We start from the raw sequence: 72,089 nt of genomic DNA, 5'->3' as shown, positions 1-72,089 counted from the left end.
CCGAGAGACCTTTTATTCCAGACACTACATCCTCCAAACATTAGATACCAGATACGCTATAGGTACAGGTTGCCCTGACACTCCAGACACCTGCCTCCTCTACTAGTGCTGAAGTCAAAGCCCCCTGTTTCACGTCATACTAGTTGCGCGCGCATACGGGTGAAGGGTTCCTGCTGATTCTGCAACTTTCTTTATGCATCCACCCACATGTGACGTTTCTCTGACATGTACAGTGCACGCCCATGTGTACGCCTCTTTTTCATGCCTCCTCTTACGCACATGTGTTCTTATCCCTCTCTTTTCACCTGTTACGCCTACTGTATTGGATTCAATTATGCTACTTTACTATATATAATGTGTAATGTTAATAAAACGTTGACTGTCCCTTCCCGAACCTTAGTGGTGACGGAACATGATATCCATCCTCGAGGATCATTGTCCATTAAAGCCCGTATGACTCAGATACCACCGACTCTGCCTCTCATTTGAATGAGCTGTCTTGTAATAATAATTATGCGGAAAAATGTATAGGTAAATTTATTTACCACAAAGAGCTGTATCCGAGGTACCTATGTCCTGTAGCCTTTGTATTAGCACCACGTGGCTCACGTTATCAAAGGCTGCTGTTAAGTCAAGCAGGACTAGTGTAGCCCTTCCTCCCTCATCCATAACCTTGTGTATTTCTTCCGCTGCCATGATTAGTGCTGTCTCCAGGTTTTAGGCTCACCCTTCAGCTGAAAGCTGGTGTTGGCTTCTCACTATTGCCCCTTACAGTTCATGAGGCTACCATTGCGTCTAATCCTACAAAACTACAGCTCTAATGGCCACTTTGGTCTCTAATTGGAGATAGATGACCTTCAAACTATGCCATTCACATTAGCATGGGAAAACGGGATGCCCCATATTGAATGAATTAGGTATAATCAATATGAGTACATTTACTTAGCCATGGCTCATTCTAATAAAAGCAGTATTAGGGAATCTAGGATTAAGGTTACAACATCCAGTGACAAGGGCGACTAACACACTGAGTGTTTTATGTGGGAAAATAGCGAGAATGATTTCCAACCTAGCCAACCCAGAAAGTGGAGGCTTTATAGATCAGTACTGTATATGTCTATTCAAAGAGACATGGTGTATCATATCATCCTTCAGATTAGGCTGAATTATTGTTTATATTAATACACTCTCCAAGTGAGTGGGTCGCCAGTGTGGGGGCCTATAGCTAAGAACTGCTTTGGATTGTAGCTTTAACAGATACAGATTACTTTCCATGATATATTGGGCTTATTGTAAATTCATCAACAGGGTTTAAACTCAACATTTGCAATATTTACAATTGTAGAATGCTGGGAACTGGGAAACATGAAACCTTGTCCCATGTTGAGTCACATAAGGAACCTAATATTGACCAAGGTCTATTATTCATTGCAGGGGATTTTAATAAAACATAAGAACCCCTGAACACTGCTTAGATTCTAGTCAAGGAGATGGAAGATGAGATGTAAGCTATTCCCCGACTAGATCTGCTCTCTATAAAAAACTGGTCTACTACTGCAATACAGCTTACAGCACTAACCATGACACTGGATCTCAGGTCATATTACAGCTATACCCGATCAGACAATAAAGGGCAGCATACCTTTAATACAATTAACCATATAAGCAAGATATGTTGTATTATACTAGATCTTCAACTATGGAGAGTTATGATAGATATGGCAGTAATTGATTGTAACGATAGCTAAAGCAATGCTCTTCATCTAACTATGAAAAGCACCCTTAATTTGTTGAAGGCCATACTAACATGCTAAACAGCAGGGAATTGTTTGTAGCAGATGATAGACGGTCCAATAAATGGGTCAGTATGCAAAACAGCTATACATGCAGAACTAATATTTAGAAAGGGTATGGAGGTGATTGAACAACTAGCACCAATGGTTTTTAACCATATTAGTTATAACTTGATTGGTAACATACAGGAAAACGTTTATGGAAAGATGAAGCCAACCAGTCATAAAAGTAGACACGTTCTTTAGTATAAAAGGAAATGTGAAGAAGCAAAATCTTATCTACTAACAGCAATTAAGAGCAAACATTGTGAAAAGTCCAGAGCTGCAAGGAATTTGTATAAAAAATGCAAGCAATAGCAAAGATAAAATGGGAAGGTCATAAATTATCAGGACCCACTTATAGCAGCAGAACCAACATATAATAAAACATTCTGGAACATCTGCTCATGATAGTCTTGTAATGGAACTACTGTTGACTTACTCATCCAACAACAAACTTGAATTGATCACTTCTCTAAATTATATTTAAATGTTGAAGACAGCAGTAACAGATCAGGGACAGCAGAACCAACGGTGCCATTATTGACGATTAAGATGCTAAATATCCTTGTGGGGGGCACACTCCATGTGTTAAAAGGTATGATGGTCCAGATAAAATACCTGGGTAAATTTTCTTAGCTGAACCCTACTTATGGGCACCTCATATTAACACTCTAACAAATGCTATTTAGGAGGCTTGGAAATACCTTATACTTGGAAAGGGGCAGCGATAATTCAGATTTATAGGAAGCAAAGGGCTAATCTGTGCAACTATAGACCAATATGTTTGATAAACAGCTTGCAAGCATTGTATGTCGTCAAATACTTAACAAGCTCCAAGACTGGATTTTGGGGCATGTCATTTTATCCACTTTTTTTAGGCAAATTTTAAAAGGCAGGTCAGTACAATCGACCAGGCCTTTGGATTCCTAACTATCTATTGGAAAGCTGCAATTTTAAAAAATGGCGACCATTATGTTGCCTTCATGGATATCAGGTCTGCATTTGAACTGATACCATATTATAAATTATGGTCACTATTAGGACACATGACTCTGCCGAGTAACATTGTATCCATACCGAGTAGGTTACACAGCAACAAGTTTGCACAAGTGAGTTTGGAGAAATGGGAAGAACTGACAGAACGCATCACAGGAGTGAAAAGAGTATGTTTCGGTTGCGTCTTGAAGCTAACACCGTTTTCCTTATGTATAATGTGATCACGTATCTCAACACATGCATAAATAATTCACCAAAAGTCGCTAATTAAAGGGTAGAAACACTGCTTTTAGCGGATGGCATGTTAATTGTCTTAAGAACACTTATCGAATTGCTGGCCCTCTTAGATTGGTTCATGGACTTCTGCAGTTAGTCAGGACTGGAGGTAAACTCTTCAAAAACCAAACATAAAGCTTTTAGTCTGCACAAAACCATTTGGGGAAAAACTAACGATGGGAGGATCGAAGCTAGATTGGGTCATGGACTTCGAATATCTGGGGGTAAAATGATCAAACAATGTGTTCCGGTCCATGCAGATTAAAAAAACACCTGTAAATTACTGCACACCACATTACAACCTTGAGATCAATCACTACAACCATATACATATATGTAATGATAAACCTTTGGGCTGCACTTTAGATGCTGAACTGTCTGGGCACATAAATGTAAACAACTTAATAACAGTAGAAAATAAGTCCCTGAAGTCCCTGGTCAACTTGCGCAGCTCCAACGCTAGCACTATATATGAACTTGGAAGTGAATCTGATAGCACGTTGGGTAAACATGCAGTCATTGCTCAATGTGAGACAACTCTGGTGCACGGAAGAGTGCTGGTCATGTAGACTAGTCCCTGAAGATACAATTGTCTGAAATACCTACTGTAAAATCCCTTACGTACGATCTTTGCTGTTCTTGCTTGGTTTGGAAGAATGATGACGCCACACGAGGAAAGCTCCCATGATAACAAAATAACTACTAAAAGAAATGCTGGTTGTATGTTGTTGAAATGAATGCACTATGGTAACCCTAGACATGGACCTCTCACAGATAACTTTTTGAATTTTAAATGTTTACCCTGCTTCGAGCCCTTTTTGATGTCATTATGGCTTCCTTTGCTGAACAGCTGTATACAAAATTTTGAGATGGGACTCTCCCCATTAACAGTATTTGTTGTAAATGGATTAATACTTCCCCTTCCTCTGATAAATGTCTAGTTGTAAAGATAAGAGTGAATCTGTGGATCATTTAATGTATTTAAAAAAAATAAAGCCTATGTACAGACCTAAAGGAAATGGATAATTCCCATTTGTTGCTTGATTAGAGTAACTCAACATGCATTGGCCCTACGGATATTAAGAAAAGTGAAGTGAAGTCTTTAGTCTGGCCAAATATCTCTATCCTATGTGGCATTTGAGAAAGAAGTTTCTTGCTAAGCAGAATGGGTAGGTCTGATAATCTTGTATTGTAATTGTTAACATATATTATACCTGTTTAGTGTTGTTTGCATAAAATATGTGAAGTGATTGTATGTTTTTATATGTTTGTTTTGCAGGGTTAATCCCCAAATAAACAAAATCATTTACAATCAATCATGGTATCTGTTGGACCCGGCCCGTTGGGCAGGTTCACCCCTAGACTTTTTGCGTTTTCCTAGCCTGTTTATGGAATCTGGTGTTGGTGATTTTAGGCCTCTGCGGAGTCTGCGCACTTTTTCACTGTGGTACAGTGTAAAGTGCTTGAGCTCTCTGTGAATGAATGGTGAGTGACCTGCCCTCCCATAGGAATGAATGGGGAATATGTATGCCCATGGTAGTTCCTGATGCGTGGGGAGTGCAGGGATGAGTTTGGTATGAGCGAACTCGTGAGAATGAATGCTGCAAAATGATGTATGTGGCATGACTGTGTCTAGTCTAGAAGTACTACTTTTGGAAGTTGGCATATTTGTGTAAGTTGTTGCTGGCGTGTGATTGGCTGGTGAGCCTGGCCCAGAGTGCCTGGGCCTGCTTGTGGATTGACTGTCTGGTTTGAGGATGACAGGGGCTGGAGAGCCCAGATGGTTGTCTGAGTCAGCCCGTGGATGAAAGGCAGCATCTGCTGCCAAGGAAGTGGGAGGAGATTAGCACCTGATAGTGAAGGGCTGTTCCTGTGTGACTACAAAGCTGGCTCCACCTCCCGCTGGGCGACTGGCACCTCTGTCCCTGATACTGAAGGGACTTCCCTGTAACCAGTTCTGGCTGGTTCTCACACTGCCTGCTTCAAATGACTTCCAAGGACTTCAAAGGTTTTTTCTGTGTATAAGAAGGGGCTGTGTCCCCTTCCAAAATGTTCTTGTTTCTGACTTGAATCTACCAGGGGCGGGCGCTGCCCAGCCCCTGGATGCCTGGAGGACTCTGGGGGACCCCTCTGCCTTGCCTGGGCTGATGGGGGGACTTTGCTTTGCCCTGGATTCCTGATGGACTGGTCCTGGACTCCTGAAGAACTTTGCTGGAGGATTTCCTTTAATAGGAGCTGCTGTGCTGCCTCCTGGATGACTCAAGACTTTTGGGACCCTTCTTGATGTAGGGGTCATCTCTGGGGGCTTGTGAGGCTGTCAGTGCCCCCAGCGCGATGGAAGCGCTTTATTTCTGCCTCCTAGCGCTTGAGAGCGCTTTATTTTTCACCCGTAGCAAGCGTGTCACTATCACGCATTTTGCGTGAGATGTTGCAGGTGCCACCCTGCGTTATGCCCGTATTTATTTAATTAATTACGAGTGCCCACCTCGATTGCGTGATTGTTCTTAGGCCGGTGCCCACCCGGCATTTGCCCCGCGGCCATGCCGCTAATCTTGATTTTTACTCGAGGGAGCCCACTCCTCTGTAAACTCAGCCCCCGCCTGCCTGCCTAAGGAGAAGGGCCGCTGCGCTGCCCGCAGCGACCCGGAAGTGGTTGGCCGGCCGGCCAATCGCAGCGCGGCCGGCCGGAAGTCCCGCCCCCGCTGCCGGCCGAGGAAGAAAGGAGATGCTGCAGGCTGGCGGCGCGAGGGAAGGAGGAACGGAGTTGTGGCTGAGAGCCCCGGGTCCCAGGAGGGGCCCGGGTGAAGCGGGAGAAGCCTTGCAGCCTGTGTCTGGCGGAGGGGGCGGGAGGCACAATGCCGGTGCCTGCCCCTCCGCGCTGCTCGGCAGAAGCGCCGCCTGAGGTCCGGTGAGTGTGGGGGCTCCTTGATGGGTGCCTCAAGGCACCGGGCTCTGTTCTCGTCTGGGGCGGCCCCGTCTGGCAGTGGGCCGCTCCCACCTTGTCCCGCATTCTGTTTCAAGGCTCTTGCGGGCATATTTGGCATCCTGAGTCCCCTGAGGGGGACTCCAACGAGGGCAGCCTCTAGATGGGGCGTCGGGGCAGATGGTCGGTGCCCGCCCCCCCTTCCTGCCGGCACGTGCAATCTAGAGCCCTGAGAGGCTCCAACGTGGTAGCAGAATTGTGGAGAGAGCCTGTGTGGCTCAGAGGGCCATTAGTGTGTTTTAGAGTCACGGAGGCTCAGAGGGGGCATGTTGCTTTAGAGCCAGTGTGGCTCCAACGTTTGACCAGTGTTGGCCAGAGCCTGTGTGGCTCCAACGTGCACAGTGTATGTGTCCCAGAGCCTGTGTGGCTCCAGCATGGCGCAGTTTGCGCCCAAGGGTCAGTGAGGACCCTGTCGCAGTTCATTTTATTGCGATGCCCAGGTGCCCAGCACTTTGTGGGCACCTGCCACGTTTAGGCTTTTTGTACTTTTGGACTGGCGCTGCATGGCAGCGCACCCTGACTTTGGACTCAGGGCATCTTAGCCCCCACAAGGCCAGTTGGCCTAGGGACTGCCACAGGTAGTGGCTTATGTAATGTTGGCGCAATGTGATTTCTATGCTTTTTAATAGTTATTGCTAATGTGAGTTTTTGCGCTATTGATTTATTATGCACCTCTGAATGTGTTACTGCATTATGTGTCCTTCTTTCCATGCGCTGCACCTCTGAATGTTTAGTCATCATGTGTCTTCTTGCGCTGCACCCCTGAATGTATTTTTATTGCATCATGTGCTTTATTCTTAACACCTCTGAATGTATTTTATGGCATCATGTGTTTCTCTTTATTACTCCTCTGAATGTGTTCATGCATCATGGGTAAGGTGTTCTGGTTTATACCCCTAAATGTGTTTATTCTTAGGTGGTTGTCTTTATTACTCCTCTGAATGTAGGTTATTGCATCATGGGTAACGTGTTCTTTTCCTAGACCCCTAAACGCTGAGTGATACTTAGGTGGTTGTATTTTCTACTCCTCTGAATGTAGGTTTATTGCATCATGAGTAATGTATTCTTTCTTAGACCCCTAAATGCTGTGTGATACTTAGGTGGTTCTTCTTTCTTAGTACAGGTGGTCCTAGTAAGGTCCTGGTTCCTGTTACCAGTGGTTACTGGTTGTTATCTGTGATCTTTGTGATTACCATTTCATGTTACATTTATTCTTTATTCTAGAAGTGATTTTATATTCTACATTTTATCTAGAAGTACTATATCTGATTCTGACAGGCGCCCATGTGGCCCTGTCTTGTGTACATAATCCCTGTGAATATTGCCCGTGCCAGTTGGCACCATGTATATGTGTGATTTTATCTGGTGTGTTTTTAATATACAAAAGTTATTTTTATAATAACCTTGTGTGGAGTCTCTTTTGTGGTGTGCCTAGTATGCTGTTGCTGTTGTGCGCTGGCGCAAATGCTTTACACATTGCCTCCGAGTTTAGCCTTACTGCTTGAGCCAAGCTACCAAGGGGGTGAGCAGAGGTTATCTTGGCGTGTGACTTCCTTGCCCTGACTAGAATGGTGGTTTCTGCCTGGCTTTGGCGTCAGCCTTAGCCTACCAGAAATAGCCAGTTCTAACATTGTTGGTCAGCGGTGCGGATTTGGACTTGTGTTTGCGCAGTGCCATAGCGACAACTGCCTACATTACAAAATTCTGCAATTGTTTTTTTTTCAGATAGTCACATGTTTGGGATTATTGTTTTTGATTTTTTTTCCTCAAGAGTGTCATTTTCAAATGTGTTTCTGCGCTTTATGTTTAGTGGCAGATGAGAGAAAGTGACAGGGCGGGACGCCAGTAGAGGGGGAGGTTCCCATAGATTAGGAATCCCTTGCTGGGTCCTGTGTCCAATCCCAAATCCTGTCCCCATGTGTGTGTGTGGGTAGATAGGAGAGAGAAGGGGTGTGGAGGAGAAATGACTAGTTCAAGAGGGTGGTTGTTCCCTGAGTGTAGTGTGTGTCTGGATTCCCCAGTGTGGTAGGATCCAGTGGTGGCAGCTTTAATGTGTCCAGTGTGTTAATTCCCATTCCCCGCTCCCAGAGTTTGGTACCTGTGTCACGTGTGGTCAGGTTGAGTGATCAGGGGTGGTGGAAACTGCCTTACCAGTCCGAGGGGGGGGAGTGTGCGAACGAATGATGTGCTGAACTGGAGGAGTTGGTGTGAGTTTTCTTTTTGTTAAAGAGCTTGCATGAGAGGTGTACCTCTGGTGGTGTGCAGGAGGTCCTGCAGAGGCACTGGACAGGAAGGTGGATGTCTGGCAGTGTGCTAGATGTCTTGCAGAGGCATTAGGGAGTGATTCTAAAAGGAGTGGCCTGTGTATCTGATGATCCTGTGAAGGGGAAGAGGTTCATGTGTAACCCAGCTAGGTCCCAGTAGTATGGTAGAGGTGTAGGGGCTCACGCCCTGTCTCAGTGGAGGTGGAGTGAGTGTGGGACGGTGTGTCCCACGTTGGCCTGAAACCCTATCTCAGCGCCTGGAGGGTTCCCTAAGGGAGCGCCAGGTCAGGGGCCTAAGCTGTACATAGGTCATTTGAGGAGGATCTTCCTGTGTCTAGAGGACGGGGAGTGTCTGTAACCAGAACTCCGGCGGTCCTAGTGTTGGGCAGTACCACTCCTAGTGGAGGGTGCAGAAGTCCTGGCTCGCTGAGCATTTGACCGTCTAGAGTGCTTGACCATTTGTGGGGCCTCTGGAGGTCGTTCCCCGAGGAGGGGAGAAAGCCGGGTTGGGGTTGTGGCCTGACCTGGAAGGAGTACTGGAACTGGAAGAGGGTGCAGAGGGGCGGTGTCCTTACTTCTGACCCCGGTGTAACCTGAGGGTTTAAATCTTAGGTTGGGAGATTAGGAAACTTCTAGGTCAAGAGGAATCTCTACCAAAGTGGATCAGCTGAAGAGACTGAGGGGGCTGCCCTTGCTGTGTGTTCTGGGGCTCACCTGCAGTTTGTTGTTTCCACCAAGGTAGAGGAAAGGGGGCTTTGCTGTGTGCTGTGTCCCCCCACCTGCTTGAAGAGGGACTGTGCTGTGTGCTTTGTACCTCAGAAGTGGAATAGTTTCCAGGTGGTAGACCAGTGATGGAGTGAGGTCCTGATCTGGTAGGAGAATTGTGTTCTGGTAAAGTGCTTTTCTGTGAGGGTGCGGAAACCCAGAAGTAGAGGTAGGGTGGGGCATTCTTGCCCGTGACCTCTGGTCAGCCTGAGGGTATGGTCCCTAGGTTGTTGGATCAGTGGTAGTTGTAGCTACACTGAGAGAGAGAGTGGAGAATGGCTATTGTATGCCAGGGGTTACTACCCCCCACTCTGTGGATTAGTTAGGACCTGTGATTTGGATGGCCTATGGCCTGGTCTTGGCTGTGGATGACTAGGGAGTACCAGTGTGGTATCCTAGTTGTGTCAGAGAGTTATTGTTTGGAGGTAACCAGGTGGGTTCAGAGTGGCGTAAAACCGGAAGGTATCCCTGCCGTGCGGGTCCGTGTCCGTGGTTTTGTCGCCCAAAGCAAGGAAGCCCATCAGTGGAGTGATTGGTCTACCCTGCGTTTTGGCTGGAAGGGGGTTGTGTTGGACCCGGCCCGTTGGGCAGGTTCACCCCTAGACTTTTTGCGTTTTCCTAGCCTGTTTATGGAACCTGGTGTTGGTGATTTTAGGCCTCTGCGCACTTTTTCACTGTGGTACAGTGTAAAGTGCTTGAGCTCTCTGTGAATGAATGGTGAGTGACCTGCCCTCCCATAGGAATGAATGGGGAATATGTATGCCCAGGGTAGTTCCTGATGCGTGGGGAGTGCAGGGATGAGTTTGGTATGAGCGAACTCGTGAGAATGAATGCTGCAAAATGATGTATGCGGCATGACTGTGTCTAGTCTAGAAGTACTACTTTTGGAAGTTGGCATATTTGTGTAAGTTGTTGCTGGCGTGTGATTGGCTGGTGAGCCTGGCCCAGAGTGCCTGGGCCTGCTTGTGGATTGACTGTCTGGTTTGAGGATGACAGGGGCTGGAGAGCCCAGATGGTTGTCTGAGTCAGCCCGTGGATGAAAGGCAGCATCTGCTGCCAAGGAAGTGGGAGGAGATTAGCACCTGATAGTGAAGGGCTGTTCCTGTGTGACTACAAAGCTGGCTCCACCTCCCGCTGGGCGACTGGCACCTCTGTCCCTGATACTGAAGGGACTTCCCTGTAACCAGTTCTGGCTGGTTCTCACACTGCCTGCTTCAAAGGACTTCCAAGGACTTCAAAGGCTTTTTCTGTGTATAAGAAGGGGCTGTGTCCCCTTCCAAAATGTTCTTGTTTCTGACTTGAATCTACCAGGGGCGGGCGCTGCCCAGCCCCGGGATGCCTGGAGGACTCTGGGGGACCCCTCTGCCTTGCCTGGGCTGATGGGGGGACTTTGCTTTGCCCTGGATTCCTGATGGACTGGTCCTGGACTCCTGAAGAACTTTGCTGGAGGATTTCCCTTAATAGGAGCTGCTGTGCTGCCTCCTGGATGACTCAAGACTTTTGGGACTCTTCTTGATGTAGGGGTCATCTCTGGGGGCTTGTGAGGCTGTCAGTGCCCCCAGCGCGATGGAAGCGCTTTATTTCTGCCTCCTAGCGCTTGAGAGCGCTTTATTTTTCACCCGTAGCGAGCGTGTCGCTATCACGCATTTTGCGTGAGATGTTGCAGGTGCCACCCTGCGTTATGCCCGTATTTATTTAATTAATTACGAGTGCCCACCTCGATTGCGTGATTGTTCTTAGGCCGGTGCCCACCCGGCATTTGCTCCGCGGCCATGCCGCTAATCTTGATTTTTACTCGAGGGAGCCCACTCCTCGGTAAACTCAGCCCCCGCCTGCCTGCCTAAGGAGAAGGGCCGCTGCGCTGCCCGCAGCGACCCGGAAGTGGTTGGCCGGCCGGCCAGTCGCAGCGCGGCCGGCCGGAAGTCCCGCCCCCGCTGCCGGCTGAGGAAGAAAGGAGATGCTGCAGGCTGGCGGTGCGAGGGAAGGAGGAACGGAGTTGTGGCTGAGAGCCCCGGGTCCCAGGAGGGGGCCCGGGTGAAGCGGGAGAAGCCTTGCAGCCTGTGTCTGGCGGAGGGGGCGGGAGGCACAATGCTGGTGCCTGCCCCTCCGCGCTGCTCGCCAGAAGCGCCGCCCGAGGTCCGGTGAGTGTGGGGGCTCCTTGATGGGTGACTCAAGGCACCGGGCTCTGTTCTCGTCTGGGGCGGCCCCGTCTGGCAGTGGGCCGCTCCCACCTTGCCCCGCATTCTGTTTCAAGGCTCTTGCGGGCATATTTGGCATCCCGAGTCCCCTGAGGGGGACTCCAATGAGGGCAGCCTCTAGATGGGGCGTCGGGGCAGATGGTCGGTGCCCGCCCCCCCTTCCTGCCGGCACGTGCAATCTAGAGCCCTGAGAGGCTCCAACGTGGTAGCAGAATTGTGGAGAGAGCCTGTGTGGCTCAGAGGGCCATTAGTGTGTTTTAGAGCCACGGAGGCTCAGGGGGGGCATGTTGCTTTAGAGCCAGTGTGGCTCCAACGTTTGACCAGTGTTGGCCAGAGCCTGTGTGGCTCCAACGTGCACAGTGTATGTGTCCCAGAGCCTGTGTGGCTCCAGCATGGCACAGTTTGCGCCCAAGGGTCAGTGAGGACCCTGTCGCAGTTCATTTTATTGCGATGCCCAGGTGCCCAGCACTTTGTGGGCACCTGCCACGTTTAGGCTTTTTGTACTTTTGGACTGGCGCTGCATGGCAGCGCACCCTGACTTTGGACTCAGGGCATCTTAGCCCCCACAAGGCCAGTTGGCCTAGGGACTGCCACAGGTAGTGGCTTATGTAATGTTGGCGCAATGTGATTTCTATGCTTTTTAATAGTTATTGCTAATGTGAGTTTTTGCGCTATTGATTTATTATGCACCTCTGAATGTGTTACTGCATTATGTGTCCTTCTTTCCATGCGCTGCACCTCTGAATGTTTAGTCATCATGTGTCTTCTTGCGCTGCACCCCTGAATGTATTTTTATTGCATCATGTGCTTTATTCTTAACACCTCTGAATGTATTTTATGGCATCATGTGTTTCTCTTTATTACTCCTCTGAATGTGTTCATGCATCATGGGTAAGGTGTTCTGGTTTATACCCCTAAATGTGTTTATTCTTAGGTGGTTGTCTTTATTACTCCTCTGAATGTAGGTTATTGCATCATGGGTAACGTGTTCTTTTCCTAGACCCCTAAACGCTGAGTGATACTTAAGTGGTTGTCTTTTCTACTCCTCTGAATGTAGGTTTATTGCATCATGAGTAATGTATTCTTTCTTAGACCCCTAAATGCTGTGTGATACTTAGGTGGTTCTTCTTTCTTAGTACAGGTGGTCCTAGTAAGGTCCTGGTTCCTGTTACCAGTGGTTACTGGTTGTTATCTGTGATCTTTGTGATTACCATTTTATGTTACATTTATTCTTTATTCTAGAAGTGATTTTATATTCTACATTTTATCTAGAAGTACTATATCTGATTCTGACAGGCGCCCATGTGGCCCTGTCTTGTGTACATAATCCCTGTGAATATTGCCCGTGCCAGTTGGCACCATGTATATGTGTGATTTTATCTGGTGTGTTTTTACAATACAAAAGTTATTTTTATAATAACCTTGTGTGGAGTCTCTTTTGTGGTGTGCCTAGTATGTTGTTGCTGTTGTGCGCTGGCGCAAATGCTTTACACATTGCCCCCGAGTTTAGCCTTACTGCTTGAGCCAAGCTACCAAGGGGGTGAGCAGAGGTTATCTTGGCGTGTGACTTCCTTGCCCTGACTAGAATGGTGGTTTCTGCCTGGCTTTGGCGTCAGCCTTAGCCTACCAGAAATAGCCAGTTCTAACAGTATCTATCATTTCTTACAAAGCTGCTCTACATTTTCATCTCATGGTCAATCTTTGTATATTACAGAACTAAATCAAATGAAATGCTGGAGGGAGCTGAGATATCTCATGTGCAAAACATAAAAAACAAATGTATCGCTGCAGACAGCACAGTCAGTGTTGTACTGGCCACACATTGTAAGTGGGTTTTCCCTCATTTTATGTGGATTTTCCCCTTTTTCATATTACCATTCCAGTACCATACTGTAGGCTTGGAAGTCCAGGTACAATACTCATGTGCTCTCCCGCTCCTGATTTCTTGTCTATCGTGAAATTCACTACAGTTGCCTTCTGAGAGAAACTTTGATTACAAGACCCGTGATAATGTTCCCTGATTTATGAGAGTTGCGTTCCAGGCAACTCTTAGATTCTGCTGGAGGGACGGGAGGGGAGAGTGCACTAAAAGTGCACCACCCCATAGCCAAACTTCAGAGAGATGAATAATTGGTGTTAGCCTTTTTGCTTGGGGACCCACTTCAGGAAAATTGCTGATTCCATGAGTTAACATCTCTCTTGTTCCCCAGAAGATGAACACATTCTTTCAGAACATTCTATGAATGTTGAGTGTATTTGTACACATATGGGTTATACTGTCATTCTGCCCCACAAGGTACGTACTCTCGCCAGTTATCTGTTCCCTCCACCAACCATGTCAGATGCCACCAATTTCTCCATCCTCCTATCACTGTAGCTCGGGTTTCTGGGTTGTGTTCAGAAGTTACAACAGGAAGTAAGGAACTATTTGTGTGTGGCTAAACCTGCCTATTCATGTTCCAGCCAGAGAGTTTTTGGCCTGCAAGACAAAACACTTGGAGATGAGAAAATCTAGCTGCTTCGTCCCACCTTGCTGAGATCAGAAGGGAATCTAAAGGGCAGAATTATTATATTTGGACTAAGGATATACTCCTTAGTGTGTGTCCAGTTTAGACAGAAGGACTGCCCCACAACCACAGCCTCTAATTAGTTGAAGACTATCAAGAGAGAATCTCTAACTTACCTTAGTGTCCCTGGGAGAGCGGGAGATGGTTCCAAAGATCCAGGTGCCCCCAAATACTACAAAGTATGGGCAATGGGTCACCATCAATGGCCAGAGAGGGGAGGCTCTGAGAGATACAGGAGCCAGTATGACTATGGTGAGAAGTCAACTGGTGTCTCCAGAGCAGGTTGTTCCTAATGTACTCCACCCCGCCGCGAAGGCTGACGGCAGAATGGGCCACTATCCAGTGGCTGAGGTTCCCTTTGAGTGGGAGGGGGTTGCAGGTTCACTTCGAGTTGCCGTAAGCCCTGCCGTGCCAGTCGATTGTCTGTTGGGGAATGACATGGAACACAACACTTGGAGAGAGGTGGAATACCGGACGCATTCTGAGATGCTGGGTACACCTGATTGGGCCTGTGCAAGCACACGGTCTGCGACTGCCCGGAGAGGGAGTTCGCCTGAGTTGGAGCCTGGAACAATGGCCCAACCCGCTGCTAAACAGGGACAGACCCGGAGACAGGGAGAGCCTGCTCCGGCTTCCACACCCCATGTGACAGATCGGCCACCTGCGGTGGTGGACCAGGAGTCCGTGGAGGGGGAAGTAGACTCTCTGGAGGATTTACCCATCCCTGCTGAGTGGCATGTGGAGGGAGGTCCTACTAGAGAGGAATTCTGTAAGGGGCAGAGGGAGTGCGCCACCCTTGAGGGACTGAGGCGACAGGCTGAAGCCCAAGCAGCAGGTGATGTTACGGGACACTACCACATTTACTGGGAGGATGGACTCCTCTACAGTGAACCCAAGGTACCCTTGCCTGGTTCATCAAGGGCCTTGGTAGTCCCGCAACAGTACCGAGCCTTTCTTTTGGAATTGGCTCATGCCATACCCCTGGCAGGACACTTAGGCCAGGACAAGACCTTTGCACTGCTTGTCCTCCACTTTTACTGGCCTCAGATGAAAGTGGCGTCCAACACTTACTGTCGGACATGTGTAACCTGCCAGGCCAGTGGGAAACCAGGGGTGAAGCTAAAGGCTCCCCTGGAACCACTTCCAGTCGTTAGCACACCCTTAGAGAGGGTGGGCATCGACATTGTAGGGCTTTAGATCCACCAACAACAGCTGGTCACAGGTTTATCCTGGTTCTGGTGGATCATGCCACACGGTACCCAGAGGCAATTCCTCTGAGGACAGTCACTGCACCTGTAGTGGCAAGAGCCCTAATGGGAATCTTTACCCGAGTTGGATTTCCCAAGGAAGTTGTGTCTGACAGGGGGACCAACTTCATGTCAGCTTACATGCGGGCAATGTGGAAGGAGTGTGGAGTGACCTACCGGTTCACCACTCCTTATCACCCCCAGTCGAATGGACTGGTTGAGAGGTTTAATAAGACCTTGAAGGGCATGATCAGAAGTCTGCCCGAAAGCCTGCGGAGGAAATGGGACGTCCTCCTACCCTGTTTGCTCTTTTCCTACACGGAAGTGCCCCAGAAGGGAGTGGGATTCAGCCCCTTTGAGCTTCTGTATGGGCACCCTGTACGCGGTCCTCTCAGCCTGGTGAAGGAAGGTTGGGAGAAATCTCCCAGGAAACCCCCCCAGGATGTGGTGAGCTACATGCTGGCCTTCAGGAGCCAAATGGCGAAGTTGTGGAAGCAAGCTTCTGACAACTTGGAGGCCAGCCAGGCAGTCATGAAGGAGTGGTATGACCACAATGCTCACCAGGTGGAATTGGAGCCTGGCCAGAAAGTGTGGGTGATGGAGCCTGGAGAGCTTAGTGCCCTCCAGGATCGCTGGACAGGCCCCTTTGAGGTGTTGGAGAAGAAGGGTAAGGCCACATACCTGGTGGACCTTAAGACCCCTCGACAGCCCCTACGGGTGCTGCATGCCAACCGTCTCAAGCCCCACCATGAGAGGCCTGAAGTCATGTTGATGATGGTGACTGATGGGGAAGAGGAAGCGGAAAGCGAACCTCTCCCAGATCTATTTTCGTCTCAAGAGAAGGATGGGTCAATGGAGGGAGTGATTCTCTCTCCTACTCTAACTCCTGAGCAACGGGAGGACTGCCGCCAGATCCTGGAGCAGTACTCTTCGTTGTTCTCCCTTGTCCCGGGAAGGACTCACCTGTGTACCCATGACGTGGACACAGGGGACAGCCCACCAGTGAAGTCGAAGACCTACCGGCTGTCCGACAAGGTGAAGGCTAGCATCCATGGAGAGGTTGCCAAGATGCTAGAGCTGGGAGTTATTGAACCTTCCAACAGCCCTTGGTCCTGTCCGGTGGTGCTCGTGCCAAAAGCCGCAACACCAGGCACCACACCTGAACTGAGGTTCTGTGTGGATTACCGAGGACTGAACTCAGTGACAAAGACTGATGCTCATCCGATCCCTAGGGCGGATGAATTAATTGACCGGTTAGGAGCTGCCCAATATCTGAGTACCTTTGACCTCACTTCAGGGTACTGGCAGATCTCCTTGACAGATGGAGCAAGGGAAAGGTCAGCCTTCTCCACACCTGAGGGACACTTCCAGTTCTGTGTGATGCCCTTTGGGCTCAAGAACGCCCCTGCCACATTTCAGCGGCTGGTGAACCAGGTCCTCTCTGGAATGGAGAGTTTCTCTGCTGCTTACTTGGATGACATTGCTGTCTTCAGTAGCAGTTGGGAGGACCATCTGCAGCATTTGCAAGCAGTTCTCCAGGCCCTGAGACAAGCTGGATTGACAATCAAGGCCAGCAAATGCCAGATTGGGCAGGGGTCGGTTGTGTACCTTGGACACTTGGTGGGTAGGGGGACTGTGCAGCTCCTGAAGGCGAAGATTGAGGCAATCATGGCCTGGGAACCCCCCAAGACACAGACTGAGGTCCGAGCTTTCCTGGGCCTCACAGGCTACTACCGTCGCTTTGTGAAGGGGTATGGCACTATTGTAGCGCCCCTCACAGAGCTCACCTCCAAGAAACAACCTCGACGGGTAGTTTGGACGGGAGCTTGTCAGCAAGCTTTCGAGAAATTGAAGCAGGCGATGTGTGCGGCACCGGTCCTGAAGGCCCCAGACTTCTCCAAGGAGTTCATTGTCCAAACAGATGCATCAGAACATGGCATTGGGGCAGTGTTATCGCAACTAAATGAAGAGGGCCTGGATCAACCTGTAGTCTTCTTATCCAGGAGACTGCTTCCCCGGGAACAGAAGTGGAGTGCCATTGAGAGGGAAGCTTTTGCGGTGGTGTGGGCTCTGAAGAAGCTGCGGCCATACCTCTTTGGCTCGCACTTCCTGGTTCAGACTGACCTCCGACCCCTTCGTTGGCTGATGCAAATGAAGGGGGAAAATCCCAAGCTGTTGTGGTGGTCCATCTCCCTACAGGGAATGGACTTCCGGGTGGAACATCGGCCTGGAGTGGACCACGCCAATGCAGACGGTCTCTCCAGGTATTTCCGCCTTAGTGATGAGGACTCCCAAGGGGTTGGGTAGTTCTCCCCACTTTCAGCTGGGGGGGACGCGTGTTAGACCTGTCTGGCTTTTTGGCGTAGTCCCTCCTATTTTATTATTTATTTTGTCCCCTTTTTGCCCCTCATACCCTTGATAATTTTTGTCCACTGACTTTTTTAGGTGTTGGCCAGGGGGATAGGTGTTCTTTTGTCCCTCATAATTTTTCACCTCAGGCCCAGAGTCCTGTTCTGACAGGAAAAGTTGGAACCACACAAAATGGTGGCCACCAACTGCTCTAACTGTCACACTCAGAACTTGGCCATAGCCTAGCATACGGCGTTCTAGAACCTTCTGGTCCATTCTGGACCACTGAGGGTCAGCCTATATAAGGCGGAATGCGGGGCAGCCATTTGGTCTACCTGTGAGAGTCAGCTGGAGGATAGGCTATCTTGGAAGGTGGGGAGAGGCTAGTGAGAGGGTTGAACTCCTGGACTGGGAAGCAGCCTAGTTAATCCACTTCTCTACTCCTCCTTTGGGATCCTTGTCTTGTCCCCGCTGTGGCTGTTTAAGGGAGACCCTGGGCGCCTGACTGACCCCTAGCTTTAAAATAGTGGGGTGTAAACAGGAGAAGGAGACTGTGGCGCTGCGGAGCGCAGTCCTCTGCCCAGTGAAAGGAATTCTGCTGTGATTCCCTCAAGCAGTGTAGGGTTAATTCTTGTGGCCCCCACCCTTTAATTTGGCCCTCAATACCAGTCTGCCCTGGATTCAGCGTCTGTCCCCTCATTCAATCACCCCACAGAGAGTCACCTCTCACCTGCTGAGGAGTGGAGCCAGCACCTGGTGAGCTGTCCAAGCTCCGTGGTTGAGCGCCATCTGGAAGGGGCAGTGGGCGCTGAGGGAGCAGTGACTAGGAGGGGCAGGCGCCGGATTGCGACCGAGGAGGCGCCTGGGAGGTGAAGGGTGCCGGTTTCCTGAAGCGGTGCTGATCTCGCCGTGAGCGGGACCCCAGGGGCGCCTTCCGCGCTTCAGTTGTGTGGCCGTGCAACACTCGGTTGCCAAGGGAAAGCCCGGTGAGACACTACTGATCGGCGCCTTCGCGCATGCTTGTTTGTTGCTGAAATCCCCAGAAGGAGGGGCAGAAGAAGTAGGCAGGCCCAGGAGTGAAGCGTCTGCTCTTCGAGCGAGCGCAGTGGGAGGCGGCGCCAGCCGAGCGCTACAGCGCATGCCCGCTGGAAGAGTGTTCCTAGAGATCGGCGCTGAGGAGAGGCGCCAGGAGGTTTTCCCAGAGCGCCGGCTACCGCTGCAGCCCGGTGAGGTAATCTCTCCCTCGCTCAAGCGCCACGCGGAAGAGCCGGCGCGAGCGAGAGGGGGGAAGTGAGGAAGTCGATTGCCTGCTGGGGGAAGCTGCCATAATCCACCGCCAGAGGAGCTGGCTCGAGTGGGAGAGAGGAGCTGAGGTGCCCTGGAGGCCGGTGAGCCTCGCCGGTGCTGGGCATATTTAACCTGACACATGGTTTTCCCCACTCGCTCTCTGGCCATACAGGACCTCCAAAAACAAGTAAGGAGAGTAGCGAGAGGGCAGGGGAGCGGGACTTGATCAGAAGGGGAAATAAGTGATCCTTCCAGAGGGTGAAGCGCTCTTGGGAAATCCCTGGATGGCCTAAATATAACGTGGTTCTAATTAGATTGGTCATCTTATCAGCTAACAGAAGGGAGGTGGAAGGAAAAGAATTCACGTTGCTAGAAGAGTTCAGGCTTCATCTAAGGAATAACTGTTCTTTGATTGAGAAGGTGACAGGCCTGGAAAGGGGAATTGTATGGTTGTCAATGCAATGATCCCTAAATATATGATCTAATGTAAAATGCTGACATTTCCTCTTTGAAAGTCATAGGAAGGCATAGTAGCAAAATTTAAATAATTATAGAGCTTAATGAGATGTACTGCTAATACTGTTTAGTGTGGTAATTTGATAATTTGAAAGTGCCTTTATTGATTTCCTGACAAATGTGATGTAACTTGGAATCTAAATGATAATTTGCTTAGCAGTTTAAAAGGTATAATTGCTGATTCTAAAGTAACCTGAAATGTCCTAAGCTGTATATTTTGAAAACAAAGAGTATATTATTTTTATAAAGCAGTACTTATTTTTCCACATTTTGGTGTAGCGTTATTTTTGTGTGATATTGCGTGGTTTTACTGTTGGGTGGTCTGCAACCTTAACACTGTGCCTCTGAAATGTATGTCTCGCCCTAGGCCAGGCTACCCCAGGTTCTAACACAGAGGGTATGACGGATGTATGTAATCATCATGAATTTTGAAACACCAATTGACTATGATGATATAATGAGATGCCTGACCACCATGGCGGTGATTTACAAATAGAAATTAAATGATTAGAAATAATGATCTGTCTAGTTAATTTTTCACAAACTGCCACAACACTTGTTAATAAACATGCTTTGTGCAATATGTGAGACCCATTTGTTGTTGGGGAATCAGGACACCGACTCACACCTCTTTCACTCGGAACTTAAGATCAGTAAAAATTCCCAAATCCTAAATGATAAATAAGGGAAGAAAGTAATTGGAGAATAACAGTTATTTATGTTTTTACTTTAGACAGGTGTTTATAGTTCCCTAATCGAGGTATCAACATATTTGGTAAGTTTTTTCATACCATTGCCAAGAAAACACGGGAAGCTTAGCACTGGTCACACTATGGTGTTATAGTGACTCTGGCAGAACCAGCAAGACAAGCACTAGGCAGAAGGAAGCTTGCTGTTTCTCAGTTTTTGACCAGATTTTCTTTCAGATATTGGTTTGAGGCATGGCCAAGGCAATTTTTATACTTGATGTAAAGCCCAATGCGGCAACAACCTCGACTACCCATACCTCTTGTGGGAATTATGTTCATGCCATAGAATACTCTGAGCAGAAGTGCTTTCAGGCAACAAACAAAGCCTTAACCCCTTCGATGCTCATGACGAGCTCAGCTCATCATGAGGTACGCCTGTCGTACGCTCATGACGAGCTGAGCTCGTCATGAACTCAGGTATTTTCAAAAACACTGCGCACAGCGGGAAAACCGCTAGCGCGCATGAGGTTAAAACCTTGACCAACAGCACCAAGCATAATCATTTGACTGCATTCTGGCAATCAGTGTTGTGAGACAAATAATAAGTACACACACGTCTGTACTTTGGAGGAGGAAGAAATCAATGCAAGATGCTGGCATTCACATACATTTAAGAAAGCCCTACTAAGCATGGACAGCAATCAACATATTTAAGTGGTTATTTGAAATTGGGTTACTGGTTGAGAGGGTTGAAACCCTATTTAAGCAACAACCACAATTCCTGTCAGGGTGAAGTTGCAAGAAAACCCCAAATAAACGTGTGCTCAACTCTCTAGTAGCTTGCAACAAAGCTGTCATGCTTAACTTAGAGGCAATGTGTAAAGTATTTATGCATCAATCCAAACAATAATAAAGTGAAAACACAACACAAGAAAAATTCTGCACCAATTTAGAGAAATAGAGTAAAATGTAATAAATTATTTGACACCAAAAGGACAAATATCCAATCAGTAGAACCGGAGATATGCAATTTAAAAATGTTTAGGTGAGTATAGTGCCAAAATGCAGAAAATCTATTTGGTTGTGTGAGACCGGGTGAAAGTCACAAGTTCAGATTGACCATAATGGAGTGCAGATACAGGGACAAGGCTTTTACTGATAAAACAGTTACCTTTAGAATTGTGCACAAAAAATTCAGTTCAAGGTTGAAAGAGCCGCAAGGAGAAGGGAGATAGTCGTAGATAGTCATTGATGTAGCACACGCAGCAGGCTGGGCATAACCGATGGTCATCGCTGTAGCTCGAGGATCCTGTCAGATGTCACAGACAGTTGTTGCTGGAGCCCCACATTGCCAGTCTCAGCGAGCTGTTGAAGCTGTAGCACAAAGCACAGATCTCATGTTACCGGGCATCCTTGGTGGTCTGTGTGGCACAAGGAGTTGGGTTCACCAAAGCTTCGTGTTGGTGGGCATGTAGGTTGCTAGATCTTGACACAAACATTTGGTTGTAACAACAGGTAGGGGTAGAGATGGATCAATTGTGATCCAGTAGGGCTTAGATTACCATTCAAGGAAAGGAGAATGGAAGGTCCAGCCACAGTCGCAGCCCCAGATATGTGGACAACAAAAAAATGACTGGGCTGTTCCTAAAGAAAGGAAGAAGGAATCGGTCACTAAGGTACAAGGGCTAGTGCTCAATGGAGGACCACCCCTGGGTATCCAATTTGTTGGATATAATGGCCTCACACACCCTTGCGAGTGTCATGCTTCATCATCGGCAATGCTCCTCGTTGGGCAGGCGGTGCAATGCCCAACGAGCTCACCTCAAAGAGGGGCTCTTTATCGGAGATCTTTTATCCAACTGCCAATGGGTAAAGTGTGGGTGAGGGGCCAGAACAGAGTCGATGGTGTGGGTGAGGATAAAATGTGGCACAAGGTACCGGAAAACAATTTTATTCTGGTGGTCCTCGACCGCAAGTAAAATCAAGAATAGCCTGTAATCGCTGGAGCTAAGGTTTCCAAGGGCGAAACAGGACTAAATTGCAAATGGTGTGGTCAACATGTTTCTCTGCTCAACTGTTTAATACTCCAACCCTCATCACTCCACTGTACACTACTACACCATACACCAATACACTGTACCACTGTGTGCAACTCCAAACTATGGCACTCCACTTTATGCTATTCCACTATATACGGCTCCACTGTACACCAATCTAATATACCATTTTCCACTGCACACCACTCCACTCTACTCTATCACACTCCATTCATTGCCACTCCACAGTATGCAACGTGACTCTATGCTACTCAAGTCTATGCTGCTGCTCTGTACACCGCTCCATTATGTGCCATTCCACTCTACAACAATCCAGAATATGCTATTACACTGTACATAACTCCATTCTATGCCACTCCACTTTACAACAGTCATCCCAACTCTACTACCCTATTCCACTGTACAACACTTCATCCTATGACACTCTACTGTACGCTGTTCCACAATATGCAACTCCACTGTGTGCCACTCCAATCTATGCCACCCAACTCTACGCTATTCGTCTACTCAGCACTCCAGTCTACAGCATGTTAATCCACTCTGTCAACACAATACAACACTTTCCAACAGTCTGCAACACACCTAAGAAAAACCACTCCACTGTTCTGTACAAAAAGCCTCTCCAATTTATAACAATTTACTCAATGCTATACTATGCCTGTCCACTCTACTGCACTCCATGCCACTGTTCAATAGACCATGCCACTACACTATATAATAATTTTCAAAACTGTATGCTAAGCCACTCTACTCTACTCCCTGTACTCAACGATACTTCACTCTACCCCACTCCACTCTACCCCACTCCATTGTATGCCACTCCACTATACCACATTAATCCACTCAACTCTTCTACACTCTGACACTATACTCTACAACAGTACACTTAACAATACTCTCCCCAACTTTACTCAACTACACTCCACTTAATGACAATTTCAAAAATGTCACTTTTTTATTAAAAATGAAAAAACCTTGAAATGTAATGGAAAAAAAATGTTTAAATCGTTGTTCTAGTTAGGACAACTTTATTTATTCTTTCCATAAACCAACCTTAAAATACCAAAACATTACAAATTCTTAAGTTATAGTTACACCTTAACTTCGTAATCTATCTACCATCTTTAAATGAATATAACTTTATCTTTTATCTATACACTAAAGTTAAAGTTCACAGAAACTACATTTCTAAACTTATGCTTATACTGTTAATTTATAATTTTTGCACCTTCACATTTTTATAACTCGAGCACCTCCATACACAGTATATTCCACTCAATGATCACACTGCATTAACTAAAACGTTCGCCTTCTCCATGCATTGCTAGTACCGTTTTATATTATCTCACTCATACCATGCAAAATAATAGTATTTAGATGAACAGTTATAACATTAAAAATCAAATCTTCTGTGAGAACACAGTGGAGGGTAGAGTGGCTAGTCATAGTTAATGTGATGTAGCGTCTGAGCTGAGTATACTCTATTTGGAGGTGCAGGAGTTATAATAATATGAAGGTGTTATTATACAATAAAGGCATACGTTCTGAAACTTGTTTGTAGGTAAAGAATAAATAAAATATATACATTTAAAGTGGTGCAGAAATTGTACTTATTTAAAATGTTTAAATGTTATTTAAAATGTTTTAAAGGTAATTAATTTTAATTGTATTAAAAGCGTAGCTTTTAGCCAAGTTTACCGCAAATGAAATAAATAAAATGTTGTGAGTTGTAGATTAATAATAATTATCTCAAATTATTCTATGTTTAGATTTTACAATAAAATATTTTTATGTTTTCATTCTTAATAAACACTTTAATAATGTCCCCATATTTTCTTATGTGTAATTCTCCTCGATATTGCTGAAGGTTTCACAAATAGCCACAAAGTTACTAATCGCAGCGTTACAGTCGTAAATTTGGTTATTAGAGATTCCACCCCCCTCATTTAAGAGCAAGGGGATTCATAAGACTAAATCTAGGGATAAATCCCCTCTTGGAAATGGTGAGCAGCAAAAAAGTGGAGATTTGCTTAGATGTAGGGTGCAAATGAGTAGATGTACTCTTGTAGATTTACCTTTGTGAATAGGGTCAGATTTATATGAGTGCACAAGAAGACCATAGATTAACACGTGCTTGAACTTCTTAATGCCGACATTTTAAAATACTCTGTGGAGGAGTCATGTCTAAAACCACCTTGAAAACCTTTTCTCTGTTCTCTTTCTTTATCATTCATAACGATCCGATATATGTTATTGACTGACCAATGATTTGCTCATACCTTGTTATGTTTTGCAATGTAATATGCATTCTTCTTTTATATTAATATGTTAATATTCTTCCTTTCCCTCCCTCTTCCTTCCTTCTCCATCTTTCCATTCCCATTCCATTTAAATCTTTAAAAAATAGCTTTTATAACTTTTATTGTACCAGCCATGTTTTTATTATAACTCTGCTTCTGTAACTACTTTACTGCTGGTATTTTTTTCCTGTTGCATATTTCTTGTATGTTCAATAAAGCTTTTCAAACACAAAAAAATACTCTGTGGAACAGAGGTATGCAAACATAGTGAAAGGGTTAAAGCCCATTTAAAGATGCATAACTTTCAGTGCATGCACAGGATGCTGCACACTGTAAGCAGCAGCGAAGGCCACTTAGCATTGATTGGGGAGATTTTCAAGGAAATAAAAATTATGTAAAAGCTAAAAAGTTAAATAGTCCTAAGGAGACTATTTTGTAAGCTGTTGTGCATGTTGTGCACAAGCAAAATGCCATTATTTTTAATGGTGCAGCTAACGTCTGAACTGGACAGACCCATTGCCTCCTGTTGTATGCTGTGGTGCGTGTTAGCAAATTGTGAATGACACAACATCGAATCAATAGATGGAGAGAATTTACTGAAAGTCCCTGAATGTCTGTATATATTTATCACTATTTCGTAATTAATTTAAGACCATGCGAACATTCCTACAAATAAATCCAAATTTAATACTGAAATCTACAATACCAAATCAATCATTTGAACTGTATCCTTGTATTCGACCTGTAGATATACAATGTGAAATTATTTTCATTTAACTGCTAAGCAAACCAAATGTTCTCTAATTAGAGTGTAACTAGGAACTATGGACTGTAGCTGTGTTAAGAAGCATGTCCACGAAAACATTACAGAGTAATATTTTATTTTAAAGTTATTGTGCTCCGGTACATTAGTAATAAGTTCCATATCCCTGCCAAATTTCTTGTTAAGCAGTTCATACGATTTTGGCAGTGGATTTGAAAAACACTTTTCCAATGCACTGCTCCAAGGGGAAAAAACACATTAACATTTCATCTGTTGAAAGCTAAATTAATAGATCAAAATAAGCCTGAGCCAAGGAATGTCCCTGCTGTGACTGGAGTTTTTGGCTTCAGACTTGAACATATGAATCCAAGTTACCATGCTACCTCTCATGTTGGAAGCAGGAACCATATCCACAGATTGCAAGATGGCACTGTGCCGTTTTTCCTGCAGTGGGTGCACCTTTGCTCTTGTGTATTCCTTCTCATTTGGCAGAAATATAATTGAAGGGGAAAAGAGATCGGTTGTGCATCTTGCTGAAAGTCTGACGCCCATAAAATGGCAGACAAGTTGTGTGCTCCCATGTAGTATGGGGGAAAGGCTTTTGAATAGAACTTGGTGCATTCCATGGACCATCCAAGCAGCCATGAAAAGATGGATACATTGAGTAAATCCCTTAAAGGAGCCGCCAGTGCTGCTTTGTAAAGTATGTCTAGAGGTGTGCTGCACAAGCATGCATACTGTTAGCAATGGTGTAATGTAAAATGTGTGGATCTCCCTGCAGAATGAGAAGGAGCCCCTGAGTCTTCCAAATTTCAAAGACATTTAATGGGTTTGGGGTGGAATTTAGGGGCCCCTGAAGGGTTGGAACCCCGCACTGCAGGGGTTTGAGTTATGCCCATTACTGTCCATGCAACGACTGTCACGTGGACACAATTTGTAAATATGCATCCTCGCCTTTGAAAGGTCCTTGAGACTTTCCCAGATCAACACTGTTGGAAATCTGGGAGTTACAGTGCTTTGCCCTCTGCCCCCAGTTTCTGTACTTAGGTCTCATGTGGTGTGTGCTGGAGGCCACACACTCGTTGAAGGAATGGGATGCCTATCAGCCCTATGCAAATTGCACCTCTTTCAGAAGTGCAACTGTGCCAACAGTGCCCTTTTCTCTTTAATTGTGAAAATCTCCCAGAAGACAAAAGTAATAAAACTAAGGGGACTGAGACATTTCCAAAGCAGTATTTTCATAAGCTGAACATATCTACACCCACGGCTTCATAAGCACCCACCATTACAACCATAAGCAAGGAGCGGGCCTCCCAGTTACCAGATATCCATCGAAGCACTTTGGGACCTTGTCAGTGGTATGAAGTGATATTTAAATGCTGAAATACAATATTCGATATACAAGAATGCCATTTCATATCAATTTCCAGTGCGTCTACTGTCTGTAACCATAAAACCAGTCATCTGCAATGACGATAAATAACACAACACTTTGAATGCTCAAAGATTTGTGTGAGTTGTAGCTACTTACTCAGTGGTAGCAGTCATATGGCCAGTAACGGAATTGATATAAGACCATTAACAAATAACATAAATGATAAGAATATTATGTTGGTTCTATCAAATTCAAGCTCTAGGTCACACATGCATGCACATATGCAGATGCTATATATCCGCAGACACCAATGCACACACAAACTAACACATCTCTCTATGGCCATACACAAACTCGACCAGACCTCCCTGACCCATGCTGACAGAGCAACATTCAGACAAGCAACATAGCACATTCAACACAAGGAATACATATATCAATGCAAAGAGATTTGCAGAACAGCAATGCACACAGCTACTCGGATCTATAGGCATCCATGCACCCAGACCATCAGATATTCTGACCCTGCAGAAACAGAACACCACATTACACAGATCAACAGATATACAGGTACCCATGCACAAAGGCTAATGTGCAGATGTTCACACAAAGAATACAGACTAATTAATGGTGGATGAAATTCCCCCAAGAAAAGTGAAACATGGGAATTTCATTCATGTTTTTTCCATCCAGAGAGTGGATTTGGACCTGATTTACAACTCTGTAGGTAGAAAAACATAGTTGCTTTTTGAAACACTGCAAGGGTCTGGGTAATTTATTTACCGTAATATTAGTTGTATTAAGGTAAATACATTGCCTATGACCCCTCTGTGCCCTTCAAAGCAACTTTCCCAGCATGGAAGTATGTGTGCAGCGCATGCCTGCAATTCCTCCTGGCAGGCAAGCACCACACTCAAGCTCCCCTGCTAGGGAAGTTCCTTTGAAGATCACTGTCAGGGGCTAGACATTATAATGAACTCAATGCAATTAACGTTAGGTTAATTACAGTATCCAGCCTATAACAGTGCAACGGGCACACTAATTATTCGTTTCTTGAATTGCACAAGGTCCAGAACGATGAGATCTTGTTGTATTCCAGAATTCCTCCCTTTTTCCAATTCACAAGATGCAGAAGCCGGAATGGCAAACATGCCCAGTTTAGAATCCTCATACCACTGAGGGAAAAAGTGGCATTTCCTCCATCACCATCACAGATCCAATACAAATGAAACATTCAGTACATTCCCTTTCTCTAGGAATAACATGTCACATTTTAGTCTCTCTCTCTCTCTCTCTCTCTCTCGCGCCTTCTCTCTCTCTCCAGTATGTCCTGTACATTTTTGCAAATTATTGTAATCAAGTGTGTTAGTCCAATTAGCTTATGTGAAGCGAATAAAGACCGCTACTCCAGAAAGCACTGATTTGTTAAATGAAAACCCAGGCCTAGAAAATAATAATTTGTGTAGAGACACACTTCAATTTGCATGCATTACCATTCCAAATTTAATTTCGTAAACTAAAGAAAATGTGACAGTTGCAACTGAGGATAATTATTTTTCTCTGTTGAAAGATGCTCCATAATTTGGCACTTGCTACAGCTTTGGTACTTAATGTGGTACTTCTACAAACAATGCATATATTTTAGATTTTGTTAGTTTTCTTGCCTTTGTTTGTCTATCTTTAGTAGAGAATTGTTGTGTCCATAGCAGTAAATCTGTCTAGTGGACAGTAAAGGGCTGCTGAATGTTGAAATAGCTTGTTAGCCCACTCAGGGGAATAACGAGGAGACACAAAGACTTGAGCTGTGCGGTATTGTATCTGCTTCAATGTTTTCTTATCTGAATAGGGTTTCTTCCTAGCAGCACGACCAATGAAGATGACCGACACAAAATTAACCTCATTCGTTGCCCATTCGTAAAGTCCCACCTTTGTAATCCTCTCTTATTTAGCCAATGACAATGCTTGGAATTGCACCGTTACTTACTATTATTATTCCTTCAAGTAGAATTGGCATGTGAATGTAGCAAGAAGCATTGATGAAGCCAAATCTAAAAAAAGACTTGGGCTATTTCACAAAGAAAGTTGTAAATCTCTACCCGCAGGGTTTTATCCTCCCAAAGGTGCAGATTTACAACTTAGAGGAATTCACAATGCTCTCCAGCACGCATGGAAAGCTGTGATATTCACAGGTTCCAGAAGTCATTAGGAAAAGCTTTTTTGAATTATGATGTTGGACTATTTGGAAGAGTATCTTCATGTATAGTTGTACATGTTGTACAATTACGTATTGTGAAATACCATTTCTATTTAAGGTGAAATACAACTGCTTTAGTGCAATGACAATTTTGTTTTCTCTACAGGGGAAATGATTAAAAAATAGTTTGCCCCGGTTGAGAAACTGCTTTGCCTACGCCCCACACAATTTGACTGTTCTTTTCTCATCTTAGAGAGGGATGTATCCAGTCCCTGATGAGGAATAAATCTCCAACCACACACTACTCTAGAGCACCCACTTGCCACTTCTTGAGAGGGATCTATTGTTGTTCAACAGTACTCAAGTAAGACTTACGCCCACTAATGGCTCTGTCAATCCGGCCTAGGGCACTTCTTTGAATAAACAATTGTATTATTATGTCAGTATGTGCCCAGCATTTTTGTGGCTAACAGCAGTATCATAGGTAATCAATGCAATGAAATCTTACACTTTCCAATACAGAGAAGACAATTACATTCCCTACAACTAGCTCTCGTTATCCAAGCAGTTGTTTGTGTATTTATTAGCTGTGATCTACAGCTATTTGGAAGTGTTTCTGAAAAGTGTCTTACGGGTGTCATTCCTAGCATTTTTCATGGAACAAAGTTTGTGACCTCATATTGTAACTGGCAGATATTGTTCCTCATAAAAATGAAAGTGATTGCTTTTTTGCCAAAATTTCTCGAACAGCGATAATAAAATAGGAAAATGATCAAGTGTGTGGTAAGGAAGGACATCAATGTCTTTAAAACAAGTGGTGGTTAGCTGTACAGGATGAATAGGAAAACAAATTAAAAACACATTAACCTGCCATACATTGGGTTTACCTTCTTGTGCTAAAATTAACCCATAGTATGTTGCTCCTGCACATTAATCTTTCCGATGAACATAGAAATACATAAGTAAAATGAAACTGATTTATATAGAGATTTTTGAAGACTTTTTGCGTAGTAGAGATGTGAGCCCCACACATAACAGAACTTTGATTGTAGTCTCCTGCAGGTCATGGGAGGGGAGCTGCAACCATCCAGATGTTGTGACTGCAACTGAGTCTCACGAAAAGGACCAACACAGGCAGCTACAATGGTTTAGCTCATCCCGGCTCCCATACTTGGTACAACTGAATGTTTCAGTCAGGAGGGAGGCAAACAGTTCTCCTCCAGAAACAATATAGATGAAAGGAGGCACGGACAAGACCCAGAGAAAGGATTCTGATAATGTTTTTGTTCTCACATCCATACTGGATTCAGCTCGAAGGAGAATACTGTAAGTCTCTGTTATGGAGAGCAGGGTTAGAGCGGCCTTCCGATTTCAGCACACTACAGCTCAGGGTGAAAGGAGTTAGTAGACCATAGGTGACATCTTGACACTGATTCACAGGGGTGATTCCTCCGTTCGAGTGGAGGACGGTCGCCCCACTAGGAAAAGCCCTAGTCCAGAGCTAAAAAATAAAATGATGATAAAGTGTATTTATTACCATTTTATTTTTTAGCAACAGACGAGTCCTGAAGTGAGTGACAAGATGGGGCGGGCAGTGCCTCTGTGCCAAATGGCAAATGCAAAAACCACAGTTGATGGACAGAATGCAGAACAATGTCATACATTCACCCCAGTACAGAGATCTGGGTCTAAATCCATCGTTTTTTTTGCACTCCACACCACCCCAGTTCAGACATGGCCATATGCAAATCAGCCTTGACCCTGTGCCTCATGGGAACAGTCCAGCCCGAACTGCCAAGCCATGTCTTTCCTTGACCAGAATCATGCATCCTAGGACCGGTTTCTGGCTATCAGCCGTCTTCAACCAGGATAGCTTGACTCCAGTGGTGTGGAGAGCATGGGACTCACGTCTGAGCATACCCATCCCACTCGGGGTGACAAATGCAAAAACCACAGTTGATGGACAGAATGCAGAACAATGTCATACATTCACCCAGTACAGAGATCTAGGCCTAAATCCATCTTTTTTTGCACTCCACACCACCCCAGTTCAGACATGGCCATATGCAAATCAGCCTTGACCCTTTGCCTCATGAGAACAGTCCAGCCCGAACTGCCAATCCATGTCTTTCCTGGACCGGAATCAAGCATCCTAGGAATCAAGCATCCTAGGACCGGTTTCTGGCTATCAGCCGTCTTCAGCCAGGATAGCTTGACTCCGGTGGTGTGGAGAGCATGGGACTCACGTCTGAGCATACCAGCCTGAACCACTCAGTTTTTTTGCAAGCTATCCTGGCTGAAGACGGCTGATATATGTAGAAAAAGAAACCAGTGTCTGGGTTCAGAGACCTGTCTTGTATAGTCGCTACCTTCAAATAATGTTTTGGTGTAGCTCTTAAAGAAAGAAAAAAAAAATTATTTCTTGTTTTCCCCTCACTCACCGGAGTTTCCTCACGGTGACATGCTTCATCATTGGGGTCATCCCAGTTCTCTACGAAAAGAGGCGTGCTGCGACTTGCGAACTACGTAGGAGCACTGTTAAAGTGAAGGACTATGTGTGGTGTGGAGAGAGTGGAGTGGATGAGTGTGTGAGTGTTAAAAATACCGTGCTAGTGGGCCTCAATGTTTTATTCTGCTCCCAGACCGGTATATTAAAAGTGGGGTTTATACTGTGTACCAACCAGTAATATCGGCGGGTTCAGTATATGGTCAACATGTTTCACGCTACCCCTAGCGTTTCGTCAGGACCATACAGGGGCCAGCCCTGTATAATACCACTCCTAAAATCCTAGAGTTAGGATCAAGGAATTTGTTAGTGCAAAAATATTTACAGTGGATGACGCTGTTCCTACTTGGTACATGCGTGGTTCAGAGTACATACGCTTGACTTTTTAGGCGGATGTATTGCTCAATGATGAACCTGTAAAAGAGACGAATAGAACAAAGTTAAGAAACACCTTGCCCCTATCTCAGCCGAGATCGGGGACTTTTCGTCCTTCAAGACGCACGTTATCAATACACGTACATGCATGCACATAGTCTATATGGTGTTCTTTCACCATATTGGTGCCTGCACGCTTTCAAGGTACGATGTCTGATCGTTAATTTACACTAGAAGTGCAAAATAACGTGAAAATTCGTGACAGACATACAAGGTGACTAGACAAAAAACATTGAACACACAATTTGACACACAACCAGAGAAAAAATTCCAGATATTTACATTTGCAGGTGCTTAATGGCACAACATGGTCTCTTAGGGGGGGCGGTATCGCCTCGATGGAAACAATGCTAAAAAAGTTTGCAGGGTTGTAAAACACGTAATTAGTTTTCGAGCGTATTTTACCTTAATAATGTGTAGGAAACTTGGTCTCTTATTCCCAAGCTTAGGGGCCCAGATGGTTAGACTTACTTCCTAATCAGCAATGCCGCGTGGTATTACCTAGCTGCTTCCCCTCGGACCGCATCTTGCAGAGTGGTCCGTGGGTTCGGTTTTTGTTTACTCTGGTTTCCGGGTTCGGAAACTAGACTGTGATGTCCCGGCGGCCATCTTTGGTGGATGCTAATGGGCCTAGCGTAGGTCTTTCTACTATTCCCTTTGTTTTGGTTAGTGTGAGTGGGCCTGACCACACAAAAGTTATTAAAATATGCATTGTTTTTACAGAGGACAATGGGGCTTCATTATACAAAAATAGTGACGAATCCACGAATTTTGAAAAAATTTACGTAGTTACGAAACTATTGAGCGATATAATAATGTGATTGTTGTAGTTCAAATCATCACATCAAATGTCAGTGGCTGAAAGCACCCCAAGGTATGTCATCATTTAGCCCTCTTGTATCTGTCTGTAATCTGAAAACCCAACGTTGTTCACGCTCATGAAGGATTTTCTCAAGGTTCTCCTTGTTCTTTACACATTCTAAGACTACCCATCTCAAATCGTTTGGTGTGTGGTTCTTTTTGATGAAGTGGTTAGTCATGCGTGTGGTTGACTTCTTGCAGCGTATATTGCTCCTGTGTTCAACAATTCGAGTGCTTACCTTTCTTGAGGTCATGCCCACATAGTGTAAATTACACGTACATGTGATGAGGTACACCACCCCACACGTGTTACAGTTAGAAAAATGTTTGAGTTGCCATGTGGTGTTGTTGTTAAACGTAACTGTTTTGGTCACTGAGGTAAGGTGGCAGACACTACAATTGTTACACGGGTAATGCCCGTTAGGTAATGGCTGGAGTCTCTTGGTGTTCTCTACTGGTTTTGGTCGGGTATGGACCAGGTAGTCCTTCAGGTTCCTTCCTCTTCGATGGCTGAACATCGGTTTTGGGATGTTGAGATCCCCACTGTTCAGTATGGTCCAGTGTTTTTTGACAATCTTACTGACCTGGTCGCAGACTTTGTCAAAAGTTGTAATGCAGATGGGTCTGTCATTAGTCGAAGATTGTTGTACTTTTGGTTCCAAAAGAGCATCCCTATTGTTGTTGCTTGCTCTTTTACAGGCTTTCTGTACCATTTTAATTGGGTAGTCCCGTTGTTGCAATTTTTTGCTCAGTTCTTCCGCTTGTAATAGGTAGTCTGATGTATTGGAGCAGTTTCTTCTCAATCGAAGGGATTGTCCAAACGGGAGGTTTTGCTTCAGATGTCTCGGGTGGAAACTGTTATAGGTAAGGAGGCAATTCCTCGAGGTTGGTTTATGATGAGTGGTAGTTACTAGGGTTCCGTCTCTTGCCCAAATGTTTAAGTCCAGGAATACCAGATGACTTCTGCTCATGGTGTTCGTGAATTTTAAAAAGGGGTCTTGTTCCTTTAACCAGGCGCAGAATCTCATCGCCTCTTCCTCGTTGCCGTTCCAAATCAACAAAATATCATCAATATAACGTTTCCACATTATAATGTGATTGGTGTATGGATTGTTGGTAGTCAAGATTTTTCTGGCTATCAGCCGTCTTCAACCAGGATAGCTTGACTCCAGTGGTGTGGAGAGCATGGGACTCACGTCTGAGCATACCCATCCCACTCGGGGTGACAAATGCAAAAACTACAGTTGATGGACAGAATGCAGAACAATGTCATACATTCACCCCAGTACAGAGATCTGGGCCTATATCCATCTTTTTTTGCACTCCACACCACCCCAGTTCAGACATGGCCATATGCAAATCAGCCTTGACCCTGTGCCTCATGAGAACAGTCCAGCCCGAACTGCCAATCCATGTCTTTCCTGGACCGGAATCAAGCATCCTAGGAATCAAGCATCCTAGGACCGGTTTCTGGCTATCAGCCGTCTTCAGCCAGGATAGCTTGACTCCGGTGGTGTGGAGAGCATGGGACTCACGTCTGAGCATACCAGCCTGAACCACTCAGTTTTTTTGCAAGCTATCCTGGCTGAAGACGGCTGATAGCCAGAAACCTGTCCTAGGATGCTTGATTCCGTTGCAGGAAAGACATGGCTTGGCAGTTCGGGCTGGACTGTTCCCATGAGGCACAGGGTCAAGGCTGATTTGCATATGGCCATGTCTGAACTGGGGTGGTGTGGAGTGCAAAAAAACGATGAATTTAGGCCCAGATCTCTGTACTGGGGTGAATGTATGACATTGTTCTGCATTCTGTCCATCAACTGTGGTTTTTGCATTTGTCCACCCGAGTGGGATGGGTATGCTCAGACGTGAGTCCCATTTCTGCTGGGCCCCCTGTTGGAGGCAGCCTGCCAGAAGGCCGAAAGACGTCATGTGGCAGAGTCTTAAGTCTGTTTTATTTATTTATTTGTTGTCAGCCCCACCCCCCCTGTCCCCACCACCCTCTGTACACTGCTGATTCAGCCATTGACAGGAAAGGGCAAGCTAACTCAGCACCATGCAGTATAGAAGGGTACCAACTCCTGTACTAATTGGAGAACTGCAGGTGACCAGGGTGCCTCTCTCATGGCTGCTCTTTACTTATCCAGGCAAATCTAGTAGGGAAGGGGATTCTTTGAAACATTTTACAGATAGGATGGGAATGAACGGGAATTGCAGGAAAGAGGATCAAAAAAGAAGTTGAAAGATAAGAGTTAAATCAAAACCCAATGAGCCTTAGATATGTGTACTATTTTGCTGTAGATATCTACTAATATTCTGGACGTTACTAAAGTGGTCTGCATACTGAATAAGGAAATTATAGGATCACCTCACATTCTCCTGAGCTTTCTTTAAAAACAGTGAAATTTGTTTTAGAACAGGGATCTTTTGAAAGACATAAATGCCTTAATACAAAAGTTGACAGAATGTCAACTGAATTTGAGTCAAGCCTTACCGATGCACATCAGGTCGGTCTAAAATCCAACAGAGTCAACGGAATTTGCCTTCTGAAGCGCAGACATGGACAGAGCATATCAAAGGTTATAATAAAGATACTGCCTGCAGGACTGATTTTAACAATCACAGTCTCCAAAAATGTCCTGATGTTGCCCATCAGCAACTACCAGCAAAAATTAACAGCTGGTATCAACTATGGTGACGTACATCTAAAAGGGTATCTTTGTGTCCTCAAATGTGAATATTCACAATGCATGGGAACTTGAAGCCAGAGATTGTCTACTGATGGAAGTGAGTTCCTAATACATGTATTGTTGGAGTTAAAAAAGAGTTATCTAATGTAACACACCACTTTGAGCATACAGTGGTTGGCATACCCTCTGACATTTTGAATAATACCAAGACTTCCTGAGTGGATAATCTTAGGAACCTAAATTGCTAAAATCATTGAACCATTATGGTGCGTCCTACAACATGGTGAATTGAAACACCCTATGCAACATTGGAAATGGAAACAATATAAAAATGTTCAACACGAGCTGACACTAGAAAAGACGTGAGAAAAGTGAAAGGAGTTTATTGTTGTTAGCGCACAGACTTCCATTCATAGATTGGAATGTAAAATATTTGAAACCAGCTAACTGCTTGTACGTCCAAACAAAACAAAAGCCAAGATCTCACCTTTTACAACTATTTTCCCATACAAAGGCCAACAGGACCCACGCTGAAGAAAATGTTGTAATCAAAACCTTTCCAATCATCTGTTTCACAGGTTGACCCACAGCCCACTTATGGGGGTAATCAAGGTGGGGAGACGGCAAAACCAATGATCCTTAGGACAACTCTTCTGACCAGAGTTGTATGCTGAGATTATGAAGTATCATAAATGGTGTTATTATTATTATTATTATAGAGGCTTTTGTAGCGCGCTCTGTTACTAAAAAATAGTATCCTGGCGCGAGAGAGAGGGAGAACAGATCAAGTTATATCCAGGTTAGAGAAACATCCGTTAAGCAGTGATGTTAAAGAAATGGGTTTTTAGGCCATGTTCACAATTCCATGCACAACCAAAGGGTTTGCACTGAGGACTTCCCTTCAGTATCTTCCCATGCTGCAAATTCTGTTCCAAAGTACTGGCTTGAATGTGGAGACAGAGTTGAAAGCCTCAGGCCAAGGGCCACCCCTGGATGAAATCTGAATTACACTGATATGATTCGGGCCATTTTGGAAATTTCATTTTAATGTTTGCTATGCAAATTGCCAAAATTATACCATTATGCCACCTTACATTATTATGTGGCAGTCAGTAAAAATGTACAGCAAACGTGAAATTTGTGGTAAATTTGTATCTTATAAAAAGCTAACAACAGACCCTGAGCAGCTGTTGTTCACTGAGCTTTTGTTTAAATGTGGTTTCATAACAGAAACTGATGTGAGGACACATTTGTAGCTAAAATATATCACAGACCGATGTTTATTCCATTTAATTATGTCTAATTGCACTTAATTTTGCCATATCCTGGTTACCATAGATACCCGGAGGCCCTCCCGTTCAGAGGCATAGTGGCTCAAGGGGCCTCCTTTGGAACCTGGAAACCGGGTATGAATCCCAGCTAGGCTCAAAATCTTGAGTTTGTGTAATCCCCGTTTAATGTACACAATCTTGCAGATCGTTTGCCAACCCCTCATGTAATATACAGTAATCCTTTACTTCACTGCTATGTTTGCACAAAATAAATACAGCTAAATAATTAATGAATAGTTTGAGCGAACTGATAAACAAATTACCAGATGCTCAAGAAAACAAAAGTTCTGATGTCAAGGACTGAGCTAAAGTTCTTCCACTAAATTTAACCATGTTATGAAGGGCCCCCAATGTTCAAAAGAAGTTATCTCATTTAAACTACTTATATATATCCAATAAACTTGATCACTGCTTGATATTCACCTGGAACAGTCCATTAGTAAAATTCGCAATGACTGTTTAGGATCGCCGAAAAAACAAGGCGGAGAGTAAGGGATTGTGTCCACATACGATGGACGAGGGATACTCCTGTTCCCCTGGTCAATATTGAAAAACAAATGGAGGAGTAACACCCGATGAGTAGGCTGAAGGTTTTCCAAACTTGGAATAAATATTCCTTTTTATAAAACCCCTCACTCACCACCTAGTGGTGACATGCTTCATCATTGGGGTCCACCCTGGTGGCCTAGCGTCACCAGGGTGTGCTCCGACACCTGGAATGCAGTGGAGCAGGTTGTGAGGTGTAAGTGCAAAACAAATATAGTGTTAAAAAGTGTCCTGGTTTAGCTTTGTGAGTAAGTTTTAATGAAAAGCAACTGGACAATATTAAAATAATAAAGAATGAGATACTGGAAGGGGAGTTACGACCTACGTATCTCAATATGTGTTCATAGTGCGTTGGTCAACATGTTTCAACCGTCAGGGAAAATTCCCGTTATTCATCAGGACCAAGGAGATGGAAGGTATGAGCCCCCTAAAAGACTCACCCTGTCCTAAATCCTTAATAGACCAGTGGTAAGATGTACCAAAGGTAGGGTGCTCTCAAAAATGCGGAGCATCAGTAAAACCTGTGGAGAGAGAAAATAAAATAAAAGAGGGTCTCAGGCGCTGATTATCCTTACTAGCCTGTAACGTCATGCAGACTCTCAGTGCACACATACTGCATGCCACAGTGGTGTTTGGAAAAAGCTTCTAGCGACGAAGAGCGTGATCATATAGTGAACGTGATCGCTTATCGTTAAAGCTAGGATGATATTGTATCAAGAACTATAGGTGCGTGCAACTATGCATGCAATATTGCTATGTTGATTTTCATCTGTCAGTGAGATGCAGCATTATGTTCAGATTCGTATGGCTGAAGTGATATGCGGAATTATAACAATACCTTGTGGCTATAATCAAATGCGCATTATGTTGAGGCAAAGGCCATATTGTAGCCCTTCGTGGTAATGCGTCCTCATTAGACAAACAAGACTCACAACCAAGTAACATGGAGGAGATCACAAAAGTTGAATGGCATGGGGCAGGCTTACTTGAGGTGTTTTCCTAATATGCTTCAACGGGCAGGGGGTAGGTGCATCACGCGGTACAACGTATTCTAAGTGAAGAAATGTTGTACCCGTAATTAGATAAAGGATTGGATTCGGGGTTACCGCTGGGGAACAGGTGTACGTTTTGACATCTGTTCGCGATAGGATTCTGCGGGGGAAAGAAGATTTACTTACAGTTTCCTGGCGTGGCAAGCGGCCTATCACCTACGTCTACCTTCGCTGCCCGGCTATGATTGCCGTGCGGTGCGGGGCTGGTAATAACGTAAGGTTGCTTCCGGGTATGGTCACGTGATAGTCGCGTCACCAGTACACTACGGAAGCCTGTGATGCCGTCAGTTGCCAAGGGGGACAGAGTGCTCAAGACGCTGCGCATGCGTATTTCCGCGTGCGGGCTTTTTTGAGGAAAGAGTGTTATTTGAAATGAGAAGGAGCCACATGGAGCAAAATTGGATAGAGTTGTTAGAATATGTATAGCTGGAAGTGCTTCCCAGTATGTAACTGCGGAGGCCTGAGATGCCGTCAGTTGCCAAGGGGATGCTCGGGAGTTTGCGCATGCGTGGTGGCGCGTATGGGATTCTCTCAGGAACAGATAATTGTAAAGTCAAAAGGGGGGCCCCATGACGCCCAGTAGGGCGATATGATTGGCATTTTTAAGCAGAATAGGGTGGACATAGCTTGCAGATTAAGATCAAGCCAGGGGGGGTGCAGTGTTAATTATATTAGGCTGGCAGATGCTGCTTCAATGCATAGTAGTTGAAAAACACATGTAAAGGGTATGGCACTCTTAGTTCAGGTATCAATACCCAGGGGGAGCTGTATAAAGGGGGGGCTGGCTATGGGACAGCAGCGATAGGTCATGGTTATTTCAGCACAGAGCCCCAAGGAATGTTATCATTCAGGCCCTTCTTGTGGGTTGAAAGTCTATAGATCCAACGCTACTCTTTTTCAAAAAGGCGGGATTGTATGTTTGGACCAGGCTGTAATTGTTCTATCACAGTTCACCTCATGTCATTTGGGGTGTGGTGAACGGTGAGTAAATGATCTGTCAATCTGGTAATGTTTTTCTTGCAGCGTATTGTGCTTCTGTGCTCACAGATACGCTGCTTTATCTTGCGAGTAGTCATTCCCACGTATGGTTTCCCACAAGTACATGTGATGAGATAGATGACATTGCTGCTATTGCAATTGGTGTGGGATCTCTGTTCCCATACTTTGCCTGCTTCAAGATTCAGGGTCTTAGTGTTTTCAGTAAGGTGACAGACACTGCAGTCCCCACATCGAGAGTGTCCTGTCACAGGGGGCAGGCCCCACATCTGTGTGAGGGTGGGATTATTGTTCGTTGTCGCGTTTTTGGGTCTGGTGTTAACCAAACTGTTTTTTAGGCTCTGGGCTTTCCTGTAAGAGAACAAGGGTTTTTCCCAACTGAGAGTTCCTGAATTCACTATGGACCAGTGCTTATTGATGCTTCTGCTGACTTGGTTTGAGATTGCGTTATAGGTTGTTACGCATGTAAGTGGGATTGTGTCTCTGTTTTTTGTAGTTTCTTCCAATAGGGCTTGTCTGGGTTGGTTCCTCGCCCGTTTTTGACACTTGCGTGTAATCTTGGATGGGTAACCCCGTTGCAGTAATTTGGTGGTTAGATCTTCTGCTTGGTTTTTGTAGTCTGTTAATTTACTGCAATTTCTCCGTAGGCGTAAGTATTGACCGTAGGGCAGGTTTTCCCTCAGGGGTCGTGGATGGAAGCTTTCAAACCTTAAAAGATTGTTTTTTGCAGTTGGTTTAAAGTAGGTTTTGGTGGTTAGAGTATAATTTTCCCTTTGTATCTGTATATCCAGGAAAACCATTTTTTCTCTATCAGCACTATGAGTGAAGTGCAGATGTGGGTCACGGTTGTTGAGCCAGGTTATGAATGTTGTTAATGTTTCTTGCGGACCCTGCCAGATTGTTAGAACATCATCGATGTATCTCCGCCAGAATTTGATGCTTTCAAAGAAAGGGTTGTCTGGTGATAAGATGTATTTTTGTTCAAAATCGAACACATAGAGTCCCGCTACACTAGGAGCGAAAACGCTGCCCATGGATGTGCCCCCTATTTGGAGGTATAAGGAGCCTTCGTATTCGAAAAAGTTCCTTTTCAAGGCTAGGGCAGCACATTTGATGATAAATTCTTTGGGTGTGCGGTAGTCCCAGGTGGTTTGATCCAATGTTTTTTTCAGTACATTGATGGTGGCATCCTGAGTAATGTTAGTATAGAGGCTTTCTATGTCAAAGCTCACTATAATAGTGTTCTCCTCCATTTTTATGGTCTCTAAGAGTGTCAGTAGATTTTTTGTATCCTTAAGGTAAGTGGATGTTCCTTGTACAATGGTTTTTAGGAAAAAATCACAGAACCTAGATAAGGGTTCTAATAGTGATCCTATACCGGATACTATTGGTCTTCCGGGAGGGGGCAATTTGTCCTTGTGCATTTTTGGTACCACATAGAAATATGGTATTTTGGCCTCAGTTTTTGTCAGGTAATCTGCCTCCTGTTTGGAGATGTGTCCTGCTGCTTCTGCTGTTTCAACCAGGTTCATGATTTCTGTCCGTAAATCATCTGTAGGGTCGTTTGGAAGTGGCAGGTAATTCTTTCTGTCATCCAGCAAACGTCTGCATTCCATGTTATAGTCTGTTTTATTCATTATTACCAAACCTCCACCCTTATCCGGTGGTTTTATAACAATTGTGTCATCCTTCTTGAGGTCAGATATAGCTTTCTTCTCAGACCTACTGGTGTTATGATAGAGTGTGGGGACTGACATAGATTCAATGTCATTGAACACCGCCTGTTCGAAAGAATTTATTTCTACTGGGATGGTATGTGGGGGTGGTACAAATGTCGATTTAGTTCTCAATCCGGTTTCATTTGTAGTCTCTTCTGCATTCTCCGTGTTTGTTTTTTCGAAGAACGCTTTGAGCTTCAATTTTCTAAAGAAAGCTGCCAATTCGCATTGTAGTTTAAATTTGTCCAAGGTGGCTGTAGGTACAAATCCAAGTCCCTTGTTTAGGACTTGTGTTTCCGTCTCAGTTAATGTTCGCGATGACAAGTTTGTCACTAGTTCCTCATGTTGCTGGGGCCTGCCCTGTTGGCCCCGGTCTTGTTCCTGGTGTTGCTGCTCACCGTGTCTTCCTCTTCCCAGTGGACATTTTTCCCTTGTTTGTTGCGACCTCTCCCGCCTACAGGCAGGATAAAGCTACAAGCCAACCATCTAAAGCTGCCCAAATGAGCCAAAAGAATTGTTACAATCCAGGAACTGAACTTCAAAATACACAAGTGGGAGACAAAGCACTGATGTTACTACTAACCATTTCAGACAACAAATTAACTGTATGCTGTCATTGGCACTATGAAGTGACTCAAACATTGGGGAACGTTTTAGATGGACATACTAAATGCTCGTAATTGAAGAGTCATCCCTATTATTATTGTTCTCAAATGAGATGGCTGAATACAATATTTATAGATTTTTAAAAATATAATTAGATATTGAACTCGCCCAATGCCTAGAACAAACAATCATATTGAACACTTAAAGGAAAGTTGTATTCACCAGTTTACTGGACTTGACTAAGGGATTTTAGCAGGTGACCTTTCAAACCTCTGAAAACATGAAACAGCTTCTGAACTCATCATTTTCTGTTCAAAGTCAAAGCAATACCATTCAGCCTTCATGCATCATACATGGCTTTCCAGTGAATTATGGATCAAAGCTGCACCATGCTTATTCGTCATCTTACTTTGGTAAAGGAAAAGGATTTATCCTAACTTAGAAGTCCTTTCTCTCACACCTAGAAACAAAGCTCAGAACACTAGGCAGCCCTACATACCTCCAACCTAACCAAGTGTATATTAGTATTGTGATGAGTGAAATGTTTGGACCTCAGGCTAGTGACAGGATTAATCAGACCTCAAACTGAAAACTATAAGACAAAAATATAACCCTCCCTAAAACAATTGAGAATGTTGGGGCCTTCCTAGCTTTTATGTATATTATCTGAAGTACGTGCCTGGATTTTCTGCTCTGCCACCTCCTTTAACCTCGTTATTACAATCATCAGTACGTGCCTCAGAAACTTCCTTGGGCACCTGAACAAAAATCGTTTGCTAAATTATGAGATTCCTTAATATTGTACCATCCCTTCTAGTAGACATTTTTAATTCAGACAGATGCCTCCGAATTAGTGTTAGTGGAGTCCTGTCCCAGGAGTTTGAGGACAATGATCACCATAACCTTTTTATCAGACATAAATTCCTACCACATGAAAGAGTCTATGCCACTTCTAAAAGGAGTGCTTGCTGTATAATGTCTGGTATAAGCCTTAGGCTACAATGTGCTGAGTCAGCATTTTCATTTATATAATGACCAAGCACTCTCCCTAGGGTTGCTCGTCATGAGGATCACAATCATGGTGTTGTTCAGTGGTTTCTTGTCATCCAACCCCTTTTAATTTCTGTTCTTCCCCCGACCCAGTGGCCTTCAGGGCAGTGTAAAGTTCTTCTTCACTTACTTCTCCCCTCCCTGACCGAACATCAAGACTGGTGGGGCTCTATATAAGGGTGTGAACCCGTCACATACATAAACTCTGATGTCATCCACTTGCAGGGCAGTGGAGGCAGACTATGGATATTCAATCCTCTGCAAGTCTCAGGGCTGTCCGCCCTTAAACCAGCACTGTTAGCTCTCATTAGTGCATAGACGGGCATAACTGCATAAGGTTGGCCGCCTTCTGCTACCACCTATAATATGGCAATGATTGGAATTCTGTTCCTAGGTACTGGAAAACATGATTCAACACAAGCGCGCCCATTGCATTCTTCTTCAAAGACTATGGAAAATATAACGGGCAGAAAAGAAGCTTTCATCACTTGTGTTACAATGTCCTCATAACGAAATTGCCTAGACATGATTATTTCTTTACAGGTTCAGGTTTACGAGTAGACTAGACGGGCCAGATGTAGGTAAATAGCATTTACCGATTCGAAAATACCGAATTTTACCGATTCGGTATTTTCGAATCAGTAAATGCTATGTAGCAAATCATTCGATAAAAATTACCAAATTGTTAAGATTCGATATTTGCCGAATCGGTAATTGCTATTCATTCCTATGGGCCTGGAGGCCCATAGGAATGAATGTCAATTACCGAATTGGTAAATACCAATTCGGTAAATGGGGGAAAAACATTGAAGGGTGGCAGGGTGTGACTTTGACACCCTGTTGCACCCCTCAATTGTGTATGGGTGCACATGTTGCAGACATACATGCCCTAAGTGCATGTATGTCTGCAACTGGGCAGTGAAGCAATTTGCATAAATTAGCTTTTTTGGGGTGTTTTCGTTATTTACCACCAACTTGTTGTTGGTGGTAAATAACGAGTCCTAACATGGGATAGGCACTCATTTAAGTGCTCCCTACATTAGGAATTCTGTAATTTACCAAATCGGTATTTAAGAAATCGTTAAAATACCGATTCCTTAAATTACCGATTCGGTAAATTACCGAATCGTTAATTGCGGCCCCTACATCAGAAAAGCCTATTACCGGTCGGAAACGTCCAAAATTAGTTAATTTCGGCCGTTACCGACCGGTAATAGCCTTCCTACATCTGGCCCACAGTGCCCTACCAGGGCCTAGATGAAGGTAATTTCATTTTATCACTTCTTAAATACCGAATTTTACCGATTCGGTATTTAAGAAGTGGTAAAATAGAGGGGGGGATGTAGGTATTTCAATATCGGTAAATACCGAATCAAATACCGATTCGGTAATGCCCATTGATTCCTATGGGCATTGAAGCTCATAGGAATCAATGGGCATTACCGAATCAGTATTTATCGATTCAATAAATACCGATTCCAGCAAGGGTGCAGGGGGTGTCACTTTGACACCCTCTAGCACCCCAAATACAGGCTTGTGTGCAATGTGGCACACATACATGCCCTAAGGGCATGTCTGTCTGTCACATTGCACAGGTGTGCATGCACAGATGTGCATGCACACCTGAATTTGGTATTTTTCCACACAATAGGATTGTGTGGTAAAATACTGACTCTTAAGGGCCTGTGGCACTGTAAACTGTGCCACCTACATTTGTAATTTCAGAATCGAAATATTTACCGATTTGGTAATTTACCGAATCGGTAATTTTACTGAATCGGTAAATATACAGATTCTGGGCCATATGTAGGTGGCCAAATACCGGTCGGTAACGGCCGATTTCGGCCGTTACCGACTGGTATTCATAATTCCAGATGTAGGGGGCCTGAAAATTACCGATTCTGTATATTTACCGAATCGGTAATTTTACCGAATCGGTAAAGTACCGATTCGGTAAATGTACAGAATCGGTAATTTGGGATGTAGGTGGCACTGGAAACAGTGCCACAGGCCCTTAGAAATTCGTTATTTACCATGAAATACAATGGCATGGTAAATAACGAATTTCTGTGTACATGCACATCTGTGCATGTACACCTGTGCCATGTGGCACACATACATGCCCTAAGGGCATGTATGTGTGTCACATTGCACACAAGCCAAAATCAGGGGTGCAACAGGGTGTCAAAGTGACACCCTGTCCCCCTTGACAAATCGGTCAAATTACCGAATCGGTATTTACCGATTCGGTAATTGCCATTGATTCCTATGGGCCTCAAGGCCCATAGGAATCAATGGCAATTACCGAATCGGTAAATACCGATTCGGTAATTACCGCATATTACCGATTCGGTAATATTTACAGAATAATTACCTACATGGCATTTACCGAATTGTAAATACCGAATCGGTAAAATTCGGTATTTACGATTCGGTAAATGCCTTTTACCTACATATGGCCCTCTGTAATTTTAAGCCCCCTACACCTGAAAACCCTAATACCGGTCGGAAACGGCCGAAATCGGCCGTTTCCGACCGGTATTAGGGCTCCTACATCTGGCCCTAGGACTGACTATCCAGCCTGGACATTTTACGTAATTTCTACAAATAGTACAACTTATAAAACCCAAAACTTCAAAACATCAATGTGTGCAAATGATAACGTTGTTTCTTACAAGGCCTGGAGGAAGCACGTTTTTTCTTATTATGAGAAGCAGAGGGTCACATGGTTAAACAGCTCTCTCAAGTGACCTACGATTAGCTTGACCAGCAGAATGAAGGCGTGGGCTTTGCATCGTTTCCTGCCTTCCCGCCTGCATCCCATGCCAGGGAGACCTCCCCGCTTGCCATAGTTGCAGCGTTGCTAATGCTCTCCTTGCAGTGAGTGCACGGGGAGTTCTTGTTTTAGCAATTTCTCATAGCATCAGCCAGCAGACACAGCAATTAAAGCATTTATGCGTCTTCTAACGTTGTTTGTGCGTAGCAATGGAATGTTTGTTCCACACTTATCTCGCTGTGTGGACAATTACGAGAAATCTTCCACTTCTTTTACATAACCTCTCAGGAAGTTATGATTAAAATGATGCTAAATGGTGCATTTCAAACGTTAAAAATATTTATTTTCAGCCATTGGCCGAATTGTCATATGGTTCAGCGAATGTCTTGAAGGCATTTTCACAAAATCATTCACTACTTTAAATTCTGCCACTGTACCCAGATGTATTACTGCCACTGCAGTAGAAAAGAGATGGGGCATATTTCTTTAGGAGTTTGCCGGCTACTTAGGCGTGCACTTTACGAAATTGAAGCCCAGAATATCTGAATAATTATGACAGAGTCTGACTCTCAAGAGACTCTAGCAGGCCATACAGAAACAAACATGGGTGATGGTAGGGACACCTCTGTGTCAAAAATGACGTCTTTATCATTATCATGAGAGCAATGTTGCCTCCATCACCTAAATATCCATCTTCCAACAATGGCACCAGTGAAAGTGGTTTTGATGGCCAATGGCTTCTATGTACACATAAACCAGGGATGAGCAAATGACCACATTATTAGGAATACTAAAGGCAGCTGTTGAGTGAGATCCATTGTTGTCAGGATTGTGGGGGGATATATGTTTGGTTTGTGAGTGAGGTTGAGATTAGGGATGGTTACAGTCTAACTTTTGATTGTGAAGCTAGGGAAGAATCATAAAGCACGTAAATGACACTAAATGACACGAGTTCTTGGTGATAAAGTGGGTGGTAGTATTGTGATGAATGTTGACATCAAAGACAGCAATAGGATAGTGAAAAATGTTGCTGCTAAGAAAAGTGAAAGACTATTAAGGGAAAGTCGGAAGCAAAGTCCAGGAATGTTTGGAATCAGTACAATAATGAAACGTGCGGTAAAGGAGAGTGGTATGATTGTGAGTTACAACAAGGTAAGGGAAAGGTGGTCAGATGGCAATGCAAATGCTCCGGAAAACAGGGTGGTCATATGCGTTAGGGTTACAACAGTTAGTTTAGCAAGGGATATATAGTTTTGAGTTTATAGTAAGCTTGTAAGGGAAGTTAGGGAGGTGCTAGTATTATCAGGATTAGGATGTTAGTTTGGAAGTTAAAGAATATTGGAATTAAGGAAGATGGTAGTATTTTGAGGGAAGTGGGGTTATTTGGGATGGTACTACACTAGGGAACAGGGATGTTGGGGTTAAGTAGAGTGGTATGATTGTGATGGATGCTGAAATACGCAAGGTCAACAGAATTTAGTAGACTGTTGGGGTCAGTAAGTTTGTTCGATGGAAAGGGTTGTTTAGGTTTGGTAAGTGATGTTTATCAAAGCATGTGTGTGTCTGTCTGTTTCCTTGTTTTGCAGTGGTTGAGCAACAGAATGCATTCTGAATATCAACCCTACACACAATTTATTGGATAAATGTATATCTGTATGATGGAGGCTTTTGAAGAGCCACAACACACAAATGCACCAGATTATTAATTGTAAACTGCATGCTCCTCTTCTATTATCATGCAGTTGTGCAAGCAGTTTTGATGACTCAACAATGCTAGGTTTCAAAGCAATACTCTACCAGGGGCGTCATAAATGAAATGCTAGGCTGCCAGCTTTCATATCATTGATAGGACTCATTCTGCCATACTAGCAGTTATAGTATCCTTACAAGCTTGTAAGATTATTGAAGATCAACAAATATTTTACAGTTTGAAAATGGGAGTCTGTGTATGTTCACTGTATATCTGTGAAGGTCTTTGACATTAACAAATTAAAGGGGGGCATCATGTGGCGCTCCTGGTCGGTAGCATTGAATAATAAATAAGCAGCTTCGGCTACTCATTTATTAATCTTTTTATCCCATACTAGCTTACCCGTCGAGCGTTGCTGCGATCTCAGAAGAAAGGAAATTTAAGGAAACTTGTTATGAAAACATTCAATTTACATTGTGTCATTTTTATTGAAACTTATTCATTTTAATATGGAAAACGTTTTAAAGTGTTGTTTTAATTCTGTTTATTTATTCGAGTGCTTGTGGATACACTGTATTTTTTGTTTTTCCGTCTGGTGCGTACACAAATAAATCAGAAGGTTTTCCGACGCGTGAGCTGGCCACATCAGTTGTCCATGTGAGAAGCACGGATTCTCCAAATCTAGTCCACACACTTGCAGCGATTGTCCTTGTGTTTTGTTGATGGTCATTGCAAAAGCGAGTCGCACCGGAAACTGTAAGCGTTCAGTACTGGAAAGATTAGGAGGGCCCTGGGGGGCCAGGGGGCCGATATTTAACACATTTTCCTTTTTTTTGGTTTTTTTGCCAGAAACCTTTGCGGGAGTCTACTCAACAACTTTGAAGGACTGGGTTCTTTTGGACCCAGCGGTGCCAGGGCACAACACCTGAAACCTTCGTGGGTAACCTGCTCCGGCGTACAAGTCACAGAGACACGGGACACTTCCTTCGGCGTCAAAGAGTCAAGGTTTATTTACTGCAGGGAACACAGAAGTCACGACAAGTACACCACGTGCAACTTGGGGAGACTGCTTCAAATTGATTTTGTGGATCGCTCCTTTTATACAGTTTTTACCCATAGGCTAACATTGAACACAAAGGTTTACAACTCAGTTCCCACATCTAGCTCCCAGAGGGGTCGCTTTGGTCGCTTTGAAACATACAAGGTCCGGAACATAAGTGCGGAAACATTTGGCGGTTCCCAACTGTAAAAACCCATCTTCCCACCATTAGCAAATTCCAATCAGCAGTAAAGTAGATCGAAACAGGAACGAAGACAGGTGCAGAGGAAGACGGAGACAGTGGGGAGATCGGAAAGGGTGTAAAAGGGGAGGTGCCGGGAAGCACGAGATACAGGCATCAAAGGGACGTGCCTAATGAGATGCACGGCTGAGACAATAAGTTCGTGCGGCAAGATGAGCCTCGAGCGGCGCCACCTGCCTTACAGTAGCAACCCCCTCGTCATAAAGACACTTTCAAAGGACATGTGTCTTCCGCAAATATCTTGGGAGTCCCAGGGTCGCGAAGCGGACAGCGTCCGTTCGCTGACTACTTGAGGGCAAGAGACAAAATGGATGCCGTATCTAAGATGGAACCCGTGGGTACAGATGAGAAACCCACATAACAGACGAACGGTTTAAGTTAGCACAGCGAAACTGCGCACACTTACTAAACTCGTCATTTGCGGTTCATAGATACTAGACTCGACCATATTCGTGCGAGTCAAAAACACCACTTACAATTGTCACGGAACCTCAGACGCTCCTTTTGCCCTCATGTAGGCAAGCACTAGTCGGAATCATATTCGATATTCATCAGACCATCAAGATGTCGTTGTAGCGTAGCTCTGTCCGACCGAGTCCCCTTGGTAGTAGGTGGTTGTCTCATACACGTTGTAGCACAGAGGCCACATAAGGCAGGACCACACTGCACACAAAGGCAACACGTGAACAGGAACACTACCACAACCCCGATGATCATCAGAATCTTCCAACCCCAAGTCGACATCAGGCCCCAAAACCAACCGAGTAGCGTCCAATCCCCTACATCCACGTGTATGGATTCGGAGATCTTATGCAACTTCGAGATGGCTTGATAGACAGTAGGAGCATTATCAGGTATGAAAATGCAACAGCTCGAATGGATCACTTTACATACCCCACCGCGATCTGCCAAGACGACATCTGAAACCATACGGTTTTGTAACGTCATAAGTCTCTCCGCCTGAAGTTCTGTGGTGATATTACCAAGGGCACTGGCAGTAACATTAGCTGTCGATTCTACCACTCGAGTCAAATGTCTCAGGTTCCTACTATTAACCATAGGTCCCCAAAACGGGAGGAAACCCTTGAAAAAGTCTCCTGCCTCTTGACCGGCAGTATCCTCTTCGCTAATTACGCCTCGTACAACTCTAGTCTTATGGTAATCGGCATCTACAGTGAACGTCGGAGGCAACAGATTTGCAACAAAACATGAGCCCATGAAGTCTGAGGGCAACCATGTATATGCACGATCATGACAGATGAAGTACGTACCCTTGGCAGCCAGAAACACAGGGATCGGGGACATTGGCAGAACGTAACTCTCAGTGCAAGCACTTACTCCAAGTGAGGCTTGCGAACCACGACCCACGAGACAAAGATTACCAGTGTGGGGTACGACCCATATTGGTGGCGAGCTTTTAAGCTGCCTTTCATTAGTGAACATACTATATTCCCCTCGATTCGGTGCCCTATAGGCTTGTACCTCTGCCTTAGGGATGAGAAAAGCATCATGGATCTCATCTTCCAAATCCTGTATTGCCATCGATACCACCCACTGATACGAGGTAGGACCAGGTTTGGGGGAACGTTCTGGAGAGGGGTGGAAACCTAGTGCACTTCGAAGCATTGTTTGGTATGCTCGGGCTGACCCTTGGGAACTATACGGTAACACCAGATATGGGATTCCCTTACCCGTAGTATGTGGCATCAACCCACACACCCAACAATTAGTAGTGTTAACCACTAACTGATGCTGATGGAGGAGCTGGATAAAGGAATTGTTGCGGAATTCTACACGTCTAGCCTGTTCGTGTTCCGGTAAAATATGAAAGGAATGGGGAGAAGCAGTAGTAGCAGTAAGAGTAACGTTAGGGTAAGAAGTAGGAGTAGGGGTAGGAAGTAAAAAGTAAGACATAGCATAATACACCCCACCCGCCAAGAATGCAGAAGCAGTTAAAAACAGTATAAACAATTGGAATACAACACATTTAGTACGACTAAGTTTCTGCAGTTTAACTCTATACGCCTGAGCTCCTTCCAAATCGTTCAGCTTCGAAAATGCCATTTCCCTACGACCGTCCGCAACGTTTCTTGACGCACTTCGTTCTGTGCAGCAATAGTCAATCCCCAGGAGTTCCTAGGAACCGACGGCCTTTAACCTAGCGTCAAGACCTACTGTCCAGAAGGAAGTACGCGCGCGGCCCTACGGCCCTCAATACACAATATGTATTTTTATTTAGCACAAAAATCAGCTGTGGAAGGAAAAAGATACAAAAATCTTAATACATGTACAAACAATTTTCAATCATACGAAATGTTCAAAGTTGATCAGGGGAAACGAGGATATTGCAGTTATCAGTTTCAGCAAAGCAAGAAAACAATTTTATTTGTCCTTAGTATGAGAACGCAAAGAATATCGATGTTTCCCGGGACGTGTCTGCTCGTCAAATAAAGGATCCGTCGAAGAGACAGCGTCCTGCTGATCAGTTTGTTGATCTGGTCTTGAGTCTTTTGCTGACAATGTTCCAACAGTGGCTTTCTGCTGCGCTGAGTGTTCACCAACAAGCTGTGCGTCGCTAAAAGGTACAAACGCCGGCAATGTCTCTGCTTCTGTCGACGCAATGCCTTTCCTCACCCACGGGTCTGCCAGCAAAGGAATAGGGACTCGTTTACAATGGGTAGCATGCACCCAATTCTTCCGCCCCTCAAGACGAACGGCAGTCCTCGTGGCCAGGAGCACCTGGTGAGGTCCAACAAAACGGGGGTCCAGATTCTTCTTGCGCGAAAAATTACGGGTGACAACCCAATCACCGGGCTGGAGCTGGTGGCCTGGACCCTCCGTCTGCGTCGGCAAGGCGTCGTAAACCTGTTGATGAATTAACCTCAGTTTAGCAGTCAAGTCATGTAAGTAGTCAATCAACATCGGATACTCAAGATCAACGAATATACCTGGCCTAGGAACCCCCCACACATTCGCCGGACGGCCGAACACTATTTCATAGGGACTAAGCCCTATTCGGGAGTGTACAGTCGCCCTAGTTGACAGTAATGCTAGAGGCAAAGCGTCAGGCCACGAAAGTCCAGTCGTAGCCTGAATCTTCGCTAATTTTAGTTTAAGGGTACCATTGTAACCTTCAACCAATCCAGCTGACTGGGGATGATTGGCGCTATGGAATTTTTGATTAATTCCAAGGCCCTTACACACACTCTTCATCACACTTCCAACGAACTCACTTCCGTTATCTGACCACACGACTCTAGGCATTCCGTACCGAGGAAAGTATTCCTTCAGTAGGATTTTCGCAGTAGACAAAGCAGTATTGTCTTTGAGGGGATAGGCCTCGATCCATCGGGAGAATGTGCAAACCACAACCAAAACATATTTCAGGTTATTGCATCGCTCCATATGGATGAAGTCCAATTGAATCACCTCAAAGGGATACGAAGGAGGAGCAAAACTGCCAGGGGGAGTTGGGGTTCCTTTGCCAGGATTGTACATTATACACACCATACAATTCTTCACCAGACGTTCAGCACACTTCGTAATACCATCATTCTTCCACACATCAGCCAACAACTTGCAAATACCTTTCGCGCTAATATGTGCTAACCCATGTGCCATTGTCACAACGGCTAGTACATACGCATCCGGTAACATCCATCTTTTCTGATCCGACAAATCAATCCAGCAACCATTCGCATCCAACCTTCCCGTACTTTCTTTCCACTTCGTCTTTTCAGTGTCGGTGGCCTCATTCTGAATTGCTTTCACGCTCTCTATAGTATTCTCACACATACTTGATTCTGTAGGCCACCTAACCGAACTCGTCACATACATTCGAGTGCTAAGGTTCCGGGCAGTCTCCTTAGCAATCTCATCTGCAAACGCGTTACCACGACCAACATCATCCGTCACCTTACGGTGCGCACTACACTTAACAATTGCAACTTGAGCAGGCAAAGTCAATGCATCCAAAAGATCGTTCACGAGCTGGCCATGCTGTATTTTCGTGCCATGCGACGTGAAGAAACCACGCTCTCGCCACAACCGTCCAAAGCTATGCGCTACACCGAAAGCATACTGGCTATCGGTGTACACATTCACACGTTTATCTTTTGCTAATACACATGCTCTAGTAAGAGCAATCAGCTCTGCAGCTTGGGCAGAATTCTGATTCAATCTCGCAGTCTCAACAACAGTATTCAACGTTACAACAGCATAAGCAGTAGTCACATCACCATTCGGCAATTTGAAACATGACCCATCCACATACAGGGTGCCGTCAGGGTCTTCCAATGGGGTGTTTTTAAGGTCCACTCGACCTTTCGTTTCCTCCTCTGTCCGCAAGTAACAGTCATGTTCTGTTACTGCATCTGACTCTGCACTAATTGGTAACAAAGTTGCCGGATTTAGGACATTACAACGTTTTATCTGAATATGGCTTGCCAAGAGCGTCAATTCGTACCCAGATAACCTCGCACTCGTCAAGTGCTGAGTTTTCGTTCGATTCAAAAGAGTATCGACTGCATGCGGAACCATCACCGTAAGCATATTATCCATGACCAATCCTGCTGATTGTCGGATGGAGACCGCAGCTGCCGCAGTTGCTCTCAAACAACTCGGCAATGCTCTAGCTACTGGGTCTAAGGTCGAGGAAAAATATGCACATGGACGTTGCTTACCACCAAAAGGTTGCGTTAAGACACTCAACGCACAACCTTCCCTCTCGTGAACATATAACGTGAACGGCTTGCTGTAATCAGGGGTACCTAACACAGGAGCCGAACACAATGAATCACGTAATTCAGAAAAACTTTTCTGACATTCTTCCGTCCATGGTAAAGGAGTTGGAACATCCTTGCACGTAAGAGCCACCAATGGTTTCGCTAGCAATGAAAAATTTGGAATCCACTGCCTGCAGTACGACGTGATACCTAGAAAAGCACGCACATCTCTTTGGGTTGTTGGCACAGCCATTCGTGCAATCGCTGCAATTCTCTCTGGGGTCAATCTCCTTCCCTCCTTTGACAATAAGTGACCTAGGTAGGTTACTTCTTGACAACAATATTGGAGTTTAGAAGGTGACACCTTGTGATGTAACTCACAGAGATGTTGCAGCAACGATACCGTAGCAATTTTGCAAATGTCCTGAGTATCGGCAGCCACCAATAAGTCGTCGACGTATTGGATTAAAGCCGCACCAACCGGCAACCTAAACGCATCCAGTTGACCCTTCAAAGCTTGACTGTAAATCGATGGACTTTCACAGTAGCCTTGAGGAGCGCGTTTGAACCGGAAGCTACGTCCACCAAGAGAGAAACCGAAAAGGTCCCTGCTCTCTTCGGCAATCGGGATGCTGAAAAACGCATTTTTCAAATCAATCACCGAAAACCATGAAGCAGTAGCCGGAATCAGAGTCAGTAGCGCCGTGATGTCAGGCACAACAGGGAATTGAGGAACCACAATTTTATTTACCTCCCGTAAATCGATAACAAAACGATAAACAGGCGGTTTGGTAGGATCAGTACGTTTAAGAATGGGTAGTACAGGGCTGTTGCACACGTTTCCCCGAGTCTCCTCAATAACATCTTTCTCGATCAAATCATAGATGATCGCTAACAACGCTCGTTCACCATCAAGGGAGATACGGTACTGGGGAATACGTGGCAATCGCACATTCGATTTCAACTGAACAACATAAGGGGAGATATCAAGTAGGCCCACATCGTTTGGACCCGTCGCCCACAAAGACGCAGGAAGAGAATCCAATTCCGGTGGAAGCTTATCGAGAGACAAATACATGGGAGAGACTACTTTCTCTCCGAACGTAAGCTTTACACCCGCAGGAGAACAATACAAAGTTGCATACAAACGTTTAAGCAAATCCAGACCCAAAAGATTTTCACCACAACCAGTGGTTAAAATCAACGGAGCTTCGAGCTCACGAGGCCCAATTTTAAGGGGCAAAGGGCGCGAAACTGGATTGCTAACGGGGGCGCCAGAGAATCCAACGGATACATTTGTTAAGCCAGACAAAGGTGCGCCAGGGAGTTTCGAATGCATGATAGAACTTTTCGCTGCACCAGTGTCCAACAGAAAAGGCTCAACGACGCCCGATGTAGCAACTGCGACGTAAGGCCCTCTCTGATCAACCGGAACTGATACCACTCCCTCTCCTTGTCTTTGGCTGTCCTAGTAATTACTGTCGTCAGTTCCCTGATCGACGTAATAATCGTCTACATTGTACTGCGCAGATCGTCCTTGCGATGATCCACGTTGATCGAAACAATTATTAGAGTTTGATGAGTTGTCAGAGCGGTCGTTCTGAGCACCACGACCTCTACCACGTGATGCATTCTGTGAACCACCACGGCCTCCTCTAGATGAATTACCACTACTACGATCATTTAAAGCAGGACAATCAAATTTAATGTGTCCCTCCTGTCTACAATAAGCACATTGATTGTACCCTAATGAAGATCTGTTGAAAGAGGAATCATTACGCGATTGCGATCGATGCGATTGCGACTGTGATCTATTCTGCTGAGACGCATTCTGATTAGAACGCGGCGGATATGCTTGTTGTAACAACACTTTAGTTTTCAGCTCTTTTGTCTTTTTATCAGCGCGGTCAGTTTCCTCTTTCTCTCTATTTTCGTAATATTGTGCCGTAGCCAGAATCTGAGCCGAGGTAGAAACGGCCCATGCACTTTCTGAATTCTTCAATTTATTGCACAAGTCGGGCAATAAGTTCGATACAAATTTATCCACAAACAACCTCTGTCCACCCTCAGTACCCATATCCTGTCCACTATGATCAACGAATGTTTCCTCAAACCTCGTAAAGAAGTCTGAAACACTCTCATCTTTCTTTTGCTTACAGGCTGACAACTTATCCCAATTTACCTTCATAGCTGGCATGAGCGTTTTCATTAACGTAATGATTCGCTGGGGAAGAAGTTCAATCAATTGATCGGGTTTAGTAGCAGCCGCTTGTCCAGCGTCTGCCGCTGTAATAGCAGCCCAATCACCACCTAATTCATTTGCGTGATCTTGGTGACGAATCTTAGCCCATACCGGTTGCGGTACGACATTGCCAAACAACATGTCGATGTCGGCAAGATTCATTACCGTAGCATCTACGAGCTGCGACAATTCCTTATAATACCCAGCAGGATTTTTGCGAGGATCGGGCAAAGTTTGTTTCACCTGAAGCACTTCCGATCGTTTCCATGGGAGATGTATCCATATTCTCTGGAAATGCGCCGGAACTGGCTGGGCACCAGTATTATCAGCTGGTACCCAAACTGGCGGAACTTCACGCATAGGATATTGACCAGACTCAGCTTGTTGGCGTTCAAGATCCTCTACAAACAGTGCGTGAGGAATAGGAGCTAGGCGGAAAGACAGCAACTGCTCAATAGCACGTCGGACATTAGTATCGACTATCAGTCCAGTTGCGAACTGAAGCCGAAGATTGGACAGGGCGGTCAGCACCTCGTCAGGCGCAACTGCCGCTATCTGATCATGTAAAAGTTTACACATTTCGTCAAACACATATCTCTGAGTCGGTATGTTGAATTGACTAAACGTTTCAAGAACAACACGGGTGGATTTCTCTGCGGGTTGTCCATCCAACTCATCGCCATATTGTATAGCGCAGCGCGTTCCCTATTACCAGGAAGCTGACTACGCCTCTGCGGTGGGCCATCAGAACCAGCAGACCCAAAAACAGGTCCGAGCGACTGAAAGAAGCTAGCCGCAATGGGAGAATTACGGTTACGAGTAGAGGGACAAGAATAAGACACAGGACTAACAAGAGAGGGAGTAGAAACATTAGCAACAACAGGGGTTAACAACACAGGAGCAGTAGTGTGAGCAGGAGTATGTGGAAGCGGAGGAGCAGTAGGAATAGAAACAGGCACAGGAGCAGGAACAGTCGGAAGAGCGGGTGCAGGTTGAGGAATAGGCGGAGGAATAACAGGTGGGAGAACAGGTACGGCAGGGACCACAGGAGCTGCGGTACCCTGTACGTACGGAGGTGGTGACTTCATAAGATAGGACATTAAAGGATCCTCAACTGCCTCTTCCTTCTTATCCGACTCCGTAGGCAAAGCAGGATAGCATTTATCTATGGTCATACGCTGCAACCTCTCAAACACTTCCTTATCCTTATCCTCCTTATCACGCTGAAACTGCTCAGCTTTCTTTACAATAGTAGCAACATTATCTCGCTCACTACGTTTATTCTGTCTGATCTCTTTCTGTCGGGCTTCTTTGCGCCACAATCGAAAGGCATCAAACATGGCCGGCCTAGATTTACGTTCGAACAACTTAATTTCCAAATTATCTAAGATCGACGCTTCGAAGCTACCATGAGGTGGCCAACGAAGATCGCCGTCTTTCTTTGTATATTTTATCCAATAGTCATTAAAAGCAATCGGGCCTAGCCCATGTTTGCTATATAAGTCATAAGTAGGAGTTCCTACCGGAGGTATCGGACACGAGTCCTCCAGCAGGGAATCCGCACCACAAGGTCTAAAGCAACTGAACAAAGTACTGCGACCAGGCATCTTGCACGCTAGCCGAGTTTCACAAACTTCAAGGGTTACGGGATTTACCAAGTCCCAGCAAGAACAAAACCCTCGGTCTTTGGCGGCTGCAGTCGTCAAACAAATACAACAACAAAGTTACGCTAGCAAAGTGTCACCGACAAAAACACTCACACAGCGTGTACAACAACAACAAACCACTAGTGTTTACAACAAAGACACTCGCTAAAGTGTCTACAACCAAGGATTCTGGGAGCGACCCACAAATACTTAACTCAAAGATCAATGGCGTCCTCAGGAAGGCCCGTCAATCGTCTCGCTATACCAAGGTCTACGCCAGGCGCCAAAACAGGTCTACAGTCAGGGCAGCAGTCCGTCGCAGCCGTTAGGAGGCGGGAATCTTCGCGGGAAAAGTCTTCGGGCCACTTATTTCGACAACTGGATCGATGAAGCGGGGTGCACCTTCCCTCGGAGATTTCACACGAAGTTCCTCACGATCGTCGGGCTTGGACCGGTACCACTGATGCAGCCCCACGTTGGGCGCCAACTGAAGGACTGGGTTCTTTTGGACCCAGCGGTGCCAGGGCACAACACCTGAAACCTTCGTGGGTAACCTGCTCCGGCGTACAAGTCACAGAGACACGGGACACTTCCTTCGGCGTCAAAGAGTCAAGGTTTATTTACTGCAGGGAACACAGAAGTCACGACAAGTACACCACGTGCAACTTGGGGAGACTGCTTCAAATTGATTTTGTGGATCGCTCCTTTTATACAGTTTTTACCCATAGGCTAACATTGAACACAAAGGTTTACAACTCAGTTCCCACATCTAGCTCCCAGAGGGGTCGCTTTGGTCGCTTTGAAACATACAAGGTCCGGAACATAAGTGCGGAAACATTTGGCGGTTCCCAACTGTAAAAACCCATCTTCCCACCATTAGCAAATTCCAATCAGCAGTAAAGTAGATCGAAACAGGAACGAAGACAGGTGCAGAGGAAGACGGAGACAGTGGGGAGATCGGAAAGGGTGTAAAAGGGGAGGTGCCGGGAAGCACGAGATACAGGCATCAAAGGGACGTGCCTAATGAGATGCACGGCTGAGACAATAAGTTCGTGCGGCAAGATGAGCCTCGAGCGGCGCCACCTGCCTTACAGTAGCAACCCCCTCGTCATAAAGACACTTTCAAAGGACATGTGTCTTCCGCAAATATCTTGGGAGTCCCAGGGTCGCGAAGCGGACAGCGTCCGTTCGCTGACTACTTGAGGGCAAGAGACAAAATGGATGCCGTATCTAAGATGGAACCCGTGGGTACAGATGAGAAACCCACATAACAGACGAACGGTTTAAGTTAGCACAGCGAAACTGCGCACACTTACTAAACTCGTCATTTGCGGTTCATAGATACTAGACTCGACCATATTCGTGCGAGTCAAAAACACCACTTACAATTGTCACGGAACCTCAACTTCCCAAAGTTTCATGCCGATCGGATGAATGGTGTAGTAATGCATAAAGGACAAACAGACAGACATACTTTCGTTTTTATATACAGTATATAGATAGTAGGCATCAATGTTCTGCTTCCGCCTGTCAGGAGTACTTTTATTTCTGCTCCCACTGTGGTTGGGGTGATGCATTTCTAATGCCCTTGAAACGAGTGTGCATGGCAAAAACATTTACTGTGTTGTGCTTGAAGGAAGTGGTCCTTCAGGACATTAAATTAGCATCTGTCCCTGGGGGATGTGATCCCTGGAGACAAAATGTGGCTCAGGGAGGAGGGACATGTATGCCCCCTCGCCACTTTCAAATAAAATAAAAATATACTAACCCCTGTGCCACAGCCCACCATGGCGGTAAAAAAAAAAATATTTCAATGTCCCTCATTTTTCTTGAATTTGTTGGCCAGTCTTGTGATACTCCCAGGGGATTGTCGAACAAATTAAACACAAAAATTAAGTTTGTGACCAGATGAGGTCTTTCCTTTTAGAACACTCTGACATGGAGCTGTATGCTCTTCAGCTGAAGTGCAGCAATCTCTTGTTGTGGGTTTTATGGTTGCACTTTGTAGCCTCAAGAATGTTATCCAAGGTTCAGACATAATTTGATGTTTTTTATAATATATATTTATTAAAACTATTTTAGGACAATCACTTTTGCTCAACATTTCAATGTGTGAATTTATTAAATATAAATTTGATTACAATTTTTTGTGCCTTTTTGAAAAAACAATTTGTTGGCTTTATATATGTTGATGTGCTGACATCTTGATAAAGCTTACAGGCCCAAATTTATATTTTGGTGTTCTGACCCTTTGACAAAGTCAGTAGGTTCACCTTACTTAAAATGACCCCCTTTATCTTGTTACATCACATAGGGCCAGATGTAGGTCGCCAAATACCGGTCGGTAACGGCCGATTTCGGCCGTTACCGACCGGTATTTTGGATTTGATATGTAGGGGGCCTCATATTTACAAAATCGGTATATTTACCGATTCGGTAAATTTACAGAATCGGTAAAATACCGAATCGGTAAATTTACCGATTCTGTAAATCCATATGTAAGTGGCACTGTAATCAGTGCCACAGGCCCTTACCGAATCGTTATTTACCATGGAATACTATTCCATGGTAAATAACGAATTCCAGTGTACATGCACATCTGTGCCATGTGGCACACAGACATGCCCTAAGGGCATGTATGTCTGTCACATGGCACACAAGCCAGAAACAGGGGTGAAACAGGGTGTCAAAGTGACACCCTGTTCCCCTTGTAAAATCAGTAAATTTACTGATTCGGTAATTACCGAATCGGTATTTGCTATGGAATCCTATTGGCTTCAAGGCCCGTAGGAATCAATGGCAAATACAGATTCGGTAATTACCGAATCGCTAATTACCGAATCTTACCGATTCAGTATTTTTACGGAATGTTTTACCTACATAGCAATTACCGAATAGTGAATACGGAATCGGTAAAATTCGGTATTTACCATTCGGTAATTTGCTATTACCTACATCTGGGCCCTAATCAGCTGTTCACAGTCAAAGGCTGTGTACTGTGAAGGGATAGGGCTCCAGCGGGAGGTTGGGTGCAGGGCCTAGCCTTAGTTCAGGCCCTGCACCCAACACCACACTGTGCACTGCCGAAGGCCATGTGCAGCGGGAGGTTGGGCGCTAGCGGATGTTTGGACACTGGGCCTGGCCGCAATTAATGAGACCTTAAATATGGGGTCAAGTATTCCTGGTTTCACCATACCACATTAAGCTTGTAAAGTCTTCTGATAATGGCTGATTTTGTCATCTCTAAACAGCTAGGTGTGATGGTGGTGCTGCACCAAAAAAGTCACTATTTACAATTTAAATTGTATAATAGAGGAGTGCCTAGTGAAGATCTTAACATAAGAAAATGTTAGTGCCAGGGTCCATATCTAAAGCTACATCTTGCGTAGGCTATGAGACTGCTTTTTTAAGCACATATACTCATTTTGTGGACACTATTAATTGATCACTGATTAAAGCCTAGGAGGAGAAGGTTATAGAGTAAGATGGAAGTGGTCTACTCTATATCTATAAACTAGAGCACAGTTCTCATTGTCAGGATAGAGACAGTTATTCTGAGCTTAAGCATTAGAATTAAGGAACATTTTGAGCTATAATATCACAACCTCTTACCACCATAAAATGAGATACCATTACATTTTTTGGCCATTACTTGACTGAATTCAAATTAATATATTCATGGGAACTGGACAAATCTTCTTCATATTTTTTGACATATGTTCTTACCCAAAATATATGGGTCTCAAACTATGCTTAAGAAGAGCAATTTGGAAATTAGCTGAGATACCACTATGAAAATGGTCTAATAATGATAGTATGTAGCACATACTTGCCGCTTTTTGTACTGCAGCGGCTAAATCTAAGAAGCCTTCTTATGAAGCAATTGCACTGCCAAGTATGGATAAGAGAAACCCATGGCTCATGTAATGATATACTTTATATGAAACACTTCTGCCAAAGCGGCATAGGTGCCATAGAAATCATATTGTATTGTAATTGAATTAATGTAAATATACTGGACAAATGTATGATGTTTGACAGGCAGAAAAGTTGACTGCTGGATCCAAAAGGCCACGGTTACTAGGGGTGAGAGATATAGTGGACATAATTTTTTGTCCAAAATTATAGGTGAAAAAAACTGTTGGTGTGTTGTAGGATAACATGTTAGAATTCAAAATATTTTATGGAATCTTTCTCCCGTAAAACATTACTTTGATATTATTTTTATCCATTATGTAAACCGTGACATTCAGCTTTAAGTAACTATATTAAAACCACTTAAGTTTTATCCACTCCCACAACTAGTATAAGCTACTTATTACAGTGCCACCGTTTTTATTTGAGAAATATATTGGAAATTCCTTTGTAAACCTTTTTAAGGTATAGATCACTGAAAGAGGATAATACATGCAAGGGTTAAGGTTTGGGGGTGTGGGTTGTTTATGAACAGCATCATGGAGTTGTGGTGTCTGGTCTAGTATTGTGATATGATAACAGGGCAACATTAACCCATCTGACTTCTTCCACTGATCTGGGCAGTTCTAACAGATTTGCTTCCTTGCAAAAGCCATGCTGCCAACACAACAAGTATAAAATCATTGGCATAGCCAATAGGTCTCACTTTTGGGACCTTATAAGTATTTAATTATGCAGCACCATATCTTTGGTGCAACAACATTAAATGTTGCAAGGTTAAACACTTATAAGGCCCCAAATGCAAGACATATTGGCTATGTCAATGTTTGTTGAAGTTCCCTCCTGCACTGAGTGCCTCAGCAGCTACAAACACACAACAGAGGGGAGCAGGTCGGCTTACACCAGTCAGGCAAAGTGATGACCTGTCTTTGAAAATTTCACGGAAGGCAAACAGCGGAAACAGAGCCACCCGGAATCGAGGCATGCATCACCTGGGTTGTCAAAGCCTTATTTATGGGCCATTAATGGGCACGAGGTTACATGAAAACAAAATTATGGTCACGTCAGTCGTAAAAAGGAGCTTTCTGCAATTTAGCGTTATTGCACGTTTCTGTGCAGTAACAGGGCACAAGAAGTGAGAAAAATATTTTAAAAAGCTGGAATGTTACCGGGGCTCGATACAGTTAACAAATTGAACAGGTAATAACACAAACCTGTTATTACAGCCCAGCAAGCTACAGGAACGGTGCAATTCATAATTCAACGGGGACCGGCAACTCTAGCAACATATTCAAACTGATAGACCTACGGCCGGCTAGACTGGTGTGTACTGCACCCTGATATAGCGCCTTATGTTCGAATTTAGCCTCTCAGCGCTATTAAAAGATTAGTATGACAACGTTGCTGGACAATATCATATTGCAAAACACATCCCATGGATTCCATCAATCAATGTTGTGTCCAGTTGCCAAATTACTGTGATAGATAAGCAGGGCACTGAGATGACAACCCCCGAGCAGATCTAAGAGGCAGCCTGTGGTGAGACCCTCCCACTTCCTGCTTCCTTTTCACTAGCATCGGTGGTTTAGGTGCATGTGGGAACCACAGAGCAGTGAGAGCAGGCAGGGGCGCAGGCACTTCAAGGAAGGCTTGCCTGCAAAAAATACCTTGCAATGACAAGGCCATGGCAATTAATAGCAAGGAAAGAATGAGTGAATTAGCGCGCTCTTTGGCGCTGCACATCTGAAGCTAACAGACCCTGTGCTAACTGAAACAAGCATTGGCCGTGCAATGCTTGTAATAAGAGAAACTGACGAGGAGGAAGTGCAGCTGTGAAACTGAAAGTAATCGTGATGAAAATGATCGTGTTAACGTGCTAAAGCATTGAGAGAAGAAGCGTGGCACGCTCACTTGTGCGCGGGACTGCCAGCTGGTGGCCACTTTGGCAGCACTTTGAAAAGCCGCTACTAAATGACTCGCCAGACAGCGCATGCGCTGGCTCAGGTGCGACCTAAAAAAACCTTTCATGGACATTATAGTTAGGCTCACATTTCACTTGTAAAAAAAACAGAAATTCAGCAGTTATAGCTGCCTGAGCTAACTGTAACATAAGTTCCTGCAATGCACAGTTTATGACCTCACATATTAAATCACTCATGACATGGTCAGTGACTGCACTAATGACATCTCAAATGGCATCACTGATGACATCATCCAGTGGGTATGTTTTCTAAGGATTTCTGAGTGTTAGACATGTATACTAAGCTACTACAAAAGTTTAATTAGTATACTAGGTGTACTACTAATGAGTGATACTACTATTAACAAATAATATGTGAGTGCCTGTGTGCATCCATGTGTGAGTCGGTGTCTGAGTAGCTATATGTGCGTGAGTGAGTGTGTGAGTGGCTGTATAGGGATATAAGTGGATGTGTGAGTAGCTGTGTGGGTGAATGAGTGGCTGTATAGTGACTGTATTGGTGAGTAATTAGGTGTGTCAGCGGCTGTATGTGTGAGTGAGTGGCTGTGTAAGTGGCTATTTGGGTGAGTGAGTGGGTGTCTGAATGGCTCCATGAGTGAGTGACTGGATGTATAAGTGTGCTGTATAGGTGAGTGAGGGGCTCTGTGAGTGGGAGCTCGGTTAAGTGAGATGGTGTGTGAGGGGCTGTATTGGAGAGTTTGTGTGTTTGTGAATGGCTGTATGGGTGAGTGAGCAGGTGTGTGAATACTCGCATGGTTGTGTGAATGGTTATGTAATCGGTTGTGTGAGTGAGTGTGATGCTGTACGCATGTCTGCAGGAAGGTAAAGAGATGAAATCTCCGCTTCCAGCATGCAGGAGCACTTTGAGAGCTCCTACCTGTTGGAACAGGAGTGTTTGCTTTTGCTTGGTGAGAACTATCACAGCTCACGCCAAGGAAAAGAAAGCAACTATATCCTGAGGGTGGGCAACCCAAGACACAGCAGGAGCCCGCCCCAAGGGGTGGTGGTCCCCAGAGCCATATGGCTCTAGGAGAGGGTCTGCATGGCCCCCCATCCTTTATCTGCATGGGCCGACCCTGGGCAGGTGGTGGTCCCCAGGGCCGTATATGGCTCAGGAGGAGGGCTGCGTGTCCCCCTCCAAGTGTACACTTTGAATTTGGCTAGAGGAAGGACCCCCTTCTGTTATGTATTATTTTAGGACCCTATTGTAAGTTTCCTGATCCGTATATAGGCATAGAAATCCTAACCATGTTAGGCATAGATCATGGAGTCCAAATATGGCAGGGCTACTTCCACTAGTTCAGAAAATCCACAATGATTTCTTGGAAAAACCCACCGTCAGCAGTCAGGGACTTCCCCTTGCTTGAATATTGATTTGTCCAAGAACTCATGGAGTTTTCAAAGAACTGAGACTCTTTGATGATGTTATTATGTCCAACTATACGTCAACTCGGCACCTTCAAGGTATAAACATGCCCACACTCGTCCAAGCAAACACACAGTGGTTTGGAGCAGTTCGACTATCTACTTGCCCGACAAGCCCTGGTACAGCAAGTGCCGAAGGAAGCCGGCCCTCCAGCAGATGCACTGAGAGAGACGCTGTCTTTTCTCCTGCCAAGAAATCCAGCTTCAGTGTTTCCAAGCTAATCTTGCGGGTTGTTGGGAAATTGAGTCCCAAGACCAGTCTTCTCCATTCTAAACTAAGGTACAGAGCTGATTAGACCCTTAGAGAAATCTTGGGCAGATTCTTGGCAAAAGAATTATATATTTATGCTACACCTCACTTACTTCCTCCCTCGTACTAAGGTTATGTTAGATACTCCGGGGTAGGCGTATTTTAGAAGCACCAGTTGAGGACTTTTAGCCTCTGTTATTTATGTATGTATTTATTTATGGTTTAGGAACCATACAATGCTCTTAGAGTATTATTTTATCCTACTCTTTATACTGTACACATTATATTTTACAAACTGTATTACGATTGTAGCAGTTCATTTCTTATGCTTGAGAAAGAAGACTGTTCAATAAATCCTTTTATTGAAAACGCCCGTCTATCTATTTCTCTGCACCTCTGGTGAAATGAAGCATGCACGATTGACTAGGTGAAATATCTATTTATTTTTTCCACGACTCTGAAAATACGTTTTATCTTGGGTAAACAAAGTTGTCATGTTTATGCGGTTGTCAGAAACTAATCCCTTCTTGTGAATTCGAGAAAGTTTCTAGTGACCTCTGAGCTAGCTGGCACACACAATTAAGTTTAGTATATTCGATAGAGACCTAGTCGACCTCAGTCCTACCTCTAATCTACAGGATATATTATTCCAATGCTCAGAGCCTATTGGGACTATAGGAACAACACTACATGGCGCCCAGCGTGGGGCAAGGCACTAATTTAACGCTAGATACTAGAGTAAGTCAGTCGTGCTTTTCACAGAGACCCCTTTTATCCCATAAAAACTCCAATAGACGTCTGGAGTGGGTTAAAGGATAAAATATCCGTCATAACTGAGTAGGACCAAAAATCCTATGTATTAGTTTTTGGTTTGTTCAGCGTTGAAGGATGCAGTGTTCCAAAATATTATGCACCTTATCTTTATTTAAAACCTTGTCTGCAAAACTTTCAACAAAATACAAGATAGCGACAAAGAGAACAGTGGAGCTGCAAGGATTACAGCCCGCCCAGGTTTAGACGAGACAGATCTCCAACAAAATGACCCGGATGCTAAAATCATCCCGGAGAACGTGAGGGAAACTATAGCTATTAAGCTTATAGAAAATGGCCTATCATCGAGAGGTGGTAGAGTCATATTTGTCATAGAGGCACATGAATATCGGCAGACAGAGGTATTCTACTCATGGATTGTCTTTCCACAGGAAAATCCAACAACACATGTGTTCCACTTCTATAAGATACAGGAACATCCAGCCGAATACGTTCCTTTCAAAGACGTTGAATTTCAATTAACTTACCAAGAGCATCAGGTCTGGTTTAATAGCGCCCTACAACATCAAAATCACTTTACCAGGCTCGGTCCACTAAGTAGACAAGGAGCTACACGGCCGGTACTAGCCAGCTATACACCACATCCTAACATTGAAAGAATGTCAGATGTAGAACTGTTAGCTCAGCTAAAAGAATTAATAAAAATACATAGACAATTGGTACAACAGCACACCTCTCATCATGGGGAACACAAACAAAATCACACCACAGACTATACAGTCAGTAATCGGTAAGTTGCCCACAAAAAGGGAACAAATTCTATTCTGGTTAGCCCAGAAAATTACTCAAATAGAGGCAGTATATTCCCGATAGTACATCTCATGAGAAACACAGGATTCTAAAAATCTGTTTACCAATGGGGATTGCACCACACATAGAGGACTGTGACACTTGGGGTACAGTCTTTGCTTCAATCTACACAAAAACACATGGTGTCCCGTCTATGGCGGTAATACCAGACGTTCAGAGACAGATTCAAAATGAATACGGTCCAGAACCGGCCCTGAATCTAGGTATGAAATTACTGAAAGATTTCAAACAGGTCTCAGCTATCTTATTTGCTAACATTAAAGGTGAAGCAGCATCAGTGGCAATCCGCCAGAAATTAAAAGAACTTGATATTACTGAGCAACCGTATGAACTTCCCTGAATTATTGAAAAATCCTATGAAGAACTAGTAAGAGATATTTTGGGAGGGAAACCTGTAAAACCTGAACTAACAGAAAATCCTGAAAAAGTTTTCATCAAAAACAATCTAACTACTCCTAGAAAGAAATGGGAAAATAGTAGACAGTCACTTCCTATAGAGAAGCGTTCTCAGTCCAGAAGAAGGTCTCCTCCAGAGGAGCCCTCTGAAAAGAGGTATAACCTCAGAAATAGGGAAAATTTGAGAAAACCTGGTAGATATCAAGATACTGATACACGATCCTCTCGTACCTTTCAGACTTCCTCGCAGAAATTCGAAAGAAGAGGACAATCAGAACAAAAATAAGGACGCGTGAAGTCCAAAGACGACGAACACGTTCCAAAAAATAAGAAAACTCAATTCACCAAAAAGAAGGTAGCAAGTATTAAAATCAGACATGCCGAGGATCTTGAGGACACAACTCAAGAACGGGGAGTGGGCCCAGACAAAGCTGAACAGCGCAGCAGAGGTCACCATAGCTCGCAGGATCCTGAAAGATCATCTGGAGACAGTGGATCTGAAGGAATGCATTCAGGTTGAAACTGCCGACACCAGGGTTAGTGTACCCCATAAGTTATATGAAGTAACACTCCAAATAGAAGGGGACATAACTAGTAAAATAAAAGCACTCTTTTGGGAAAAATTATCTAAAGGTTATGACATCCTTCTAGCTGAAAAAGACTGGCCACCTGAATTTGTCAGGGAGTGCCCACATGGCAAAGATATCATTATGCCAGCCTTCTCTAATCATATTTCTATTCATAAAAAAGACACTTATGCAAGAAAATGGGCTGTTGCCCAGTCTCCAGCATTAAATAAAAATCATGTCGGAAGGGATGAGGATTCTCCTCACCATAAAATACAGTTAAAAAATCAACTTACTGCTCAAAGGCAGTCTCCAATAAAGCTGGAAGCTGAAAAAACAGGTCAGGGAGATCTTAGATCAACTTGAATACCAAGGGGTGAGTGAAACATGCACCTCGTCAATGAACAATCCTTTGTTTCCTGTCTCCAAGCCAGATGAAAAATATCATCTAGTTTTGGATTACAGACATTTAAACTCTTGTTGTAAAACTTTCACAGTACAAAATTCACACAGTGCAGCACTGATGAATAACATTGTTCGCAAGAAATATAAAACTACTTTAGATATTTCAAACAGTTTCTACTGTCAAAACATTGCACCAGAAAGCAGGTACTTGACCACTTTCTCAATAATGGGGCACAACGACACTTCTGTAGTCTCCCCCAGGGATTCAAGAACAGTCCTGGATTATTTTCATCCAGAGTACCAGAGTTACTACAAATGTATGATGATGAGGAATTATCCAATGTCGATGAAATCTACCTTACAGATGATGATTTGGACAGGCACTTGAACAGGATGAACACCATAATACTTGGGTTCGGCTCAGAAGCGGATGAATTCAACTTTAAAAAGTCGAGAATTGCCCACCTCAACGTCCTGCTCTTGGGATACGAACTTTTGAGTGAAGGAAAAAGCCTTGCCTTAAAATTTTTAGAAAAATGTACGCTGCTCCAAACTCAAAAAACGCTGAAAAACGTAGTCAATTCTAGGATTCCTAAACTTTGGAAGAACTTACATTCTGATTAACGCAGAAAGGGTTAAACCTCTCTACGAACTAATCAAACCTGATTTCAAACCAACTAATTATACTAAAAAACACACAGAAATTTAGCGTTCGTTACAAACAGACATGTTGGCAACAACACACTTACAAACACGCAACAATGTACACAACCTTGTTATCCGAATCATCCCAGGGAGATGCGGATTCACATACCTAACCTTTAATGAAGGTGAAAAGGTACCAATAGCTTACAAATCACACTTGTACACACAAGCTGATATGAAATTCAATTCAACAAAAAATTCTGACAGCGGTTAACTGTAGCAAAGGAGAGAGCCCTAGCACAAGGTAAATGCATTAAAGTCGTTACACCTGTACCTGCCTTAGAGGCAGTGACGAAGGCAAGCATTCCAAATTTTGTTGATTTAGCACCGGTGAGGTGGTGGTCCCTGCAGCTGTAAAAAGCCCTTAGAGGGGGGTTCATGCAGCTCCCCCTCCATTTTAAAAAAACCCCAAAAATTCCCCCCGTACTCAGGGACTTTTGTGCTGAGTGGTTCCCCCTTATATGTTTATGTAGCCCCAGGGATGTAGTAGTTCCCGGGGCATAAAAATGCCCTTGGCGGGTGCCAAGCGCACCCCCTCCTTTTATATTTAGTATATGCGGCATGTCCCCGGGACCTGGCCCACCCAGGGGCTTTATTAAAAGCAAGAGCAGGATGCTTGCTTGGTTTTTGAAAACCTCTAGCTGCAAATTTGTGATTTCGTCAACTTTCTTTGACAAATTGTTTTTTAAAAGTGCTTTTATGTCATTGCAGGGTCCCTCTGGGTTGCCAAGATCCATGCTTAGGGATGGGGGTATTCCTACCCTGCCTGTTTCTTTTAAAAACAAAAAGTCAGGGACTTGACTGAAGACAAGTTCCAAGATGGCTTCCAACATTTCTTGGTTAAAGTCTTGGCAGCCAATCACATATATATAGCACAGGGACTGTCAGATCCTCGAAGGTATCCATGTCCCTATAGATCTAAGGTTGGACTTCTTTTAATATTTCAGAAACTACTTAACATATTTGCATCAATTCACAGAAAGGTTTCTTTCTGAACCAACAGCTACCTTTCTGCCAAATTTGGTGTCATTCTGTTTAGCAGTACGGGCTGTAGTAGTGTGTAAAATCTCTTTCGGTATTTGCCTACGGCAAATACGTTTTGGGACACTCCCCTTTTCTCTGCTCTTGCTTGTTGGATCACCCTGAAACTTTCAAGACAGCAGCTGAAGTGAACGTCATACTAATTTTGAAAATTTCAAGAGAATTACTCAAACAACGTAAGCAGAATCCAGAGCACACAAAGACAAGTAAATTGCTGTGAAGTGTCTCACAAATATTCACACTAAGGGAATCAGATCACCATAAATGTTGTGTCAAGGTGTTTGTTTATTCACAAATGGTGCTTCCCATTAGGGAAAATCCCCACAGAAAACAACAGTCCAGCCGACACGTGTTTCGTCAACGGAAAATAACCGTGACTTTTCAGGGCTGGGAAAAGAAAATAAATACATACTGTCAAAAACAATAACCACAGAAGCCACACACAGTTAAAATACACTGTGTATAGAAAGGACACCTGTGCAGTGGAAACCCAGGGAGAAGGGGGGACAAAGGAACAGGGTCTTGGAAAAGTCGCTCATCAAATACGTGTTCAGGCAATATATGAAACATAGAGATACCTTAGTGTTAAGGTGTCAATTGATCACAATGATATGCTGGAGAACCGAAGAATCAAAATGGTCCAAACAAAGAAGAGGCAAAAGCACTCTTCCCTAACCATGTTACATACATGACCGTAAGAAATTACGTTTGTGAGTGCAGTGGAGTGAGTGACAACCAAAATTATATATACATCAAAATGTATGCAACAGCGCAGCTCATCTCAAAGATACTGCATGTTAAATCAATAGTATCATATTGTTAATAATCACAACACCAAACTCAAAATGTACACAATCCCAAGTGATGTGGACCACCCTTGGGAGTCTCACAAAATTGGCTTCGCACAAGTTCCTGTAGATTGCCTGTAGGGTAAAAACGGGACGGGGAACAAGGAAGAGAAAGGAGTGATAAAGCGGGAAAGGTATTAAGCGTCCCCTGAATATGAAAATAATTTTTTTTCAATGTGACCCACTTTTGTTGGGTTTCACTCAAACAAAAAGAACACATCGCCCTATGTATCCAAAGTCTCAAACACAAATGAAAAGCTACCTGTAAAATAAGAACGGGGAAGGGTAAGGAAAAAAGGACAGAGAGAAACTGGGAGTCCTTCGCCATTGCACGTCACCCGTGGATGTCGTATGGGTGAGCAAGCACTGAGAGCCCACACGTTTTCAAGCCCGTGCAGACCTCGAGAGGTTGCGATTTTCAAAAAATTCCACTGCACATCTCATTGGTTCCATTTCGCGAAATAATACAACAGCAGACAGTGCTGCACCTCATCATCAAAAACATCAAGGCCCTGCAATCGTTATCCCTTGCAAGACCTCTGTGACTCACTCGCCTCGTTCTTCCACAGCAAGATCACCGACATACACAACAGCTTCGGCACACATACCACGCACCCAACCTCCGAACCAACGCCCCCCACCACCACTCTCTGCGCCTGAACCCCGGTCAGCACCGAAGACACCACCCGCACGATGAACACCATCCACTCCGGATCACCAACCGACCCCTGCCCCCACCACGTCTTCAACAAGGCCGACACCATCATCACACCCCAACTCCGGGACATCATCAATGCCACCTTCAACACCACCACCTTCCCGGAGAGCTGGAAGCACGCCGAGCTCAGCGCACTCCTGAAGAAACCAACAGCAGACCCCACCGACCTCAAAAACTTCCGCCCCATCTCGCTCCTCCCTTTTCCCACCAAAGTCATCGAAAAGACAGTCAACAGACAGCTTGCCGCCTTCCTCGAGAAGAACGGATCCCTCGACCACTCGCAGTCTAGTTTCCGAGCCAACCACAGCACCGAGACCACCCTCATCGCAGCCACTGACGACATCAGATCCCTGATCGACAACGGGGAAACAGCGGCCCTCAACCTCCTGGACCTCTCCGTAGTGTTCAACACTGTCTGTCACCGCACCCCAGTGCAGCGCCTCAGCAACATCGGAATCCAAGACAGGGCACTGGAGTGGATCATCTCGTTCCTCACCGGAAGAACCCAGAGAGTCCGCCTCCCCCCATTCAGATCCGAGGCCACCGAAGTCATCTGCGACGTACCACAAGGATCATTACTCAGCCCTACCCTCTTCAACGTCTACATGAGCCCCCTTGCAGCCATCGCACGCCAACACAACCTCAACATCATCTCCTACGCCGACGACACCCAGCTGATCCTCTCCCTCACCAATGACCCCACCACCGCCAGAACCAGCCTACACGAAGGGATGAAAGACGTCACCGAGGGGATGAAGAACAGCCGCCTGAAACTGATCTCAGACAAGACGGAAGTCCTCATCCTGGGATCATCACCCTCAGCCTGTGACGACTCCTGGTGGCCCCCTGCCCTGGGCACCACTCCCAAGCCAACGGACCACGCACGTAACCTGGGCTTCATCCTGGCCTCCTCCCTCTCCATGACCAGACAAGTCAATGCTGTCTCATCATCGTGCTTCAACACCCTGCACATGCTCCGTAAGATCTTCCGGTGGATCCCCACCGAAACCAGGAAGATGGTCACCCAGGCACTCGTCACCAGCCGGCTGGACTACAGAAACACCCTCTATGCCGGAACCACAGCCAAACTTCAGAAAAGACTCCAACGCATCCAGAACACCTCCGCACGACTCATCCTGGACATCCCCCGACACAGCTACATCTCCGGCCACCTGAGAGACCTACACTGGCTCCCCATCAGCAAGAGGATCACGTTCAGACTCCTCACCCACGCACACAAGGCCCTCCACGACCTGGGCCCCAAGTACCTCAACAACCGCCTGACCTTCTACACTCCCACCCGCCAGCTACGATCAACCAGCCTCGCCCTCGCCGCCGTTCCACGCATCCGCAGAGCCGCCACAGGAGGA

The sequence above is a fragment of the Lissotriton vulgaris genome, chromosome 10, assembly GCF_964263255.1.
Source record: "Lissotriton vulgaris chromosome 10, aLisVul1.2, whole genome shotgun sequence".
Lineage (NCBI taxonomy): Eukaryota > Metazoa > Chordata > Amphibia > Caudata > Salamandridae > Lissotriton > Lissotriton vulgaris.
This window is presented reverse-complemented; position numbering follows the sequence as displayed.